Here is a 72,089-nt window from a genome sequence, read left to right as displayed (position 1 = left end):
ATCCATACATCTTGAAATTTGAAGGTACAAGAAGGCAAAATGACATTCCTCAGATGAAAGCCAAGAAATGTAAAAGGAAGGAAATGGCATCCACCTTCTTCATCTACTTACCACCCGCATTGCTCGTGGCCATAAACTTGATTCCAAGTTAGGTGCTCAATTCGTATTGTCCTAGTGGCGAGAAAAATGGTAAAGTTTATTCACGTTGTGACACAACGTTAAATGCGGCGTTTGGTGGGAGGCAACTTATCGTGTTAAATGTTTTTGTCAATTCTAAAATTTTCTTTCTAGAATAGTTTATTATGTTATTTTTGACTATTCTTCAAAGTTTTAGATTTTTGGAGTTTTAAAGAGTTTGAGGTGTTGGAACAAGTCAAAACAATGGCTGCCTAGTTCCGTGTAGCAGGACTCTGGTGCAACCGCACCTGCGTAAAAATTTACGTAGATGCGGCTTAGAAGAAGCACCCAAGACACCGCAAATGCGGTTATATCGTAGAAGTGATTCATACACCGCAAAAGTGTGGTCGCAGAAGAGGTCTAAAATCCGCAGATGTGACTCGTCGAGTAATTTTAAAGAGTCTATTTATGCTTCAGCTGGTAAAATTCAAAACCCTCCTTCCCCAAAAATCTAACTCCTCTCATCTCTCACATTCACCTCCACTACTCATGAATCAGGTAAATATTTATCTCTTCTTCTTCTTCGTTTCACAGTTTCCATATCCTTATACCCTAATTCTCCATTTCCTTTTGATTAATGTTAAGTTAGGTGTGAGGAAATTGGTTGAGTGTAGTCATGTGTGCTGTTATTGTTGAAAAGAAACTGGGGAAATTTGAATTACCCATATTGTTTTAAAGAAACGTCAATACACTCTATGCTTGTCATGTGCTCGACAAATTGTCCAATTTTTGTTTTGTTTCTAAGTACCTTAAAACCATGCTTAATCAAGTCATGCAATCTTGTAGAGCACAAATTTAGAAGTCTTGAGCATATATTTTGTGCTAAAAACGTGATTTAAATCGAAAAGAGTTGGCAATTCTGGGCTTCTGAAATCTCTAAGGAACACCACAGATGCGGCCTCGCACTTGCGATACCTCTTTTGCATGTGCGATTTTTGTTCAACAGTGCATGTTCGCAGAAGCGACACATCTGTCGCAGAAGCGTAGCCGCACCTGTGACGAATTTTCTGTAGGTGCGATGACTGGCAGAATTGTGCAATTCCAGTAGCTTTGCAATTGAAGCTTCCGGAGCCCGTTGGCTCGCTTCTTTGGCCTAGTTCATGTGCTTTTAATTGTTTAATATAACTCGAATGCCCGACTAAATTTGTTTTGTTTTTTAAGATACTTTGAGTTTAAAATGGACCTGAACATAAACGAGCGACGCTTGATCATGTAATTGAAAAAGTGGCTGAGGATTTGAACTATAATACCAGTGGATTCATGTCTTCCAAGTGCCAAAACTAGTATTATGATGATATCCTTATGAAGAAGATCAAACTTGATAAATGAATTGTCGATGACAAAGTAGCTGAGCTCCTTCCGAATTCCATGGCCAGCTAGTTTCAAGCGGCTGGACCTGCTTCATCCCCACTCCATGCAAGGCCAACAAGGAATGAGTGCAGGAATTTTATGCCAACTTAAAGCGTGCACACTTCCAAAACCATGAGCTTACAATAAGGGGCAAGATTGAGAAATTTTGAGTTGAAGAGATAAACGATGTCTATGAGCATCAATATCATCCGCTCGAGCCAATGGGAGAAAGAGAGACATTCGAAAATGGTGATTGGCTAGTATTAAAGCTTTGTCATATAGGTTAAATAGTGACTTGGGATAAAAAGAAAAAAAGCATCAAATGTTGTGATTTCACAGCTGAAGCAAAAATGTGGTTGTATATCATTGCGAGCAGAGTGTCTCCTGTGGGAACATGTCTGATATCCCATATACTAGGGCTCTGATAATTGCTTGCGTCCTTGATGGCATTCCAATGAATGTTGGTCATTACATCGTTCAGGAGCTAAAGGAGTATGTGCTTCAAGGTGGCTCGACATTGATATTTCCATCATTGATTACAAAGTTGTGCCGGCATGCACAAGTTAAGAAATGGGATGGAGATCATTCGATATCGGCGGACAAGCCCTTTCACCCCTTGAGAGTGACAGGAGAAGGGAATGTACTAAAGATCAAGAAGAGGAAAATGGAGTTTGTTGTAGGTGAGGGGTCCTCCTCGCAAGCTATTCAGGCCGAGAGACCATTTGGGATGCTAAATTCCTAGCTTGCCTCCATTTGTGACTTAGTGTCACAGCTTCCTAGTGGGCCCTCACACTCCCAACCTATGCTCGAGTATTTTACCAGGGAAGAAATGAAGACCTACCTGGAGGACCAGAAAAAGTAGGCAAAGTCTTACGAGAAGTTGGCAACTTCTATTGGCAAGCTCGAGGAAGCCTATGGCAATATGGCCAAGGCACAGGTAGATCTTCAGTTAGACTTCCAAAAGGATAAAGTAAGAAATAAGAAGGGAAAGTTCATGATAAAGATGCAGAGAGGCATCACGATCATCTTCAAATGGGGGCAGCCGAATTGGAAGATACCGGTTGAGGACAATGATGATAGTGAAGAGTATTCCTTCTTGTTGAATGTTGCTAATGCTGATACTGATGATACCAATGATGATGAAGCTGAGAGCTCTATACGACAGTGATGAGCCTTTTCCCGCAGTCTGCTAGTCTGATGCAGACCTCAGTGAGACCCTCAAACTACTCTTATTTTATTCTGAAACTATGCAGTAAGGACACTGCAATGTTTTTAGTTGGGGTTGGCTTTATGGGTATACTTTATTTGTACATTGATGCTTAACTTGTGCCCTTGACGGGCTTATGCTTTTGTCTTAATATTATGTGCCCTTGCTAGTCTCATTTTACTATTGTTTATCATGTGCCTTTGCCGGGCTTTGTTTGTGATTCGTGATATATTTGTGGGTTAGTCACTTTTGTTATTCTATTTTATTTTTATTTATTTATTTTCTTTAGTAACTTTTAGTTTATGTTACTTCTATTCCTTTAGTATTAGTTGCTTTTGTTATTTTATTTTCCTTAGTAGTTTTTAGTTATTTTATTTTTATTCCTTTAGATTTTAATTTATTTTCTTTAGTACTTTTTAGTTATTTTATTTTTATCTCTTTAGTAGTAATATATTTTTCAATAAATTTTCATGGGTTTTCTTTATGCAACGGTTCTTTCTCGGGGAATATTTTTGTGTTGAACCGGTGATTTTTCCCTATGATACATGGTGTGATGACTTTCTTAAGGGAATTAGTCTTGTTTTGTTAGGTGGAGATTTTTTTGTTGTTTGGTACCAATAAAATAGTCTCTTGTATGTGAAGTGTGACTTAAGAATACCCTCTGAATTTTGGTTGCAAATAAAAAAAGTAAATTGCATAGGGAAGAATAATTTTGTGAAAAATATTTGGCTCATTTTATGCCTATTTTCCCACTACTTGGTATGATATTGCTCTAATTATTCTTATTAAAAAGTGAAATTGATGCCGGTCGTTTTGAGAGTTGTAGCCCCGTTCCCCCATTTCCTTCTTCTTTTGTGTTCTTCAGCTATATTATGATATATTGAGTTAGTTGGTTTGGGTTCAGAGTGGTTTCGGAGTGTATAGAGACACATATTCTCTTATTTGAAAGCTTAAGTTGAAAAAGTTGACAAGATGTTGACTTATGTGTAAACGACATCGGATTTGAATTTTGATGGTTCTATCTCCCTTAGATGATGTTGGACTTAGGAGCACATTCGGAATGTGATTTGGAGGTACGTAGTAGAATTTGGCTGGAATTGGCAAAAGTTATAATTTTGGCGATTTTGGCCGGCAGTGAAAATTTTGATATCGGGATCAGATTGGATTTCCAAAAATTGGAGTAGGTTCGTGGTGTCATTTCTGATTTGTGTTCAAAATTTGAGGTCATTCGAACGTAGTTTGATAGGGTTCGACATCGTTTGTGGAATTCAGAACTTTAGAAGTTGTTTAGGCTTAAATCCGAGTGTAATTTGGTGTTTTGATGTTGTTTTGAGTGATTCGAAGGCTCGACTACATTTGTATGATGTTATGGGATATGTTGGTATGTTTGGTTGTGGTCCTGAGGGCCTCGAGGTGATTTCGGGTAGTTATCGGATTGTTTTGAGTTGAAGAATTGCAGCTGAAGCTCCTGGTTCTGGTGTTTTCGCACCTGTGGTAGGGAGCCCGCAGGTGCAGCCCCGCAGAAGCGAAGAGGAGGTCATAGATGCTGGCAAGGCTGTGGTAGACTGGAAGTGCAGGTGCGAGGTTAGGAGCACATCTGAGAAACCGCAGATGCGAAAAAGGGCTTGAGACGGGAAGATGGCAGAAGTGGGCAGGGCCCGCAGGTATGAATATTCGACCGCAAATGCGGAACCTGGGAGATTAAGTGGAATGCATACCTGCGATGGAATTCCCGCAGGTGCGGCGTCATAGAAGAAACAAATGGACCGTATGTGCGGTATTGATGGGCAGAAAAGCACCAGCTCGAGGTTTTGTCTTTCATTTTCAATTTCGGACTTGAGGAGATCGGGAGAGAGATACATTTTTGAGGAATTTTAAAAAAACATTGGGGTAGGTAATTTTAACCTGTATTGGTCTAAATTTCGTGAATCCATGGCTTTATTCATCACCTAATTAGGGATTTGAGTTAGAAATTTGAATATTTAGGGCTTGACAATTGGAGAGTGGATTTTGATGAATTTAGTATGGTTAGAATCGCGAGTGAATGGGATTTTGGGTTTTGTGGCTTTTGTCGGATTTCGAGACGTGGGTTCGGGGGCCAGGTTTGAGCCGATTTCAGATTTTGGCTATAATTTGATATTTTTCTTTTGGAATTGATTCCTTTAGCCTATATTGATCGTATTGTATTGCTTGTGGCTAGATTTAGGATGTTTGGAGGCTGATTTGAGAGGCTAAGGCAATGCATAGTAGAATTTTGCTTGGTTTGAGGTAAGTGGCACTTCCAAAATTGGTTCTGAGAGTTCGAAACCCCGAACTATGTGTTATGTGAGTAGTATTGAGGCGACGCACATGCCAAGTGACGGGCGGCAGGGGTGCACCTTGAGAATTGTGACATGGGCGATTCCATGGCACCGTTTAGAGACTCTATCCTGTTGATATCCATGCTTTCATCATGTGATAAAGTAATTGAGCTGGAAATCATGCTAGATATCATGTTTAGTATTGCTGGGACCCTTAATGGTCGTTTCTTGCTGTCATCTCACTATTTTCAATAATATTTTGTACTCATTCATGTTCATACATTTTTATATCATATCTCAGTCTTACATATATTGATTCATCATATCATGGTTCTGGGTTTGTTTTCATGACATGGTGAGCCCATGGGCGAGACTGGAGAGAGATTAATGACTGAGTGAGGCTGAGAACCTGATTATAAGTGACAGTTATGGGATTGGGCTGCATGCCGCAGTGGTTATATTGATGATTATGATAGCGCTTGGGCTGTAGGAGCCCTTACGGAGTCTGTAGCACACCACCAGTGAGTGTGTATGGTATTATTGAGGGATGGATTTCCGTGGACATAGATTTGTCCGAAGTAATTGATACCTTGAGATGGATTTCTCCACGGGGTTGGATTGCCTTTTTTCCTCGGTATTGGGTGACTTACAGTCTGTGTTGTATATGTTCCGAGATGGATTTCCCTGGGCCAAAAGGCCATATACAATAGCGAGTGGTTGAGTACTTGAGAATGGGAGCACATGGTGCATTTCATACAGTCTGTGCATTAGCATGTAGAGATAGCTAAGCTATATACCTTACTTTGTTCAGATCTGTATTTACTTTATTGCCTTAAGCTGTCTATTTAACATGAAACCATGCCTTTGTTTCTGCACATTATTTCTGTTATACCTATTGAGGTTGAGTTCATCACTACCTTTCAGTCCAAAATTTGGACTTGTTACTAACTAAGTTGGTGTAATCACGGTACTCCTGCACCACGTGTGCAGATCCAGGTGACTTTGTTCATGACTGCGGTTGCTGATCGAGGATCCTAGAGTTTGGAGACTATGGAGGTAGCTGCACTGCGTTCACGGGCCTTGACTCTCCTTCTTTATCTTTTGTCGTATTTTTAGTTTATTTCTCTAGACACTGTAGTGGACTGTATTCTGATCTAGATGCTCATGTACTCAGTGACACCCCGGTTTTAGGCTGGATTGTATCGTATATTGGGATTTATTATGTTACAAACAATTTTCTTTAATTATTAAATGCTTCCATTAATGTTTTCATACTTAATTTTGTTGTGTTTGGTTAGAGTTTAGGCTGGCCTAGTTCCACGATAGAAGCCATCACGACAGTTGATTTTGGGTTGTGACAAGTTGGTATCAGAGCCTAGGTTACATAGGTCTCACGAGTCATTAGCAAGTTTAATAGAGTTTTGCGGATCAGTACAGAGACATCTGTATTTATCTTGAAAAGGCTGCAAAACTCTTAGGAAACTTCAAATTTTTAATTCTTATCATGCAAATCTATTGATACTGGTAACTAAACTTCTATTATTCTATTCTCTCATAGATGGTGAGGACACTTGGTACTGGGTAGGATAGACAAACACTAGTGCCACCAGTAAGGGTCGCGAGAGGCCTAGGTCACTGTAGAGGCCGTTGTAGAGGCACATGTGTAACCCGCACAGCAGCTAGGGTAACACCTGCAAATACACTAGTTGCCCCAGTTCGGATCAGGTCCCAATTGTGGATGCACTAGCGGGACCATCTCAGGCACCAGTTGTACCCTTTGTGATCCCATGTCTTCAAGGGACCTTAGCTCAAATTTTGACCATGTGCACCAGTCTTGCTCAAGCGTCTCTATTTCTACTACATCAGCCACTTCCCATGCCGGGGGAGTCACTCAGACTCTCGCCGCCCATACACCATAGCAAGTAGTACAGGGACTCCAAACACCAAGGGCACCACCACCCTAGCCAGTTGTAGCTGCTCAGGAGTTTGTTGTTCCAATCATGCCCGATGATGAGCAGCGTAGATTGGAAAGGCTTGGGAGGCTCCAGCCTCTGAATTTTAGCAGTGCAGAGGGCGAAGATACCTAGGGTTTCTTGGATAAGTGTTAGAGGATTCTCCGTATAGCAAGTATTCTAGAGACTAGTGGGGTCTCGTTCACTACTTTTCAGTTTACTAGAGCTGCCTTCACTTGGCGGGAGGCTTATGAGAGGCGTAGGCCAGTTGGTGCAATGCCACTTACATGTCAACAATTCTCCGTTATCTTTATGGAGAAGTATGTGCCTCAGTCTCGTAGAGAGGAGTTGTGTAGGCAGTTTGAGAGGTTGCATCAGGATGACATGATTGTGATGCAGTAAGATATGCGATTTTCTAAGTTAGCCCATCATGCTGTTTGGTTGGTTCCCACAGACATGGAGAAGATCAGGAGGTTCATTGATGGCCTCACATTTCAGTTGTGGGTGCTTATGACCAGAGAGAGGGTGTTTGGTGCTACCTTTGATGAGGTTGTTGACATTGCCCGAGAGATAGAGTCGGTCCACAGTTAGGAGGGGGTTGAGAGGGAGGCCAAGAGGTCTCGTGGATCAAGTAACTTTAGTGGTCTTCCTTTTGGGGGTCAGTTTTACCATGGCAGAGGTCGTCCTTACAGGCATGCGCAGACGGCACACCCAGTTCACTGTGGTGTAGAATCTGGCCATGGTTCTCACATTTCTTAGCAGGGCCACTCATCTCTTAGTGCCCTTCCAGCTCAATGTTCGTCTCATGCACCATCAGCTTAGGGTTCATCTATGTTGGGGCCTTCTAGCGAGTATGTCGGTGCCTGGGGCTCCCTTCAGTCCCCACCGCTAGTGGCCGGTAGAGGTTTCTTTAAGTGTAGAGATTTGGGTCATATCAAGAGGTACTATCCCCACCTTATGGGAGGTTCATCTTAGTAGAGGAGTCAGCCTTTGACTTCAGCACCAGTTACTTCACCACCCGCCCAACTAGCTCAGGGTGGAGGTCAGTCAGCTAGGGGTCGCCCTAGAGGGGGAGGCTGATCAAGTGGCGGTCAGGCCCATTTCTATGCACTCCCTGCCAGACCAGACACCATTGCTTCAATCACAGTGATCACAGGTATTATATTCATATTTTATCGAGATGCTTCTATATTATTTGACCCCGGTTCCACCTATTCATATGTGCCGTCGTATTTTGCTCATTATCTGGACATGCCCCGTGAGTCTCTAGTTTCATCTATCCATGTATCCACTCTGGTGGGTGATACTATTATTGTGGACCCTATATACCGGTCGTGTGTAGTGACTATTGGGGGATTAGAGACTAGAAAATGATCTGTTGCTGCTTAGTATGGTTGAATTTGATGTGTTATTGGGCATGGATTGGTTGTCTCTGTGTCATGCTATTCTGGACTGTCACACTAAGACGGTGACATTGGCTATCCAGGGTTGCCATGGATTGAGTGGCAAGGTTAATTAGATTACGTTCCCAGTAGGTTGATTTCATTCTTGAAGGCTTAGCGGATGGTTGGGAAGGGTTGTCTTTCTTATTTGGCCTTTGTTAGGGTTGTAAGTGCAGAGACTTCTACTAGTGATTTAGTTCCGGTGGTGTGAGATTTTCCGGATGTGTTTCCTGGATACCTGCCGAGTATGCCGCCAGACAGGGATATTGACTTCAATATTGATTTGGTAATGCGCACTCAGCCCATTTCTATTCCACCTTATCGTATGGAACCGGAGGAGTTAAAGGAATTGAAGGAGCAGCTTCAAGAACTCCTTGATAAGGGGTTTATTCGGCCTAGTGTGTCACTTTGGGGTGCACCAGTTCTATTTGTGAAGAAGAAGGATGGCACTATGAGAATATGCATTGATTATAGGCAGTTGAACAAAGTCACAATCAAGAACAAGTATCCTTTGCCTCGTATTGATGATTTATTTGACCAGCTTCAGGGAGTGAGGGTGTTCTCCAATATTTATTTGAGGCCAGAGTATCACTAGTTGAAGATTAGGGACTCGAACATTCTTAAGAAAGCTTTCAGGACCCGGTATGGTCATTATGAGTTCCTTGTGATGTCTTTTGGGCTGACCAATGCCCCAGTAGCGTTCATGCATTTGATGAACAACGTGTTTCTGCCTTATCTCGAGTCATTTGTTATTGTGTTCATTGATGATATCCTGGTGTAGTCTCGTAGCCAGGAGGAGCACGCCGAGCATTTAAGGGTTGTATTGCAGCGGCTAAGGGAGGAGAAACTTTATGCCAAGTTCTCAAAGTGTGAGTTTTGGATTAGTTCAATAGCGTTCTTGGGACACGTGGTGTCCAGTGAGGGTATTTAGGTTGATCTGAAAAAGATAAGAGGCGGTTTTGAGTTGGCTTAGACAGTCCTCAGCCATAGAGATTCAGAGCTTTCTTGGTTTGGCTGTTTATTATCGTCGATTCGTTCACGGTTTCTCGTCTATTGCATCACCCTTGACCAAATTAACCCAAAAAGGTGCTCCTTTTAGGTGGTCGGATGAGTGTGAGGCGAGCTTTCAGAAGCTCAAGACTACCTTGACCACAGCTTCAGTGTTAGTTCTACCATCAACTTCTAGTTTTTATACCGTATATTGTGATGCTTCTCCGACGACATTGGGTGTGTTTTGATGTAGGAGGGTAGAGTGATTGCTTATGTTTCATGTTAGTTGAAGCCCCACGAGAAGAACTATCCTGTTCAAGACTTGGAGTTAGCGGCCATTGTTCACGTGTTGAAGATTTGGATGCATTATCTCTACGGTGTGTCTTGTGAGATGTTTACTGATTATTATAGCCTCCAGCACTTGTTCGAGTAGAAGGATCTCAATTTGAGGCAGAGAAGATGGTTGAAACTGCTAAAGGACTATGATATTACCATTTTGTACCATCTGGGAAAGGCCAATATAGCGGCCGATGCCTTGAATAGAAAGACAGTGAGTATGGGTAGTCTTACATTCCTTCCTATTAGTGAGGGACCCCTTGTAGTTGATGTTCAGGCCTTGGCCAATCGGTTTGTGAGATTGGATATTTCGGAGCCTAGTCGTGTCCTAGCTTGTGTGGTTTATCAGTCTTCCTTATTCGATCGCATCAGAGTGTGCCAGTATTATGATCCTCATTTGCTTGTCCTTAAGGACAAGGTTCAGTACGGTGATGCCAGAGATGTGACTATTGGTGATGATGGGGCATTGAGGATGCAGGGCCTGATATGTGTGCCCAATGTGGATGGGTTACGGGAGTTGATTCTTGAGGAGGCCTACAGTTTGCGGTATTCCATCCATCTGGGTGCCATGAAGATGTATCAATATTTGAGACAACACTATTGGTGGAGAAGAATGAATCGACTGACCAAGTCCGCGCACTTCATTCGTGTGAGTACTACCTATTTTTCAGAGCGGTTGGCTGAGATTCACATCAGACAGATTGTTCGCCTTCATTGGGTGCCAGTTTACATCATTTCAGACAGAGGCACACAGTTTACATTGCAGTTTTAAAGGGCCATGCAGCAAGAGTTGGGCACTCAGGTTGGGTTGAGCACAACATTTCACCCTCAGACGGACGGACAGTCCGAGTGCACTATTCAGATTTGGAGGACATGCTACACGCTTGTGTCATTTATTTTGGGGGTTCATGGGACCAGTTCCTGCCTCTTGTGGAGTGTGATTACAATAACAGTTATCAGTCGAGTATTTAGATAGCTCCATATGAGGCTTTATATAGGAGGCGGTGTAGATCGTCAGTGGGCTGGTTTAAGCCGGGTGAGGATAGGCTTTTGGGTACAGACTTAGTTCAGGATGTATTGGACAAGGTGAAATTGATTCAGGAGCGGTTTTGCGCAGTGCAGTCGAGATAAAAGATTATGCTGATAGAAAGGTCCGTGATGTGTCTTACATGGTTGGGGAGAAGGTCTTGCTAAAGGTTTCGCTTATGAAGGGTGTTATGAGATTTGGGAAAAAGGGCAAGTTGAGCCCTTATTTTATTGGCCGTTTGAGGTGATTCAGAGGATTTGGGAGGTGTCCTATGAGCTTGCTTTGCCACCTAGCTTATCGAGTGTGCATCCAGTATTTCATGTTTCTATGCTTTGGAAGTATATTGGCGATCCATCTCATGTTGTAGATTTCACAACGGTTCAGTTGGATGGTGATTTGACTTGTGATGTGGAGCCGGTGGCTATATTGGGGCATCGGGTTCGAATGTTGAGGTCAAAGGATATAGCTTCAGTTAAGGTGCAATGGAGAGGTTGGCCCGTAGAGGAGGCTACTTGGGAGACCGAGCGGGAGATACAGAGCAGATACCCATACCTATTTGAGGCTCCAAGTATGTTTCTAGACCCGTTCGAGGATGAACGTTTGTTTAAGAGGGGGAGGATGTAACGACCCGACCGGTCATTTCGAGAGTTATACCCCCGTTCCCCCATTTCCTGCTTTTTTGTGTTCTTCAGCTATATTATGATATACTAGGTTAGTTAGTTCAGGTTCGGAGTGGTTTCAGAGTGTGTAGAGAAACATAGTCTCATATTTGAAAGCTTAAGTTGGAAAAGTTTACCAGATGTTGACTTATGTGTAAACAACCACGGATTTGAATTTTCATGGTTCTGTTAGCTTTGTTAGGTTATATTGGACTTAGAAGCGCATCCGGAATGTGATTTGGACGTCCGTAGAAGAATTAGGCTTGAATTGGCGAAAGTTATAATTTTGGCGATTTTGGCCGGTAGTGGAAATTTTGATATCGGGGTCGAATTGGATTTCTAGAAGTTGGAGTAGGTCCGTGGTGTCATTTCTGGCTTGTGTGCAAAATTTGAGGTTATTCCGGCAACGTTTGTGGAATTCGAAAGTTTAGAAGTTCTTTAGGCTTGAATCCAAGTGTAATTCAGTGTTTTGATGTTGTTTTGAGTGATTCAAAGGCTAGATTAAGCTTCTATGATGTTATGGGACGTGTTGCTATGTTTGGTTGTGGTCCCGAGGTCCTCAAGGTGATTTCGGGTAGTTAAAGGATTGTTTTGAGTTGAAGAAGTGCAGCTGAAGCTACTGGTTCTGGTGTTTTCGTACCTGTAGTGGGGAGCCTGCAGGAGCAGCCCCGCAGAAGCGAAGAGGAGGTCACAGATGCAGACAAGGTTGTGGTGGATTGGAAGCGCAAGTGCGAGATCAGGAGCGTATCTCCAAAATTGCAGATGCAGACGGGGAGCGCAGATGCAAAAAAGGGCCTGAGAAGGGAAGATCGCAGAAGAGGGCAGGGCCTTTAGGCGCGCACCCGTATGTGTGAATATTTGACTATAGATGCGGAACCTAGGAGATTAAGTGGAATCCATACCTGCGATGGAAGTCCCGCAGGTGCGGCCCCGCAGATGCGAAGACGAGGCATTGTAGAGTAGGATTTTGCTTTGTTTGAGGTAATTAACGCTTCCAAACTTGGTTCTGAGAGTTTGAAACCTTGAACTATGTGTTATATTAGTAGTATTGAAGTGACGCACATGCCAAGTGACAGGCGTGCGAGCATGTACCGTGAGAATTGTGACCTAGGTGATTCCATGGAACCTTTTAGTGACTCGATCCTGTTGATATACATGCTTTCATCATGTGATACAGTAATTGAGCTGTAAATAATGCTAGATATCATGTTTAGGCTTTATGCTGGTATTGTTGGGACCCTTAGTGGTCGTTTCTTGCTGTCATCTCACTATTTTCATTAATATTCCGTACTTAGTCATGTTCATAAATTTTTATATCATATCTCAGTCTTATTTATTCATTCATCATATCATGGTTCCGGGTTTGTTTTTATGACATTGTGAGCCTGTGGGTGAGACTGGAGAGATTGATGACTGAGTGAGGCTGAGGGCCTGGTTATAAGTGACAGTTATGGGATCAGGCTGCACGCTGCAACGGTTATATTGATGATTATGATAGAGCTTGGGCTATAGGAGCCTCTCCGGAGATTGTAACACACTCCCAGTGAGCGCGGATGATATTATTGAGGGATGGATTTCCCCGGACATGGATTTGTCTGAAGTACTTGATACCTGGAGATGGATTTCTCCACAGTGTTGGATTGCCCTTTTTCCTTGGTACTGGGTGACTTACAGTCAGTATTGTATATGTTCCGTGATGGATTTCCTGGGCCAGAAGGCCATATACAGTATCGAGTGATTGAGCATTTGAAGTGGGAACACATGGTGCATTTCATACAGCCTATGCATTGGCATGTAGAGATAGCTGAGCTATATACTTTACTTTGTTCAGATTTGTATTTACTTTATTTCCTTGAGCTGTCTATTTAACTTAAAAGCATGCCTACGTTTCTACACATTTATTTCTATTATACCTATTAAGGTTGAGTTCATCACTACCTTTCAGTCCAAAATTTGGACTTGTTACTTACTGAGTTGGTGTACTCACGGTACTCCATGTACCTCGTGTGCAGATCCAGGCGACTCTGTTCACGCCGACAATTGATGATCGAGGATCCTAGAGTTTGGAGACTATCGAGGTAGCTGCATTGCGTTCGCGGGCCTTGACTCTACTTCTTTATCTTTTGTCGTATTTTCAGTTTATTTCTCTATACACTGTAGTGGACTATATTTTGATTTAGACGCTCATGTACTCTGTGACACCCCTGTTTTAGGCTGGATTGTATCGTATATTGGGATTTCTATGTTCCAAACAATTTTCTTTAAATGTTAAATGCTTCCGTTAATATTTTCAAACTTATTGTTGTTGTTTTGGGTTTGTTGAGTTGAGGCTGACCTAGTTCCACGATAGGCACCATCACGACGGTTGATTTTGGGTCATGACATTTCATGTGCCATGTGTGTTAGTTTTTTATTAAAAATAATTTTTGTGTTTACTAATATTATCTAGAACTTTCCTGGTTAGTCTTTCAATGCTAATGTTAATTATGTTTAGGTTGAGGGATGACTTTAGCCATTCTTTGCGATCTTTTAAAAAAAACCTCTTCAGTTTTTGGAGCCTACCATTGCATAAATATTATAACTAGTTAACCTCATTTGAGCTTTTAACCTTTTATTTGGATACTACATTACAAACCTTACCCTTTTGTGAATATAATTTTCTTTTTGAACCCGTCCCTCCTTGAATGTTGAGAATGAGGTTAAAAGTCTAAGTTGGGTATATTGGAATTAATTGAAAAATGGTGAAATTATACATTGTATGTAGAAGCATATACCTCACTGTTTTATTTATATAAAGATGCTCAAGATCCAAAAGAAAAGCAAAAGAAAAATACATATACAAAAAGAAAATGGAGTCTTGAGAAAAGAAAAAATTAGAGAGGTACTTTAAGGTGATTCTATGTTGGTAACTAGAGGTTAATAAGGACTATGTGGTTTAAAAAGAAGCAAAGTGCAAAAAGAAAGACAAATATGAGTAATGCTCAAGGAGGGTGTAGTCACTTGTATCCCAAATGCTTATCCTACCCTTCCATAAGCCTATATTACAAGCTTAAAAAGTCCTTATGGGATCTCCAGCCGAATGTTCTTGAATAGGCGTTGAATTACAGTAAAGGCAAGCTTATGGCATGATATTTTGTAACACTTGAAATTCTTTGTTGAGAGTGAGTGTCTTTACGCATTTGTCCCTTGTTATGTTATTGGAAATATGGTGATTTTGGGACTTTTTTTCTTGTAAGGGCACATGGATTATGATGGATTGGTGACATTGATATATTTTGAATTGAGTAAATTGAGAATATATAGTAGACTATTGCTTTTGAGTCAATTCTTGAGGCTTGGTTAATGTCACTTGATTATTTTGAAACTCTATTTCATTCTTGAGATTGTTTTAAATGACAAAGTTATTTAGTTGAGACACATGCTTGAGCCTAATTATTAGTACCAACCAAAGCCATAAGTGGTATGCTTAATCGAAAAATGTGATTTGGACATGATGGGATGCTAATTGTGCTATAAACGGCAGAGCCTCATTGAATTTTTGGTTTTGATTTGTTTGAGGACAAGCAAAAACTTTAAGTTTGGGGTGTTGATGAGTGGTGATTTTATCACTTATTTTGGTCCCTTTTGCTTTAGTTTTTGTATCCGTTCATTATAATATGAGGTTGTTTATGGTGTGTATTGCTTGATTTCCAGGTAAATGATGTTGTGAAGAGAGTTGAGGTTAAATGAAGCCGATTTGTGCAAAAAGAGTAAAAAAAGTGCAAATATTTCTAGTGGAATCATATCTGCGCATAATTATCTGCATCTGCGATCTCGTATCTGTGAGAAAAGGTGCGCATTTGAGGAAGAAGACCTGCAAGGAAGGAATCACATTTGCGATTGGTGAAATGCATATGCAGTACACTTCTGCACTTTTAGACAGCTTCCAGGGATGCGCTTCTACGTCCTTTTGTCCTCTACTGTTGAAGAACCATTTTCCACCAAAAGTCTCTTCTGCGAGTAGGTATCTGTATCTGCAGAACCGCACTTGCGAGAATAGTTCCGTACGTGCAACCAACGGGCTTCAGTGCTGGGCAACTTAGGCATTTCACATTTTCTACATTCCAAACATACAAATACACGACCTAGCTTATTGTAAACACATCTTTGGTTTATCTGTGGACATCTCTGGACTAGAGAAAACAAGTTTTGGAGTTAAGGTTCTTGCACACACACTTGGGTCTTGACGATTTGAAGCATTTGGTTGAGAATTTCTTACCCATTTATATCTAAGTGTGTCGTATTTTTTCCAACACTTGAATCTTGTTTATGAGAATATTCATATTTAAAGTGTGGATAAAATATCTTGTCGTGCTTATGTATTGAACGATTTTTATTTATATTGAAGTGAGTTATTGTTTATTTAAATATTTATTCTTTAATATTTCCAAAGGGATTAGCTAGCCCTAGTACTCGACCTTTATTGCGAATTAGTTTTGGAAAAGACAATTTGCGGTTGGAAAAGATTAATTAACAAGAACTTGAGGTGTTAGCCCTCACTTTATAGATTCGACCTAGGGATAAGATTGAACTTCTTGTAGCCACATTTGGGTGTGCTTAATCTCTTAATTGTTTTAGGGATAATTTAATTAGGGAGTCGTGTTAGTATTCGGAAGAAACTAATAAAGAATTATTATCCAAGGCTAATTAATATAAACTCGCTCATATTTATAAAAACGTGAAATACATTGGATTGTTACTTGAGTGTAATTTTCCCTGTATACATGCTTGTAGCCATTGATCATTCTACTCGGTTTCTATGTTAGTTTATATTTTCACAATTAGTCATAAATATTTTCTCAAAACCTTTTTAAGTGTTTGGCTTAGCATAACAAGTGATAATTCTCTTATCCGCCTAATCGCCTACATATTGTTCTCTGTGGGATTCGACCCCGACTCATAGTTGGGTATATTATATTGCATGCGATCATGTCCATGTGCTTTTTAATAGAGAATTTGGACGTCATCACAAGACTGTGAAGAAAAATAATATCAACACTGGTGGATGCCACAAGTGTGAAAAGAAAGATCACTTCATCAAAGACTGTTCCTTGTGGGAAATTGAGTGGAAGAAGAACAATTCTAATAAAGAAAAGTAACAGAAGAATGACTAGGTTCCTGGAAGCAGAATGACAAATAAGCAATGAATAAAATTGTAAAAAGAGCTATGGCTGCCATGCAATCATCCTCAACTGATGAATTTGATGATGATGATGATTATGGAAGTGAAAAGGAAGACCATTCATTAATGGCCAATGAGGATAGTGATTCAGAATCATAAGATCTCCTGGCATTGTTGGCAAAATCAAACTCTGATGCTGATAAGGAAGAAGAACCTGAGGTAAGCTTTCAAGACATCAAGGACAAAATCCACACATACTCTAAAAATAAATCGATTTCCTTATCAGGTGTCTTAGTTGATGCATTTCTAAAGATTTCTGATAAAGAGAAACGGTTAATGAATGACTATATATACTTAGATTTGAACATAAGATCTGGAAATAAGTAGAAAAAATCTTAAGGTCTTTGTAGTAGATCTCAAGGACCAGATTCTTGTGTTAGAGGATGAAAAGGCTGCTTTAGAAATTGAGAATAACAAACTGCTCAATGCTCCAAATAAAGGTAAGGACCTAGCGACAGACTTACAACAGAAACTAGGAAGTGAGCTAAAAGAAGCTAATAACAAATATCTAGTTGAATCTTGAAAGGATAGAATACTTCAAGAATACTTAGATAAAGCCAAGTGTGAATAAGAAAGAAACTTAAAATGGACCAGGTCTTCCCAAATAATGTTCAAGATGCATGAAAACCACAGTAATAACAAAAAGGGTCTAGGACATGCTAAGACAAAGACTCCATACAATTTACATAAAAAGTATGTAGACATTCCTGGCAATCCTCTTTGCACTCTCTATGGAAATAATGGACACTTCAAAGAAACATGCTCATCTAGAATCCAAGCAGGCTTAAAAAATATTGCATATATTGTGTAAAGGAAAATAGTTAAACCTGGTTCTTCACTGAAGTATAATAAACTTCCAGGATGGACTAAAAAGAATTTTATTCATCCTTTTACTCAAAGAAAGGGACCCAAGCTTGTCTGGGTTCCTAAAACTGACTCATGAATATTTTTGCAGGCTAAGGTGAGAGTAAGCAAAAATTAGTGGTATGTTGACACTGCTTGCTTCCGCCACATGACCGAAAATAAAGACAAATTTCTCTCACTAAGAGCCTATCAAGGAGGGAGTGTGGGCTTTGGAAATGAAAAGAAGGGAAATATAATTTGCATAGGTAAGGTTGGTAAGTCCCACTCTCATGCTATTGATAATGTCTATTATGTTAATGGATTGAAGCACAGTTTGCTGAGTGTGTCTCAAATGTGTGATAAAGGGAACTAGATTCTCTTTACCTCTAAGAATTGTATGATTACAAATGAAAACTCTGGAAACTTGGTTCTCAAAGAGAAAAGGCATAAAAACATTACAAAGCTGACATCATGTCTTCACCTGAAAATGAACTATCATGTTTTAGTGCACTTGATATTGACTCTTTTATGTGGCACAAAAGACTAGGGCATATTAGTTTTTCTATGCTGAACAAATTAATTTCCAAGGACTTAGTCCTTAGGCTGCCCAAGTCGAAATTCAGGGAAGAAAAAATTGTGATGCTTGTGTTAAAAGAAAGTAGGTCAGATCATCATTCAAATCCAATAAGATGTTAAGTACTTATCGATCTTTGAAACTACTTCACATAGATTTATTTGGACCAATGAGGGTTCAGAGTAGAGGTGAAAAGAGGTATGTGTTCATAATTATTGATGATTAATCTAGATATATATGGACTATGTTTTTGGCAACCAAGGATGAAACATTTGATATATTTATAACTTTTGTGAATAAACTATAAGAAAAAATGAACAATGGCGTAGCTAGTATTAGATATGAGACCATGGACCTAAATTTGAAAATGTTCAACTTCCTTGAATTCTTTGTTGGAAATATTATAAATTATAATTTATTTGCCCCTAGGACACACAACAAAGTGGTATTGTTGAAAGAAAAAAAATGGAATTCTTGAGGACATGGCCAGAACTATGTTAATCAGTAGTGGTCTTCCTAAGACCTTTCGGGCTGAAGCTGGGAACACGACATACTAAATTATAAATAGATGCATGATTAGGCCAAAGGTTGATAAGACCCCTTATGAATTACTTAAGGGAAGAAAACCAAATGTAGCCTACCTAAGTGCCTTTGGAAGCAAGTGTTTTGTACACAATAATGGCAAAGAGGCTCTAGGAAAGTTTGATGTTAAAAGTGATGAGGGTATCTTTCTGGGTAACTCGCCACATAGTAAAGCTTATAAAGTGTACAATAAAATAATCAAATGTGTTGAGGAACATGAGCAAGAACCAGGTCCGCTAGAGACTGTTCAGGATGTATCACAGACAAGGGGAACAGTCCAAGAAAATCAAGAAGAAAGTGCAGCACCCGGTTCCTCTGCTGAGCATGAAGGAAACACTGAGATTCAAGATTCTCATACTAGGGTATGGAAACATCAAAGTTCCTACCTGTGACAAATGTGCTTATACAAGTTGACTCAGAAATGTTGACAAGATCAAAATTTAGAAATATGACTACTTTCTTAGCTTACATATCCATGGTGGAGCCTAATAACATCAAAGAAGATCTTGGAAAAGCATACTGGATAATAGCTATGTAGAAGTGTATGCGGCAAAATCAGGGGGGCCAATTTCTTGCTATTAGTTCATTTCAGAAGAATACCTCGAGGCCTCGAGGACGCGAAGCTGTGACCAAGTTCCCTCCCTAGAAGCTCGTCGAGGCCCGACCTAAGGGTATGCCGATCGGGGTTAGAGTAAAAGTGGGGAATTCCCAAAGAATGCGGCTAAGTCTGACAAAGCGGGCCTACCCAGAGCCTGTATCAAGGTGTCACGTCTAGCCATCCCATATCCATACCTTTATAATTAATGTATTTTATACTATGTTGGATTTCCCCTCCTATACAAAGGGGATCCTTACCACTTTGTAAGAGGCTGCTGTTGCTCCAACTATTCTATACGAAATATACAGGAACTATTTCTTTTCTCCCTAACATATTCTTTTGATATTATTGCTCTTATTTGTTGGCTTCATACTTGTTCTTCATTTACTACTTATAACTGGCCATAAAGAGCCTCCCTTAATGATATCCTATTTGTTAGCCCTTTCCCGATTATCCCCGATAGCTCGAGCCCGAGCCCAAGCATCGACCTCGAGGAGCTTCATCGGTCGGTCCGAGGCCCGAATAGCTAACTCCTCTGTTTGATTATAACTCTATTTTAACACACATTTCATCTTTTATCTTCACACATCTAGCATCAACTGCATTAACAACTACCATAAAAATAGATCACGTATTTTTAGAGTCTCATCAACAAATTTAATTGTTATTACCATTTTCACGGTAAACAGTTGGCGCCCACCGTGGGGCTAAAAATAATAGTGATTATTTTCTTGCTGGTTTTATTACACAACGCAAGTTATCTTTTACACTTTTTCTTGTCCAAGATCTTCGATTTCAGGTCAAAATGTCTGGCTCAGTGAATAGATTTGAGAACAACAACCTTAAAAACCACGGAGAAAATGGTGTGGCTATTCCAATTATTGGTGCGCCACCACAGAACCCCGACAATGCTCCTGGACCGATCAGCGGACGTGGGTTCGCAAGACGCACATCAGGTCGAGAAAACCTCACACACTGACAGGAGCATACAACATGGTGACCAACAGGAAGCCCAAACAACCCCAGCTCGGGAAGAACGGGAAGTTAGCCTTCATGTTATTTTTGAAATATTGCGGGCATAATAGTTGGCTATCGTTCAGCTGCAAAGTCACCCGAAGACTCCCAGCACAGTAGCACCGGAGACTGCTCCCCCAGCCGAACAGATACCTGAGAGATCTAGCAACATCGGATTGATAGCCGACCCCGCCATCGTGAAAACGCTCGAAGACCTCACCAAAAGGATCGAATCGGGCAAGAAAATGATAGAAGTCAATGATAAGAAAGTTGAGACCTACAACTCCAGGGTGGACCAGATCCTGGGCACACCCCCGGTCCTAAAGGGTATGGATTCGAAGAAGTTCATACAAAGGCCGTTCCCCAAAGAAGCGGCCCCGAAACCCATTCCAAAGAAGTTCAAAATGCCGAAACTCCCAAAGTACAACGGGACCTCAGACCTGAATGAACAGTTACTATTTACACTTGCACGGTAAAGGGCAACGATATAAAGAACAGTGAGATCGAGTCCGTATTGCTGAAAAAGTTTGGGGAAACACTCCCGAAAGGGCCATGATGTAGTATCACAACTTGGTTCCAAACTCCATAGATTCATTTGCCATGCTATCAGACTCCTTTGTAAAGGCACATGCCGGTGCCATCAAAGTAGCGACGAGGAAGTTCGACGTTTCCAAAATTAAGCAAAGGGAGAATGAGATATTATAGGAATTCGTGTCTCGCTTTCAAATGGAACGGATGGAGCTACCGCTAGTCTCCAATGACCGGGCAGTGCAGGCTTTCGCTCAAGGTCTGAATGAAGAAGCTCGGTGGGTTCAAAACATTTGAATCAGAATTTGATCAAGTATCCAGCTGTGACTTGGTCGGACGTCCACAACCGGTACCAGTCAAAACTCAGGGCCGAGGATGACCAGTTGGGAGCCCCCTCGGGCTCAGTATACCCAAGCAGGCTCTTGTCAAAGGAACCGAAACCAAACAAAGAAAGATATCAACCATACATCGAAGATAGGAGGAATGCCCCGAGGCGCAACCTGCCTCACAATCCTCGAGGACTCATCAATAGAGCCAGATTCGATAGGAACCCAGGGCTGACGGGTGCTCCTCATTTGTCGGAATACAATTTTAACATCGATGTATCAGACATCGTGTTCGTCATCAGTAAAATCAGAGACACCAAGTGGCCTAGGCCTATACAATCAGATCCCTTACAAAGGAATCACAACTTAGTGTGCGAGTTTTACAACACACACGACCACAAGACCGAGGATTGCCACCGACTCCAAGAAGAGGTAGCCTGACTACTTAGCAAAGGGCATCTCCGGGAATTCCTTAGCGATCGAGCCAAAAATTAGTACCGGGAATGAGAGGCGACCTAGAAGAACGAGGAAAATGAGCCACAACATGTCATCCACATGATCATGGGAGGCGTCGATGCCCCGCAGGAACCCGTAATAAGAAGGACAAAAATATCCATTACCAAAGAAAAGCGGACCTGGGGATGTATTCCCGAGGATGCCCTCACATTCAGCGAAGAGGATACCGAGACCTTGTCTCAACCTCATAATGACGCACTAGTAATCTCTTTCCTCGTAAATTCTTTTCAAATAAAACATGTACTCGTGGATCCAAGTAGCTGGCCAACATTATCAGGTCAAGGGTAAAAGAGCAGCTCGGACTGCTCGACCAAATTGTGCCCGCCACTCGGGTCCACAACAGATTCAACATGGCAAGTAAAACAACGAAAGGAGAAATCATCCTCCCGGTCACCGTGGCCGGCATGACCAAATATGCCAAATTCTATGTCATTAAAGGAGACATGAGGTATAACACCTTATTCGGACGGCCGTGGATACCCTGCATGAGAGCGCTACCGTCCACTCTTCCCCAAATGATGAAGTTTCCAACAAAGGACGAAATTAAAACCGTCTACGGGGAACAACATGCTGCGAGGGAAATGTTTGGGGTGAATGACGTAGCACCGGTGCTCGCACCTCCGCCGCAAAAGAGCCGAAAGGTAATCGAGCCACACCCTCGATCAAGCCCGACTAAATGAAATAAAAGACTGTATCGCGTCCTCATCTCGAGTGATTGGGACATATCGATTCTCAAAACACCGCCGGCGCATCTCATACTAAGGTATGACCATATCCCTTTTCATTTCATATTTCAGACTAACCTTTATGCAGGCGCCCAATCGAAGCGGTCAGAACACTAACCTAGCTCGAAGACCTTAAGGTTTTAAAGCATCCCTTGCACTCTTTTCCTTCGACCGAGTTTTTGTCCCAAAAAAAGGTTTTACCGGCAAGGTTTTTAATGAGGCAGCATCTGCATGCTATCTAAGGGAAACTCAACAAATGTTCGAGGCTTCTTTTGCAATCAACCCCGAACACTGGAGGGCACCTTCTTGAGAGGTCATCCACTCGAAAAAACTAGGGAATGACAAACAAGGTTCCAATAGGAAATGATGTACCGGGCCAAACCGTCAAATGAACCGTGTCCGCATAAGCCGGGCTAACGACAACAAAACAACATGTACTTATGCCAAATGATCAAAGAATATCTTTCGCCAAAGCATCTCGTATTCCAAAGAAAATTTAGCATTTTCACAGCAAGGATCCCTCCACTGAGAACGCCCCAAAATACTCAGAGACTAGCATCCGTAACTCGGCACCCGCATGGCCTCAGGTCGGAACTTCACACTCATAAGCCCTCAACAAGGCAGCATGGAAATAACGAAACATCTCCAAAAGGGAAAAATGTCCCGAACACTCGAAAACTGGCATCGCCAACTCAGAAAGCACATAACCCCAGGGTCAAAAGCTCCAAAATCGTAAGCCCTTAATGAGGCAATTCCGAGCTCACGAGTAACGGCCCCCGAGCCTAAGCAGACTTGATGACTCGGAGACTGTCGCCAATCGCCACTCATTTAAAAACCTGAGGCCATAAGACCCCGAGGGGGCAGACTTGGTCTAGTAAGACCTCAAGCAAGGCATGAATCGTACTTGTACCAAGTATCAAAAAAACTGTAAGACCTCAAGCAAGACATGAATCATACTTGTACCAAGTATCAACAAAACTGTAAGACCTCAAGCAAGGCATGAATCATACTTGCACCAAGTATCAACAAAACTGTAAGACCTTAAGCAAGGCATGAATCATACTTCTATCAAGTATCAACAAAACTGTAAGACCTCAAAAGGCATGAAAATTTTATAAGACCTTACTACAGGCATAAACTCAATCTTGAAGTTTAGGCTATATGTCACATTTGTAAGACTCCTGAAAGGGAATACCCTCGATATAGATTCCTAAACTACTACACTCAGAATCAAAAATGGCTCTGGCTAAACACAAATGACCATGATCATATGGTTGTACCAGCCAAATTAACGCGACTCGGGGACCCCCGACCGTCGCTACAAAATCATAGGCCATTACTTCGAATCTACTTCGAAAAGAACCGGTTAAACAGGCTACCCTCGATGGGCAAAATAGTTTCGACCATGTCAGCTCCAAATTACAAGGCTTCGAGCTACTCAACCTACGAGCTAAACCTTTCGAGGTGCTCGAACATCGCCGCAAATGACTTGAAATTGAGGTTCTTCCCGAACCGACGACGGGTCAGGCAAAAACATTTCAAAAAGTCCTTAACGAGAGGAAAACAAAATCCTACATATGCTTAAGGGCAAAGAATAAGAGCCATTATCGCTAGTCTAACAAGCCTCAGGGCCACACACTAAAAGGTCACAACGACCAAAAGCGTAATAGCCACTGTCGCTAGCTTAAAATTTGAAAGCTTGAGGGAAAAAATGAGCTCGAGTCGTAACCCGATTCGGATACCGGACCCAAAATAGCTAACTATAAATGCCTAAGGGCAAGGTGTAAGAGCCGTCGTTGCCAGTCCACGCAAATACAGAACTTGAGGGTCAACTGCTTGAGTCAAAACCTAACTCGGAGACTGAACCCAAAATAGTTAAAATACAAATGCCCAAGGGAAAGGCGTAAGAGCCATTCTCGCCTGCCCATGCAGACACAAAAGTTTGAGGGTCAAATGAACTCAAGTCGAAGCCCGACTTGGAGACTAAAACCAAAACAATTGAGAAAAAGTGTAAGAGCTCTAACGCCAGCTTACACTAAAGGTCGCATCAACCAAGTGCATAAGAGCCTCCGGGCCTGCTTAATAAGACCCATAGCTATATCACGAATCTAAAAATTCTCACCAACTCTGAAACCAGTCCGTCTAGTCAGAAGCAAAGTAGAAATGGGTATTGAAGAAATAAAACCTCAAGTTTTTCTTTTATTTACAAATATGAAAAAATGCATTCTCCGTATACAAGTGCGCTATAAAGATATCGCATACCAAATGGCATAGTCTATGCCTCGCCCTTGAGGGCTACGGCCTACCAGCCTCATCTTCACTCTCCTCAGCGTCGGACAGGAATGATCGAGCATCATGCTCGTTCGCCCTCGCTCGCGCCAGCTCTTCTAGGAGAACAAAACCTCGGGCACCGATCTCCTCGATAACCCTTCTTCGGGATATGCAACGAGCATATTCTTTGATCATCTCTTCACGATCGAGGATCCTCTTCAACTCAGCTTGGGTATCGGCAACATCCTTCAAATAAATTGCCATCTCCTGATCGACCTTAGTTTGGCTCAGTGTTTCTTCGGTCCGAGCATCAATTATCTCAGCCCTGACCTTTAAAAGTTCGTATTTGAGCTTCGTGATCATATCCGCTTGGACTAAAGCGTTATCACGAGCTAAGTGGAGTTGGACCTTCAAAGCAGGAACTTTAGCCAAGGCACCTTCCTCCTCCAAAGCTTGAGTCTGCGCCTGAGATCTTAGCTCGCCACAGTCGTTCCTGATTCGGTCGGCTTCACCCCTAAGGCGTTCCAGAGCCTCCGTCTTTTTCTACAGCTGGGATAGACTAAGAGTTAACCTGAGAAGTTGAAAAGCGAAATGCATACCCACCCGGTATGGGAAATTACCTGCTCCATCAAATAGCTCTCATAATTCGAGCTCCGATACGCCTCATATCGCCAGTGTGTCAACTCAACTTCCTTCTCCTCGCAAAGGAGCCCAAGGGAAATACCCTCATCCAGAGCTTTCCGGAGTCTAGCCCCATAATGGAGCAGCTCAGACCTAATCCTGTCAAAGGCCTGCAAAAAAAAACTCGATATGGAAGGGAAGACGCGAGATTCGGAAGGCCTGCGCCAAAGCTCACCGCAAAGTGAAGTCGGCGGACTTCCTCGAAGGCCAAGCACACCTCTGTCGATCTAGTCCCTTGGCCCTAGAAGATTCAACCCCGGCCAAAGCACGATAACTCGAAGGAACCACCACTCCAGAACCAGAAACTTCGGGCGCATCAGGCTCGGATGATGTTTTCTCCTCAAAGACTCGACCCTGTTTCGCCCTGCTGTGAGCCCATCGCACTGCAAATGCATATCCCATTTATTATTGTCGTCGTTCAGCTCAGAAGCTGGAAACCCCTCCCCCTCTCCGGAGGAGCACAACCTCGCCCTTGGAGAACCTCCGATACCTACAACGACAAGGTTAATACATGAAAATGGGGAAATGTCCTCCCAAATGTACGAGGGACAAGGAAAAAGTAGTATACACACATACCATGGTATTTTGCCTCCCATCTACCCCGAACCATAGCTAGCCACCTACGCTCGTCATAGGTCGAATGGGTCTCCAACTTCTGGACCCAACCAGGCAGATTGGGAACTTCGCCCGGCACCCATGAAATTGCTGCAAAAAAGAGGAAAACATGATTACTAAACTAGTATCCACCACGAGCAAATCTAAGAAAGAACGAGATGCTCCACTCACACGTATAATTCCATTCCTCGGGGAATAACATAAGTTCTATGGGGGTAACGTCAACTGCCCAGACCCAGACGAACCGACTAATCCACTCTCTATCTCCATCTTACTCGTCATCAATAACAAAGAGCGTGGACGAATGGCACTGCAAGGTTAGCAGACCTCGATGATGAAAGGTCCGGTATAGCCTGACAAGATGACTAAGCGTAAATTCAAGCCCTGCTATCTCCACAAAGTACCTCATCACCAGCACTATTCACTAAAATGACAGATGTATCTGCACCAAAGTAATCCGACACTTTAAACAGAAATCGAGCACGACCCTATTAGGGGGGCCTAGTGTGAAAGGGTACAAGTACACATTCAGGAATAAATCGACAAGGTCCGTGATACCCTCATCCGCAGGAAGCACCTGTAACGCTACCCACTCGCCCCAGCCGCAGTCTCTCCTTACTAGCTCAAGATGCTCCTCTCTTATCGAATACATAGTCTTCAAGGTAAACTCTCATGGATACTGAGCGCTGGGAGTGGAATTCTCCCCTCTCTTCCGGGCAGACCCTGAAGTCGTAATCATAGTTATGGCGAAATTAGCAAACTGAAGCGGGAACCTACACAAACGCTTTGGTGCTAAGGTAATGAAGGACTCGATGCCGAAATAGAAGGATAGCTATCTAAAATAATGGGATCTCCCAAGAAGCGGGAGCAACCCCATATATATGTGGGGAAACAGCAACGGTCCGCCTACCCAAGTTGGGCCCCAGGAGGCCAATGACTTCAATACGAGTTCCGAGGTGGTACTCGACCTCGAGGACCTCCATCGAGAAGAAAAATAAGTGCTTCAACTTTTGTCCATGAAGGCTCGATCCTAATACATCGCCTAGAAATGGGCAACCCCTCATTGGGGACGTATCTGCAACGTCTTAATACACTATCTAACATCAAGTTCAAAGTAAATCTCCAAGTACCCGAAGCTGACCTTCACTTAGAGACCGCACTCAAAATTTTGAGGTTCGATGCTCTATCTTCATGAGACTCGAGGGTCCCGATGACTCGAGTCTATTGGACCGCTTCAGGCTTGGTCCGGGGAATAATAGTGGGCTCGGAAAGGAACCATTCCTATCAGCCAAAGACCAGAAAGAATACTCACACCCGAGTTGGACATTGACGATCGTCAATGGAGGAATACATTCAGAATCCCCATAAGTGCACAAGAATATACACGAATATGGCAAGTATCAAAGGCAGAAGTCAAGAAAATATCTTTATATTCATAAACATTTATTTACAACAGCCCTCGAGGGGTCCTTACATATGATTACAAAAGCTCGCAAGGGGTCCTTACATAAAAACGAAGAAAAAAAGGGGTGCACATACGTAGTAAAAGCCTAGAGCCTAGTCTACTCTCGAAGGTCCACCTCTTGCAACAACGCCTTCAGACATTCTCTCTTCGGGCATGCATCCTCAAAGACAATATCTTCCGAAGTGTTATCTCCTCATAAGCCTTATCCCGGCCTTCCACACTGATATCCCTAAAGGATAAGTCGAGAAGCAGGGAGGGATGAAAAAATGCCATAGCCTACCAAAGGTCGAGGACCATCACTGGCCAAGACAAACTCGAAGAGACAACAGTCCTGGCGAATGTCGGCCTCGCTTGCACGGCTACTTTGAATCCACTTCTTGGGACATTGAGTTGTGCAAACTACCAGCCTAGGGCGAAGCGCCACGTCGAGCCGGGGTATGAAGGTGAGCAGCGGTGTATAATCCGAGCTCCCCTATGAGCAGCGGTGTACAGTCCGAATAATTTTCTAAAATGGGGAAAGTCGATCCCTTGTATAGCATCATCCCGAGCCAATAGCAACAATAGTAGCAGGCGTAATTACAACAATATCGATGACAAGACGACATAATCTCGCTCAACAAAGGGAAGCTCAGGCAAAAGGCCACCACACGACCGATGGGAATGCTTCCAAACAACCTTAAGGCCGTGAACTCCAAACATGGTGATCAACAATAGAGAAAGATGGCGAGAAGAAAGGGATGAATGAATAGAGGAAGGCACTTGGATAGAAAAATAACTCTAGAATACACCCATTTATAGGAGATAATGACACAGTAATCAATGCTTTTGGAAGACTGACCGGCAGGTGCGATTACTTCATTCTTGAAGAACTGAATCGACGGCGGTACTGTCATTTTGAAGAACGGGAATTGATAATGCATTGAATAGAGTTGAAAAGACAAGTCAATGGGATGTCCCGCGTATCGTGAAAATTTACGCCATAGATTGCATCATCGGCATGACGTCGTCACAGGAAGCCCGAGGTGTCGGGCATCAGAATCGTTCACCATCACTTCATTCTAGGAAACACAGAGACTATCTCTATTCGGCAAAATAAGGGGGGACCGATTTCTTGCTATTAGTTCATTTCAGAAGAATACCTCGAGGCCTTGAGGACGCGAAGCTGTGACCGAGTTCCCTCCCTAGAAGCTCGTCGAGGCCTGACCTTAAGGGGATGCCGATCGGGGTTAGAGTAAAAGTGGGGAATTCCCAAAGCATGCGGCTAAGTTTGACAAAGCGGGCCTACCCAGATCCTGTATCAAGGTGTCACGTCTAGCCGTCCCATCTCCATACCTTTACAATTAATGTATTTTGTACTATGTTGGATTTTACCTCATATACAAAGGGGATCCTTACCACTTTGTAAGGGGCTGCTGTTGCTCCAACTATTCTACACGAAATATACATGAACTATTTCTTTTCTCCCTAACATATTCTTTCAATATTATTGCTCTTATTTGTTGGCTTCATACTTGTTCTTCATTTACTGCTTATCATTGGACATAAAGAGACTACCTTAATTATATCCTAACTGTTAGCCCTTTCTCGATTATCCCCGATAGCTCGAGCCCGAGCACAAGCATCGACCTAGAGGCCCTTCATCGGTCGGTCTGAGGCCCGAATAGCTAACTCCTCGGTTTGATTATAACTCCATTTTAGCTCGCATTCATCTTTTATCTTCACACATCTAGCATCAACTGTATTAACAACTAGCATAAAAATAGATCACGTATTTTTAGAGTCCCATCAACAAATTTAATTGTTATTACCATTTTCATGGTAAACAAGGAGGAACTAAATCAGTTTGAAAGAAACAAAGTCTGTCACCTGGTTCCCAGTCCAAAAGATAGAACAATCATTGGAACTTGGTGGGTGTTCAGGAACAAGCTACATGACCAAGAAAATATTACCAGGAATAAGGCAAGAGTAGTTGTACAAGGTTACAATCAAGAAGAAGAGATTGACTATGAGGAAACGTTTACTCATGTGGCAATAATGGAGGCAATATGTATGCTCATTGACTTTCCATCATATAAGGGTTTCAACTTATGTCAAATAGATTTGAAGAGCGCCTTCCTAGATGGCACTTGAAAGAGAAAGTGTTTGTGTGATAGCCTCTAGGTTTTGAAAGCCATGTCTTTCCAGAACACGTGTACAAACTGGACAAGGCATTATACGACGTAAAATAGGCCCCAAGGGCATGGTATGTGTGCACAGTGAAATCTGGAAGACCAATTTCTCCTCGACTGAATACCTTGAAGGGTGATCCCAAAAGAAGGGTGATCCCGAAAGCCCGAGATCTTGAGCCAGTCACTTCCCTCGATATCGGGCGGTACCCCGCGAAGGATAATGCCGACCAAACCCTCAGTAAATGCAGGGATCTCTCGAGGAGTGCACCCGGGGTTGATTAGGACTACTCAAGTGGTTCGGCATCAGCCCATGCACGCATCACGAAGCTAGCAGGTTGTCCCATCCTATTTCTTGTATCACACAACGTATTTTGTATGAAGATTGGACTTCCCCCTTTCTATAAAAGGGGAGTCGCTAACACCTTGTAAGGGCAGAGCTCCAACCATTCTACAAAAGTGCAATAATATCTTATCTCTCTTTCTCCTCTCTAACTTGCTTATCCTTGCTTGTTCAAAGTTGTTTAACTTCGTTGTCTTCTTGTTTGTTCTTTGTTTATCACTCGGTATTGGCCCGAGGCCGCCTTAATATTTATCGCTCTCCTATTTATTCTTCATTATATTGCTCAATATTGGTCGTAAAGAGCCTTGATTAATCGTATCCTTAATTGTTATACCATTCTCGTCTGTCCCCGATAGCTAGAGCTCGACTCGAACCTCAACCCCGAGGTCCTCACCGACCGATTCTGCATCCGGGCAACAGGCTCCTTCGGTTCGATTACTGCCTCGATTTAGCTCCCATTTCATCGTTAAACTTCACGTTCTTAGCCTTATCTTCTCTAACTATTAGCTCGAGAATAGATCACATATTTTTAGAATCCCATATACAAATTTTGTTGTTGTTACCATTTTCACGGTAAACAGTTTGGCAACCACGGTGGGGCTTAAAATGTCTGGCTCGGTAAACGGAATCGAAAACGACAACCTCAAAAATCACGGGGAAAATGGCGTGGTCATCCCAGTCGCCGAAGCACCACTACAAAATCCTGACAACACGCCTGGACCGATTCCAGCGGATGCGGACTCACAGGACGCACATCAAGTCGACAAAACTTCTCACACCAACAGGAGCGTACGACACAATGACCGACAGGAAGCCGAAAGAACACCGGCCCGGGAAGAACAGGAAGTTAGTCTTCATGTTATTTTTGAAATGTTACCGGCACAGTAGCTGGCCATTGCTCAGTTGCAAAGCCATCCGAGAACCCCCAGCACAGCAACACCGGAGATAGCTCCTCCCATCGAGCAAGTACCCGAAAGGTCAAGTAATAAAGGGTCAGTAGCTGACCCCGCCATACCAAAGATGCTCGAGGACCTCACCAAGAGGATCGAGTTAGGTGAGAAGATGATTGCAACTAACGATAAAAAGGTCGAGACCTACAATTCCAGGGTGGATCAAATCCCGGGAGCACCCCCGGTCCTAAAAGGTTTGGATTTGAAGAAGTTCATACAGAGGCCACTCCCAGAGGAAGTAGCCCCAAAGCCCATTCCTAAAAAAATTCAGAATGCCGAAACTCCCTAAGTACAACGGTACCACCGATCCCAACCAACACGTTACTGCTTATACCTGCGTAGTAAAAGGCAACAACGTAAAGAATGACGAGATCGAGTCCATATTGCTGAATAAATTCGGAGAAACGCTTTCAAAGGTGGCCATGATGTGGTATCACAACTTGGCTCCCAACTTCATAGATTCATTCACCATGTTGGCAGACTCCTTCGTAAAGCCACATGCTGTACCCATCAAGGAAGTCTGATGTTTTCAAAATTAAGCAGAGAGAGAACAAGATGTTGCGAGAATTTGTGTCTCGCTTCCAGATGGAACTGTCGCCAGTCTCCAACGACTGGGCGGTACAGGCCTTCACCCAAGGCCTGAACGAACGAAGCTCAGTGGCCTCAAAGCAGCTGAAGTAGAACCTAATCGAATACCCAGCCATGACCTGGTCGGACGTCTACAACGGGTACCAATCGAAGATCAGGGCCGAGGATGACCAACTGGGAGCCTCTTCAGGCTCAGTATACCTAAGCAGACTCTTGGTAAAAGAGTCGAAACTAAACAAAGAAAGGTACCAACCGTACCTCGAGGACAGAAGGAATACCCCGAGGCACAACCTACCTCGCAATGATCAAATTATGGATCGAGGGAAGGACCCTCGAGGGCTCGCCCACAGAACCAGGTTCGATCGAATCATGGCCCCACCGAACGCGCCCCACTTATCGGAATATAACTTCTGCATCGACGTTTTAGCGTGTTCGCTATCAGCAAGATCAGAGACGCCAAGTGGCCCAGACAAATACAGTCAGACCCTTCACAGAGAAATTACAACTTAGTATGCGAGTTCCACAACATGCATGGTCACAGGACCTAGGATTGCCATCAGCTACGGGAGGAAGTGGCTCAACTGCTTAACAAGGGGCACCTTTGGGAATTCCTTAGTGATCGGGCCAAAAATCAGTTCCAAGACAGGGAGGCAACTAAGAAAAACGAGGAAAATGAGTCGCAACACGTTATCTACATGATCATGGGAGGTGCCGATGCCCCACAGAACCCCGTAATGAGAAGGACAGAAATATCCATCACTAGAGAAAAACGGACTCAGGGATACATCCCCGAAGACGCCCTCGCATTCAGTGAAGAAGACACCGAGGCCCTATCCCAACCCCACAACGACGCCCTGGTAATCTCCTTTCTTTTAAATTCTTTTCAGATAAAATGTGTACTCGTGGATCTAGGTAGCTCGACCAATATTATTAGGTCGAGGGTGATAGAACAACTCGGACTACTTGAACGGATCGTGCCCGCCACTTGGGTGCTCAATGGGTTCAACATGGCAACGAAACAACGAAGGGAGAAATCGTCCTTCCGATTACCGTGGCCGGCACAACCCAAGACACCAAATTACATGTCATCGAGGGAGATATGAGGTATAACACCTTGTTTGGGCGGCAGTGGATACACTGCATAAGAGCAGTACCATCCACCTTCTACCAGATGATAAAATTCCTGACAAAAGACGGAATCAAAACCGTCTACAGGGAACAATACGCGGCAAGGGAAATGTTTGCAATAAACAGCGTGGTACCAGCGCTCATACCCTCGCTCCCGATTAAGCTAATAGGCGAATCAAGTCTCGACCCCGGTCGGGTTTGACAAAACAAAGTAGAAATCCACGACGCATATCTGCTCCCGAGAAGTCATAATAAGCCGATCCAAAGGCGCCACTAGCCTATCTCGTTTCAAGGTACAACCATTCTTTTTATTTTATTTCGGATAGGAAATCAACTATCGTGCAGGCACCTGACCGAAGATATCGGAATGCTAACACTATCAGGAGGCCTCAAAACCCCAAAAGCACGCCCGTTGCACTCTTTTCCTTCGATCGAGTTTTTATCCCAAAAAAGGGTTTTTACCGGCAAGGTTTTTAATGAGGCAACGTCTGTGAGCTGCTCAAGGGGGAACTCCACAAATTGCTCGAAGCCACTCTTACGACCAACTTTCAAGCGGCGGGAGGCATTCCCTCAAGAAGCGACATGATTCGAAGGGGTTGCGGAAACACCAATCAAGGTTCTTACAGGGAGACGATGTATCGGGGCAAACGGTCGATGTAGTCAAACCCCCACCAAACGGAAGCAAGTACTATTGTATCGGGCAATCAAAAAACACCTTTTTTATGAAAAGAGAGAAAGACTCTTTCTTAGAGTAAGGCAACATCAAAAATCGTCGAACCATCCAAACCCGACCTGATATAGATCGACTCAACACAACAATACATGTATTGCACCAATGGATCGGAAAATATCTCCCGACATCTCATTCTCCGAAAATGCAAATCACTGTGTACTCTCGACAAGATCCTCTCCACCAAACGCGTCCCGAGATACTCGGATACTTAGCATCAGCAATTCAGCACCCACCCACACGACCCCAGGGTCGGAACTCCGGGCTCATAAAGCCCATACAAGGCAACTATGAGCTCACGAAAAGTGGTCTTCACGCTTAAACAAAATTGATGACTCGGAGACTGTCGTTCCTCGACAATTGCCATACGCTGGAAAACCCGAAACTGTAAGACCCTTAGTGGGCAGCCTCGACATAACTAGATCTATTCTACATTACACAAACTATAAGACCTCAACAGGCATGACAAACTATAAGACCTCAACAGGCATGACAAACTGTAAGACCTCAACAGGCATGACAAACTGTAAGACCTCAACAAGCATGAAAATCCCAAATTTTAGGTTATATGTCGCATTTGTAAGAATCCCTAAAGGGCATACCCTCGGCGCAGACACCTAAACTATTACTCGAGATCAAAAATGGCTACGGCCAAACACATATGACTATGGTCAAAATGGTTGATACAGCTAAAATAACGCGACTCGGGGACGCCCGGCTATCACTAAAATCACAGGCCACTACTCCGAATATACTTAAGAAAGAACTGGTTAAAATAGGCTTCCCTCAATAGGAAAAAACGATCTCCGACCATGTCGGCTCCAAATCGTAAAAGCGTCGATCTACTCGACCTAAGAGCTATGAACCTTTCGAGGTGCTCAAAACATCGCCGACAACGACTTGAAATCGAGGTTCTTCTAGAACCGACGACGGGTCAGGCAAAAATCTTTCAAAAAGACCTTAACGAGCGGAAAACAAAACCTACAAAAAGCCCACGGGCAAAAATAGCGTAAGATCCATTGTCGCCAGTTAAGCAAGCCTACGGGCCACATATTAAAAGGTCTCAATGACCAAGCAGCGTAAGAGCCATTGTCGCTAACAAAAAATTGACAACTTGAGGATCAAAGTGAGCTCGAATCGTAACCCGATTCGGATACCGGATCCAAAATAGTTAACTAAGCAAGCCTACAGGCCACATATTAAAAGGTCTCTACGACCAAACAACGTAAAGGTCATCTCCATCCGCCCATGTAGGCAGAAAAAATGCTTAAGGGTCAATTAAAGCTCGAATTGCAATGCAACTCGGAGACTGGACCCGGAATAGCTGAACTACCAAATGCCTAAGGGCACGGCATAAATGCCACTGTCAACCAGCCAAGTGAGCCTCCGGGCCACACGCTTGTAAGGTCGCTTTGACCCGAAGCACAAAAGGCCATAGCCATCTGTCCTTGAAGGTAGAAAAGAACTTGAGGTCAATTAAAGCTCGAATTGCAACACGATTTAGAGACTAGACCCAAAATGCCTAAATTACAATATGCCTAAGGGCATGGCATAACTGCCACTGTCACCGGCCGAGCAAGCCTCCGGGCCACGCGCCTGTAAGGTCACTTCAACCCGAAGCATAAAAGGCCATCGTCGACCACCCACATAGGTAAGAGAGAACTTAAGGGTCAAACTAAAGATCGAATCGCAATAGGACTCAGAGACTGGACCCGAAATAGTCAAAACAACAAGGAGCCCAAGGACGAGAAATGAAGGCCACCATTGTCCGCCCATGCAGGCAGGAAAGAACTTAAAGTCTAGTTAAAACTTGAATCGCAATGCGACTCAGAGACTAGATCCAAAATAGCTGAAACAGCAAAATACCCAAGGGCAAAAAGTGAAGACAATCACCATCTGCCCGCACGGGCACAAAAGATCGAAGGACAAGAAAGCTCAAATAAAGGAATGATTCAAAGACCGAGCCTAAAATAGCCAGGCAACACATAGAGGCCCCAACACCTGGTCGCATCAAGGATCGCGCTTGAAAGCCCCTCGGCCTGCCTAATCTGCTCCGAATCCGCAAGGATCCTGCCAAAACACGGAAGCCAGCCCACCAAATCGAAGGCGATACGGGAAGAGATACAAAAAAGTAAAAACTTCAAAATTTCTCTCATTTTATATACGCGTGAAGATCGTTTTCCGTCTACAAACATGCTCTACATACAGCAAAATACAAAGTTGTAAAATCTACACTCCACCCCTAAAGGGTTACGGCCTATCGGCCCCAGCCTCGAACTTCGTGGCATTAACAATGAGCAAATCGGGCATCACACCCGACGCCCTTTACTCGAACGAATCCTGCTAAAAAGGCGGAACCCCTGGCATGGGTCTCCTCAAAGTGCCTACCTCGAGGATCTATGGCGAGCACTTCCCTCGAAGGCTTATCCCAACCCGATTCAATCGTCGGTGACAAGTCGCCACTCCTTCATCATCCTCGACCAGCTTAGTACTATACCAATCTGGGCACCGATTGTTCTCAATCTGATTTTTTGGGGAATCAAGCTACAACTTCACAATCATGCGCACTCATATCGAAGCTCGAAGCTTGCATTTGATACTTCAAGTATTCCTAGATCGAACGGCTTCGCTCCTAATATCAAAAAGGCAAAACGCCTACCACAAGAGGACTTATGCCTCACCAAAAGATTTCTGTAATACAGGCTCCGATATTTCACGAACCGCCAGTGCAATGACTCGATCACTCTTTCCCCTCACCAAGAAGCCCAATGGGCCTACCCTCGTCCAGGGCCCTCCAAAGTATAGCCCCTTGACGAATCAGCTCAAAGTATGGGTCTGTTCGGCCTTACAAAGGGAAAACCCTATAAGAAAGAGAAGACCCGAGATACGGGGGAATCATGCTGAAACTTACCACGAGGTGAAGCCGACAAACTTACTCGACGATCAAGAACCTTGCTGATGGCCCAACACTTGATGGCCCAAAGAAACTGCTGCTCCAGAACCAAGGACTCCAGGAATGCTAGGCTCGGATAATGCACCCTCCTCGAGAATGCAGGACCGTCTCGCCCCGATAAAAGCTCCTTCATGATTATGAAGCACATATCTCATCTATCGCCATGCCCGACCTTTGTCGTGCCCCAAATAAGAAGCTGTTAAGGGCATGATCCACCAGCATCACAAAATCAACAAATCCCGAGGATCCTCGAGAAGTGGAAGCAGCCTCACAATTGCATACGAAAAGGGCCGGAATGAGTCAACACCAATCAAAGGCACCGACCATCAGCACCGCCTACGGTCTCGAGGTAATGCTCAACCCCGAAGACCTCTGCCATAGCAAGACAGCGCCCCAGCAGACCAACAATTCCTTCACCAAATTGGCATTCAGCCTCAAGAGGCCTCCGCCAAAGAGGGCAAGTTTACGAAGAAATGGGTGTCCCCAACAAGCGCCCGTGCAAAATAGATTCCGGGCAATGACTAGGACGGCCCGAAACACGGCCAAGCCTTCATTTGGAGATCGCTTCCAGGAAGTCACCGTCGTCCCAAGACTACGAGCCCTTAGGAAATCCTCTTCTCAACGGCCATTATGATGCCCGAAGACGTCATCACATTTTCACGCAGGAAAAGGGTCCCGGCGGACCAAGGTTATTAGCCTAATTCGGGTCCGGTTCGGGGAATCACAAAAGTTCCCACGCAAATCCATTTTATCGATCAAAGGCCGAGGAAAATACTCAAAGCCAATATCACAGGTGGCAAAATAGGATCGTGCACTCAAAGCTGCCAAAAATATAAAAAGATACAACAAGTGTCGAAGGAAGAAATCAAGAAGATGTCTTTGTATTTATACATGTGTTCGTTTATAACGACCCTCGAGGGGTCCTTACATATGGTTACATTATATATGATTACAAAAACCCACAGAGGGCCCTTACAAAAATGTGAAGAAGTGATACGCATACAACAGGAGCCTAAGGATCTAGCCTATTCATGCTGCGTCTCCGTCATCATCCTCTCAAGTATATGACCTCAAAGACAATATCTTCCAAATCCTATCCCCTCGAGGACCACCTCCCAATCCTCCCGGAATGGCATCTTCAAAAGGAAGGTAGGAGAAAAGTGCAAAATGACGAAGGAGAAGCCGGAATAACACGATAAGTGGCTGGGTGAAAATTTGGCTAGTACGAGCTCCGCCTGTACTACCGTTTTGAAGCCACTTCTTGAGACGTTGCCTTGGCCTAGAAGATAACAACCGGAAGAGATCGCCGATACACCTCCCTGAAATCCAAAAGGGGTGCAACACGCCGAGCCGAGGGAGGAGGGTGAGCAGCGGTGTATAATCCGAGCCCCCTCTTGAGCAGCGATGCATAATCCAAAGTACCTCGGGGGCCGGAGGAAATCGATCCCCTACTTCATTACCCTAGGACAATGATAGCAATGACAACAACAACAACAGTAGCAACAACGACAATAATAATAACAACAACAACAACAACAACAACAATAACAACAACAACAACAATAACAACAACAACAACATCACAGCAGTACAACTCCGCCCGATCGAAAGAGGACTGAGGGTTGGGCCACGGCACACATGGTGCAAACCCTTAAGGCCACGGACTCCAAAAATGACAAGATGGCATAAATTCAAGATAGTGGGAAAGGAAGAAAAGATGGATATCAAAGGAAATTTGGATAAAAGTCCAACCACAAAAAGCCCCATTTATAGGGAGAGCAAAGTGACCGACGATGCTATTACCGCCCTCGGAAAATGTAACAACAGGCACAATTAATTCGTTCATAGAAGCTGAACCGATATCAATAGAAGATCAAAGAATCATGACATTTCGGGTAATCCTGGAGAAGCGGGAAGGCAAAACGCCTTGACACCTATAAAACGGAGGAGGTTGTACCGTCAGCACGATATCGTTTTGGGGGATCGAGAAATGGAGTGTCAAAATCATTTCTTATCACTTTCCTCTAAGAAACACGGAGACTATCTGTGCACGGTGAAATCTGAAAGACCGATTTCTCCTTGACTGAATACCTCAAAGGGTGATCCCGGAAGAAGGGTGATCTCGGAAACCCACGATCTCGAGCTAGTCACTTCCCTCGAGATAGGGCAGTACCCCACCAAGGATAATGCCGGCTAAAGCCTTAGCAAATGTAGGGATATCTCGAGGAATGCACCCGGGGTCGATCAGGACTACTCAAGCGGTTCGGCATCAGTCCATGCACGTATCACGAAGCTAGCAAATTGCCCCATCCTATTTCTTGTATCACGCAACGTATTTTGTATGAAGATTGGACTTCCCCCTTTCTATAAAAGGGGAGTCGCTAACACCTTGTAAGGGCAGAGCTCCAACCATTCTACAAAAGTGCAATAATATTTTCTCTCTCTTTCTCCTCTCTAACTTGCTTATCCTCATTGGTTCGAAGTCGTTTAACTTTGTTGTCTTCTTGTTTGTTCTTTGTTTATAACTCGGTATTGGCCCGAGGCTACCTTAATATTTATCGCTCTCCTATTTGTTCTTCATTATATTGCTCAATATTGATCGTAAAGAACTTTGCTTAATCATATCCTCAATTGGTATCCCATTCCCGGTTGTCCTTGATAGCTAGAGCTCAACTCGAACCTCGACCCCGAGGTCCTCACCGACCAATTCTGCATCCGGACGACCGGTCACTTTGGTTTGATTACTGCCTCGATTTAGCTCCCATTTCATTGTTAAACTTCATGTTCTTAGCATTATCTGCTCTAACTACTAGCTCGAGAATATATCACGTATTTTTAGTATCCCATTTACAAATTTTATTGTTGTTACCATTTTCATGGTAAATAGTGTGAAAAACTGTGAAAGTTTCTCCTGGAGAACACGTTCTCACAAGGCAAAAATGATAACACGCTATTTCTATTGAAAAGTGGAAAGAACCCGTTGATAGAGCAAATATATGTGGATGACATCATTTTTTGAGCCATGAAAGAATCTCTATGCAATGCATTTGCCGAACTAATGGGAAGTGAATATGAAATGATCATGATGGGATAGTTAAACTTCTTCTTTGGGCTTCAAGTCAAGTAGACAAAAAAGGAAACCATGATACACCAACAAAAGTACATCAAGGAGCTACCCAAAATTTTTGATATGTACAATGCTAAAACAATTGACACTCCCATTACTACAACAACCAGGTTGGATATGGTATACATGTTGATGAAAAAAAGCACAAGGGTATGATTGGCTCCTTGCTCTAGTTGACTGCAAGTAGACCTCATATTGTATACAGTGTGGGGTTGTGTGCAAGATTCCAGTCCAATCCAAAAGAATCGCACTTGAAGGTCAATAAAAGAATCTTGAGATACCTTAAGGGTACTCAAGACCTGGTTCTTTGATACCCAACTAGAGACTCAATAAAATTGATTGGATATGCAGATGCTGACAATCCTAGGTACTTTTGAGGACATGAAGAGCACATAAGGAATGGCCCACTTTCTTGGGTCATGCTTAAACTTATGGCCATTTAAGAAATAAAATTTTGTGGCCTTATCGACTATTAAAGCTGAGTATGTAGGTGTTGCATCATACTATTCAGCTGCTATGGATCAAGCAACGACTAAAAGACTATGGGGTGATGATTGAAAAGGTCCCCATATTTTGTGACAATACAAGTGCTATGAATATAGCCAATAACCCGGTCCACCATGAGAGAACCAAACATATTGATGTGAGGCACCACTTCTTGAGAGGCAATGTTGAGAAAGGTCACATCTCTATGGAGTTTTGCAAGATAGAAGATCAAATTACTGACATATTTACCAAATCTTTGAGCATGGATCACTTTTAAAGAAACCGCTTGGAGCTTGGTCTAATCAAGATAGATTAGAACATTCTTGATTTCCCTCAATAATTGACTATGTTTTAATAATTTGTTCAGTGAGTAAATATGTTGAATAATGTCTAACTCAGTCTTATATTATAATAGGCATGCACGCATGACATTGAGTCTAGGGCATAGATGAGTAATCTGATGACAAAAGTCTTGACAAGAAAGGTTTCACAACCAAGATTGAGGAAATGAATCAAAGAACCTAGTTGTTTGATACCCATGTATGTACCTCCTCTCTAATTGATTGTTGTACTTAATTATTAAACTACCACATCATTTAAACCAGATTCACACCAATTTTGCTTGTACTCCATGAACCAGTCTCTCTAACCCTGGGAATTAAAGGTGGATCAGGTTCCCAAACCATCAAGTCATAGGAAATCATGATTGACTCCAGTTTGCATGCAAATCAAGACTAATTTCCTAAACTTCCATGCACTCTTTTCCACCTAATTAAATCACCTAACCACCACTTTTCAAATTTTGAAATGTGTTTGTTACCCTTTCTCTCCCATTTAGAGCCGGATTAGGATCAATCAAAAGGAAAAACCAAGGCAAAAAACTGTCAAATCATCTAGTATAAAAACCTCTCTTCTCTTAATTCCCCTTAATACGATCAAAATATGTAGAAGGAATTCCTAATTTGAACAAAATAAAAATCCTAGTTCACTTCTTCTTTCAGATTCACAAAAGACAACTGCAATGATGAACTCACCTAGCAACATTCCCTCCGAATTGCTAAAAGCCCTAATCCTAACTTACTGTACCTGTTACCACAACCACTCAAGTCGAATCTACCCAAGAACCATCCTCTCCATCAAAATCCCTAATGTTCTTCATTGGATTAGTTGACTACTTTGACGAAGAGGAGAGTAAAGGGCCTGAGAGTGAAAATTGAGTTTTGGAGGAGCCAAAAATTGAGGGGGGAGCAAATAATGGTTGCAAACAAGAGGCTGGTACTTTATAGGAAAAAGGAAGTTGCTAGTAAAAAATCAAATGAGGAAGGTGATATTGTGATTCAGGAAGATGTAGTGGTGTCTAGTGAGTTGGTGACAAAAAAAGAGGGCGGTGAAATTGTTGATGACCTGAGTAAGGAGACACCAGAAGAGATAGTAAGAGAACTTGGAAAGAGTATTAGTGTTGGAGTAGAAGCACCAGAAGCCCTTCGAAAGCAACCAGGATCTTCTGCTTCTAGTGAGGAAGAACATGTTGCAATAGGAGATATAGAAGTGGTGGCAAGGCAAGAGGTAAGTCAGGTTCAGGAACCTAGTTCTTTGAACGCTGACCTGGAAAAATCTGAATCATATGATTGGATTGATACTAAGAAAGATAAGGAAATGGTAGGAGAAATAAAAGTTAGGAAAAAGAGTAGTGTTGATAGTGATGATGAGGCCTTTGTAAACTTGATTGCCAGGGTAAAGGAGAAAAAGCAACCTGAGGAGAAAACCATCCCTAAAAGGGTGAAGGCTATTGCAAATAAAAGAAGTATTACCTCCTGGGTCTGTTAATTTGGAAGGAAGAACACTTGTAACAAGAGGCAAAAGTAAGGCACCACTTGAGAAATCCCTGGAGGAGAGCAAGAAAAAGAAGCATGAAAAAGAGGCGTTCAGACTAATTGATGAGTCTGATGTGGATGAAGTAGATTTGGTGAGCAGAGAAGAGGATGAAGAAGAAGAAGAAGAAGAAGAGGAGGAGGAAGTCCCTATTCAAAGAAAAGGGAAGAAGAAGGCCGAATCATCTTCACCCACTCCCAAGGAAAAATATACCAAAAAGAGAAAAGTTTCAATCTTTGAATAGAAGTGAAAATAACTAGTTCCAAACATAGGAAAAAGACTCACAGAAAATTTTCCATTGTTGGCAGAGAGGAGTGGTTTGCTGGGCTAATAATACTGAAGGGTAGAATAGTTGACCCTGATGTGATGACAATATTTGGAATGAAGAAGTTGCTGGAGAAGTTGGAGGTCCAAGGGTGGATGCACTTGTTCCTTTGACCACTCCCAATCATGTATGGTGAAGCAATGCTTTATTTCTATATGAACTTTAAAGTGCTGGAGAATGCACAATTAGTACTGAAGTCAGGGGAGAAAACCTGGTTCTTGATGCTAAGATACTAGGAGAAATTTTGAATGTGTCAATGGAAGGCTTTGACACTTACGTGAAGCATGAGTGGCCTAAATTGGGAAAAAGGAAGATGCCATGTACTTGACCAACAAATACACTCAAAAAAGGGAGAAGGTGACTGCTAGGAAGGTAGTAAAGGGTGAGATAGAATCGGTTCACAAGCTATTATTTGAGTTTTTGAATTAATGTTTGTTGCCTTGTTCTGAAAGAAGGCATGAGGCGACCTACCTGGATTTGACAGTGATGGAGGTCGTTGATCAGAACAAGCCAATCAACCTTCTATCTCTGATGTTGAAACACATTGCAAGGGTTGCTGATCAGGAAATGGTCGTCATGCTCTGCCATATGGATTTCTGTTGACCAGGGTATTTTAACACTTTAAGATTCCCCCAGAGGTCCTAAAAAGAAACAAAGAAGGACATGTTTGATGAGGAGACCCTGAGAGGATGTGACTGTGTTTCTCGACCACTTGGAACCATAAGTAAGAGCATGGTCAATAACGTACTAGATGAATTGGCTGCTGCTAATGAGGAAAAGGAGAAGTTGGAAGAAGGATCAAGAAGCCTCTGCTGCTGCAAGGACTGACATGCTTTTGGAGCTTATCCAAGAAGAACCCTCTTTCAGCAAGAACCTGGTCCTTAATCCTATTAGGTGTCTTAGCTTACCCGTAGCTAGTACCTGGTCCTGCACCCCCTCTATGCCTAGTGTCTAGATTTGTTTTTTTTTGTTTTATAGTTGTTGGTAGTTTGACAAATTTGTTCAATCATCTTTTAGTTTAGGCCTTTTTAGGCTTAATGTGGTACATGGCAGGACAAATTATAAATCAATAAATGTTTTTGACTTTTGGAAAAATTATGCGTATGGGCTAAGTTTTTACTTGATTGCTCGTGTGTACTTCTGATGATATGTCACATGTTAGTGCAGTCCCAGTGGCCATGAGCTTTACATTACTACATTCTCTCATTGACCTTACTAACTTATTATTTTTTTAGATGATGCCAAAAGGGGAAAGTTAGGTATGTGCTTAATCTATAAACTTGGTTCTTCAGGTTCCACAATGAATTGTGCCTAGCCATCTACAGAGTTGCGATGAATGGAAGGAGAATCTCTTACACTTGTGCAAGCATGGACAAACTAAAGAAGAATGATGTGAATGAAACTAATTTTTATGTTGAAGACTGATGAAAGTTGAGTAAGTTGTTGACTGATTTGCACATGAGTTTTTCATCATCAAAAAGGGAAAATTTGTTGAGCTGAGCGTGAATTATATTTTGATAATTAACAAACTTTGTTTGAGAACTAGGTTTCATGTTTCAGTTTTGTGTGCTGCTAGACTGTTGTACATATAAGAAAAATAGAAGTCAAGTGAACCAGGTTTGCTACATACCAGCGAAAAAAATCGAGTTAGATGCCAAAGGCCAGCATTCCCATGCGAGTAGGGATTCCTAGAAGATCCGATTTGTGCCTTGAAAGGAATTCGCATCTGGGAGGACTTTGTGTATTAAAAGGTATATGTATTTATGGGAAATACTCTTGGGAAAAAAGAAGGTTGAAGAGTTGAAGACAATTATGAAAACCAAGTCTAAATAGGAGCGGCTTTCCTTATCCGAAATATTCTAGGTTTTGGAGAATTAATTGAAGAACTTTTTCGGCTAACCGTGCACCTATAAAAGAAGGCCTTTTGCCATACTTCAAGACTACTACTATTGAGTGAAATCATGAGAATACTTCTGAAAATAGAAAGCAAAACAAAAAGGTACTTCTAAAGATTCAACTCAATCAAATAAAGAACTAGTTCTTGAAGATAAAGTTGCTGGAGTTCTTTAGTTGTTAGGTTAAGTCTAAAATTCTGAATTATAACCTATCTGCTTTCATAGAAGTGTAAAAATAGATTATTGGTTAAACATTATTCTTGTATGCTTTTTGGGCTAGAGTTAGTCTAAAAAGGGGTTGCTATAGTTGGGTTGATTGTAGGCGTTAGAGTACGAGAGCTAGTCCCTTTGGTTATAGAGTTGTAACCTAAAATTACTCTTTGACATAAGTGGAGATTTGAGAAAAATCCTACTGGGTAGGTCATGGTTTTTACTCCATTAAGCAAGATGGTTTTTCTCGTAAAAATCTTTGTATTGATTATTTTTTCCCAATTATTTTTGTTTGTGTCTGTTCGAATAGTTCAGAGAGCCTGGTACTTTGAAAAAGTGATAATCAGAGAATACACAATTCAACTCCCCTTCTTATGTCTAAGTGTAGTCTAAAATTATAATTGTGCAGGTGACCAATTTTTAAATAGCAATCTTACAGCTTGTTACAAAAAGGCATGCTACTTATTCAAATTGTACCTTAATGATAGGTTACATGTACTTTTTGGTATAAGTACTTTACTTTATGTTTTGATGATCTAACAAACTTACTACCAGAACCAGATAAGGAACCTGTTACACATTTACAAGACCTCAAGTTCACACAATTCCAGGTTGGGACTCGGTATGGAATATGATTCAAGTCCTCAGAGTGGAAGGAACAGCTGGGGGACCAGGTTCCTACCAATTCTCGAGGAGACTGTACAAAGTCAACTCTGCAACTGGAAAGTTGTTGCCTACACACACTACTTTGCAGAACAATGTTGTAGTCAACTTTCCAGAGAAGACTACTTACCTACCTTGCTTGCATCATTGGAAATGATGTCTCACATGTATATATGAATTCAAGAGAGGTAAAACAAAACACTTGAACACTTAGAGATTTTACACAAGCTCACCAATGTGACCATTCAGCTAGCAAGTTTCAAGTGCCTCAAGAACAAAGAACAAAGTAACTATGGACCAGTTCCCACATCGAGTTATTGAGTATTCTTAGTTGAATTTTAACTTTGTAATAGTTCTTCAAATTGTAATTCCTATCCAGCTTATTTAGAAGCACTCTAAAGTAACATCTTTGTAAACCTTAAACCTGCATGTTTAAGTCTTGGCTTGAGTTAGTCACGTTTTAAAGTATTTGTAATAGAGTTATTGTAGAGTGGCTTGTAATAGGTGTATTAGAAGTTAGTGAGGGATTAAGAGTTTCTGTCCTAGGTTGCATAGGTTGTAATCTGGCAGTTGCTTAGTAGTGAAGTTGAAATCTTACAAGGTAGGTTGTGGTTTTTAATCCTGTTAAGCTAGGAATTTACCACCTAAAATTCCTCTTGTCATTTAACTTATGTTCTCTGTGTGTACTGTCGAACCTGATAGAGAACCTGGTTCTCTATAGAAGTTGGTAGACCCATACATTCTATTGGTTGGTATCACAGTAGGTTCTTTCTATCAGGTTAATACCTAAAAAAGATCCTCGTAGCTGCTCCTCCAAACTTCGAAGAAGGCTAGTCCACGTATAGACCTCCTGGGTTCAATGGTCAATACTATGGATGGTGAAAAACTAGGATGCATGACTTCATCATGGCCAAAGACTCTGAGTTATGGGATGTAATATGTGATGGACCTTTTGTCCCTACAAAGAACCTTGGTGATCCAACTGTACCCATTCCCAAGATGAGGAAAGGATTCTTGTGTGTGGTATTGGCCGTGATCAATATAACAAGATATCAGCTTGGCAATCAGCAAAAGAGATCTGAGAGGCTCTTCAGACAGCTCACGAGGGAACAACTCAGGTGAAGCAATCCAAAATTGATATGCTAACAATAGAATATAAGCTCTTCAGAATGAAAGATGATGAATCCATCCAAGATATTCATACTCAATTCACCTCCATCATAAAGGAGCTTCACTCTCTTGGTGAAAGTATTCAAAGAAACAAGCTTGTCAGAAAAATCCTTAATGTATTGCCCAGTTCTTGGGAAAGCAAAGTTAACACCATTACAGAGGCTAAGGACTTGTAGACACTGACCATGGATGAACTCGTTGGAAACTTGAAAATCTATGAAATGAAGAAGTGGAAGGACAATAAAAGAAGAGAGCCAAAGAGAGAGAAGAACCTGGTCCTCAAGGCGGACAACAATGACTCCAGTGGTGAAGATAGGGACATGGCCTACTTGACAAAAAGGTTCTAGAAGATAGTTCGCAGGAACGGAGGCATTCCAAAAAGAGGTAGCTCTAGTAAGTCCATAAATTATGACCTCTGTCATAAATGTGGTAAGCCATGACACTTCATCAAGCATGGTCCCCTCCTAAAGCAAGATCAGTATAATAACAACTTTGATAAAGCAGCAAAGAGGAAACAGGTTCCTATCAAATGCTTCAAGAGAAAGAATGATTCTGATAACATTGTAAAGCAAGCTCTTGTTGCATGGGGGGACTCCTCCAATGAATCTGAAGAAGAAGACAACCATGGTGTCAGTTCAATGATGGCAGTGAAAAATGAAACAACTGAGTATGACTCAATCTTTGCTCTAATGGCTCAATCTGATGATGATGATGAAGATGATGACAGTGATGGGGTAAACTTTCTAGATGTTCAGAGAAATCTGAAATCTTACTCTCCTAAAAAGCTTATGTCATTAGTAAATGTGCTAATTGATGCTTACCATAGTCTTATCAATGATAAAGATGCTTTAACTATAGAATTAGGGGAAGCTGAACAAACTAGAGATGACTTAGTAGTCGTTGTAGTTGATTTGAAAGAGACAATAGAGAACCTAAAAAGAGAAACGAATGCCTTATAAGAGAAAATTGCTAGTATAGAATATGAATGAGATGATTTAATGGTGATTGTGGTGGACTTAAAAGAAACCATTGAGTGTGCAAGTAAAAAAAAGGAAACCTTGACTGAGAGTTGCTATTATTGAGCAAGAAAGAGATGACCTAGTAGTGGTGGTAGTAGATTTGAAAAAAATAATTGAGGATTTTAAAAATACAAATAGGCCTGGAAACTCTGAAAAGGGAAAGGAAGTTGCAAGTGAAGCACACATTAAGCTTGAAAATGAGTTAAACATAGTAAACACTAGTCTGTGTGATGAACTTGAGAAAAACAAATAGCTTCAAGAAGAACTAAGGAAAGTAAAGAGTGATCTTGAGAAATCTCTTAAGTGGAACTGGTCCTCGGATGCTATCACTACCATGTACACCAACTCTGAAGGAAACGGGCAGGGGATTGGGTTTTAAAGGGAAAAGATTCTCTACAACCCTCATAGCAAGTATGTTACTGTACCCGACAATTGGCTATGTAGACATTGTGGCAACAATGGGCACCTTAAGGAAAATTGCATGGCCAGGGTTCAGTTTCATTAAAGAAATAAAGTCTTTACTGAGAGTGCAACTACTGCAAAAGGACCTGGTCCGTCAAATAGGAATCCATAAAAGAGGAAATGCATTTTGCTTGATTGGACTAAGAGAGCACTCATTCATCCTTTTTCTCTTAACAAGGGACCCAAACTTGTTTAAGTTCCTAAATCTAACCCTTGATTTCCGTTTGCAGAGAGCAGTGAAGGAAAGCAGCCAATAATGACACATGAATAGTGACTGCTCAAAGGATAGGATTGAAAATACAATAAATATTCCTTTACTAAAAAGCCATGCAAGGAGAGAGTGTACCATTTTTAAAAATGGATAAAAAGGGGTTCGCTCTAGGAGTTGGAAAATTTGTGCCAAAGGAGATAAGATGGAATGCTTGTCCAGGATATTCACAATCTCAAATCCTATGAATGGTGGGGTATTGTTGTAGCCAAAATACACAAGAGTACGTATGTTGTTGTGATTGAGATTTTGCAGAGTGGAGACATAAGTTGGTTGGTATATGGTAAAAACAATACCGAATCATGGGTCAAAAGTCTGGATCATGCACGTTGTCTATCTCTAACCAAACTGGATCTGAAGAACCTTCTGATCAAGTTGAGGAACAAGTATCATGAAGTGTGCAATGTCTGTGCAAAAGAAAATCATGTCAGATCTTTATTTAAGCCAAAAAGGGGCAGACAACACTTCAGAACTAAGGATGAGTTCTTTCAAGAAGCTGTTGCTTTTGTCAAGAAGATCCAGGTAGCAATGGAAACAAACGTGGTTTTCATCAAACTAAATCATGGAACACGTTTGGACAATGCCATAAGTGGATGAATGCTATGTTGAAAAAAGAACTACTCAACCACTTAGCTCAATGAACACTACCTCAGATAGAGTTGTTGAAGAGAAGAAAAGGACTTTTGAAAATTTGCGCACGGTCAATATTGATTGATGAAGGGTTAGCAAACATCTTGACCAAAGCTGCTGACTCAAGTGAGGATATCTGGGTATAATTGTCATGTTCTCAACAATGGGAAGGGTCGGCCTTGAAAATTTGATAGTAGAAGAGATGGAGGAATCTCCATGACATACTTGTCTCAAAAGGGAAACAGAAATACTAATCAAGGTAGAGAACATCCATTTATTCCAGCTAGGAACCAGGTCCCACGTCTATAACAACATAAGCTAAAAAATAAGCTGTTGGAAAGAAGGCTTTTGCATAGAGACATCACTGAATCACTCCTGTATCTCACTACAAGTGGACTGGACATCGGGGTCAGAGTTGAGTTCTGTGCAAGGTCTCAGTCAAATCCAAGGTATTCCCATCTGAAGGATGGTGTAAGTATCTTGAGGTATCCTAGTAGAACACAGAACCTAGTTCTCTACTGTCCTCCAGGTAAATGGATAGGAAAAGCCTGCCTGAACTGGGACAGTCTCTGAGTTACTATCTTGTCTCATAAGGCTCAAGGAAGTATAATTCAATGGCACTCTCAATAGCTGAACCAGAATATGTATAATCAACACCCTACTATGGTCAAATACTATGGACCAAGCAACAAAATTCTATGGACCAAGAAACAAATTGGAAGAGCTTGAGTCCAACTCAAGAGAGGAAAATACAGTGATTTCCAAAGTTGCTGAAGATCAAGTTGTAGACATCTTCACCAAAAGCCCAGGGAAGAAAGCAATCTGAGAAATATCGCCTTGCACTGGGGGATGATAAAACACAACTTAGAACCTGATTACTCATTATTAGTTATGAAAGTCATAGTCAGGTAAAATCTAGCTAAAGTATTTTCTAGCTAAGTCTAACTTACCTCTATACCGTTACATGTAGACATGCATGATGACTACAGAAGTAGATGTTGCAGTGCATGATGAATAAAGGGATAAATCTCACTTGCCAGACCTATCAGGGAACCTAGTTCTCTAATGACACGTTAGTGGTTTCTTTGTTCTCTGATACACAATTTAAAATGAACAAAATCAATGTCACATCATCATCAATGTGACAGTCTCTTTAAAGTTATGTCTCTTCATCTAATACGTCATAGCCCAAACGTCACTCATGTCTCTAAATGATACATCTCCCAAGAAAAAGGGTGCCGCCATTTTGAGAACAGGTCCCTCATTATAATTAAATCAACATCACAGTCCTTCCTCTTCCAAACTCAAAAACTCCTTGTTTGTCTTCTCTCTTCTCAAATCCACAGTCCCTCGAGAATAATCTCAACATGTCTGAAAATCAATCAACTATTAGCATTCCAGATAGCACTGTGATCGAGTCCTCACTAGTGAGAAGTTCAGCTGTGAACATCTCTCCAAACCCTAAAGAAGAGTCTTTTCCACACTCCACTCCCTTTCCTACCCTCTCCGAGTCCACCCTTCCTCTAAGCAAGTCTGAAGATGTCTGTCCCCCTCCAGTCTTACCAGTCAACATAGTAAACAAGGGAACCTTGTTCAGAAACCTTCTACCCTATCCATGGTTGAGCACTTGAGTGAAGAACAGGTGAATAGTCATGAAGAGACTAAGATCTCCTGGAAAAGTGATGACTCTGAAGGGATCACTCCTTCGTCTGTTGAAATTGCCATGGAACCACAAGAGAAGGAGAAAATAGAGAATATGTTGTCCATTGCATTAGAAGGTGCATTATAGAGGAAGGTGCAGAAGGGTCTGAGCCATAGGGGGGAGAAATAGAAGCAGAGGGAGCAATTGTGCCTTTTGAACAGCCGGCACAAGATGATGCTATTGGAACCCCAAACAATGAACCTGATCCCTCCATGGAGAATCCAGGTCAGGCGTCATCCTCCTAGGTCAGTGTTGATCCTACTCCCTCTCACCACTTCGATGTTGAACCTTTGAATATGGTGGTGCCTGAGACAAATCCTGACAGTGAAGAAGACATAAATAATTTGGTGTATGCTAGTTTCATCAGGGCTAAGACTAAGCCAGTGGCAACTTTAGAGCCACCTCCTAAGCGACCTACTACTCAGTTGCAGCAAAAGGAGGGTAGGGTCTAGAGTTTGGCCTCAATAAGAGTAAAAGGATTATTAGAAGGAGAAGGTTGGTCAAAGATGGAAAAATTGTACAAGTAGAGGATGTTCCTATAGTGAATATGGATGAGGAAACCAAAGAGGAACCTAGTTCCATGTCTAGCAAGTCTTCAAGGAAGAAGCACTATATCTCTCAGTCTGGAAAGCACGTCTCTAAGGGCGCTGAGAGTTCTTCCAAGAGTGATGTTGCTGGTTCCAGTAAAAAGTTGGCAAAAAGTTCTAGTGACAAAACAGTGAAGAAGCATGGTGACAAGTTTGATGAGGAAGAAGTGGAGAAATCTGGTGAACATAGATAGAGCAAGTCAGTGGAGAAAGAAAAGTTTGTCTGTAAGCCAGTAAAAAGAAAGAGGGATCATGATGTTGATGATAAGGAACCTGGTTCCGTCAAGAAAGGAAAAGTGAGTGAAACTTTGAGGTCTGAGAAAAGGAAGCTGGGGAATCAGAAAGTGTTGTAGGGCCGCATATTTGCCTCTGACATTCTAGAGAGTGCTGGGATGAGACAATTAGTGTCTATGAGTGAGGCTAAATAGTGGACCAATTTGTTAACGAGTGAGGCTCCTATAGTGTATGAGGATGAGGTGCAGACTTTCTACTCCAGTTTCTTCACAGTAGATGGTGATCAAATCTGTGTGTTGGTAAATGGGGTGGACATAGTGATGGATTCTTCCTTATTGGGGCAAATTCTGGGTGTTCCTACCGAAAGAGTATCATCTGTTAAGGGTGCTTGCACACCAAACTTCAGAAATACCATTATTTACACCCCGTAAGTTTAACAACCTTGATGTCGTTAGATACATTTTGATATGGTATTTATATTGAGTGGAATGTTTTTTTTTTAAAAAAAAAAAAGAAAAATATAATTTTATATAGTTATTAATATTACTACTTTCAATTATACACATAATATGAGGAAGTTTATGAGATTTTATTTATTGTGAAGATAGAAATTATTTTCTCACAAGAAAAGAAGTTTATCTTTTACCATTTTAAGAATTTAGCGTACGGAAATTTTTACTCTTTATATGAGATTCGGAAAAATTAGAAGTTGATAAAATATATATATATATTTACATGGATATTTTAATAAAATAATAATATATATATTTATTTTGTATGGTATCATATGACCATGATAGTAAGTTATATAAAGTATATTAAAAGTGAATAGTATTTTAATTAAGTTGAAATAATTCTTAATTATGTAAATTATTTTTATATATATTAAGTACTAAAATATGGGGATAAGTATGTGTTAGATGTAACTTGTACTAGTCAGCACTATTTGTCACAATTATAAGACTTCCACCGCCAATACATGGCTAGGTGGAAGCCAAATATTAAATGGCCATTTACTTTCATTTTGACAAAAAGACTGCCTATGCTTCATTGAATTGATTGTCCAAAAAAGACGAAACTAGCAAAGAACTGCTTGAATGGGGTTCAAGGTTCTCAGCAGCTAGTAGTCGTTTACCAAACCCACAGTAAAATCTCTAGTTGTTCCAAATATGTATTTACTTAGTTTGCTGCAAAAAGGTCTTGCAACTTGGAAGTTGCCACCAATGTTGCCGGTGTTTTATTTCTGAGTTCCTAGTTTCCCTAGGGGGTATTCTACTATGTATTGCCTGTTATGGTACATTTGTGATTTTGTCCTTTTCTTTCGTTAGCTTGTTTATCTAATGGCTTTTCCTTTGGAACTCTTTTGACTTAGTTTTTTGGTAGTGATGGATAACAAAAACTTATTTTTGATAATTGAGAAATCTATAAAGGCTATTGGGTACAAAACTCAGTAAATAAGCGTTCTCTTATTATTGACCAAAAAAAAAAGAAGAAACAAAAAAGAGAAATTAGCATTTGCCGGTGGTTGTTTCCACCAGTCAAGGAAAATATGTTGCTTTTTTCAATTCAATCACGTGGAGTGGTGGAAATCACTCTCAGCTGGCCAATTTCACATGGATGATAAACTGTAATGATTTTGTATTTGGTACCGTAATTCTCGGATCCATCATGATACTTGTGAATGAATTCTCGAATTTCGGTCAATTTGACACGAATTTTTTCCTACTCCATGTATGTTAAAGTTATCCCTTCTTTCTTTTGGCATAATTTATACGACATAAACGAAACGAGTAAATGTACAATTTCCATGAATGACTCTATTCATAGAAACATTAGAGATATTTATGTTCTTGATTCTCCATGTGTCATATTATTCTATCATTTGTTCATGGGTCTCAATAAAAATACGTAAGTTGATAAAGTTTATTCAAAAGGCATATTGATTTTATGGCATTCTGAGAAAATTTTATTAACGTATTTCATATACATTCCATGCATTTATACATGCACATCGACCCATGACCAGATCACGTTATATACGCACCACCACCTAATCAGCTGGCATACATTGATGATTTGCCCACAGTGGCCGAGATGATATGATGGGATGCCCTCAGAGGCGTGATGATGTTATATATATATATACATATATGTACATATATGGGATATGGGTAAGGTTATGACATTATATACGCACCGCCACCTGATCAGCTGGTATACGATGATAATTTTGCCCACAATGGCTGAGATGATACGATGCGATGTCCTTAGAGGCTTGATGATGATGTTATGAACACATGTATCTATGCACGACATGGCATTCATACACATATGCATGATACTATAAGTATTTCATAATTTACAGAGTTATCCAGACTTACAGGTTGAGTCCTTTACTTCATGTTTCTACCATGCTCTTTATATATTTATTTACATGCCTTACATACTCAGTACATTATTCGTACTGACGTCCTTTTGTTGGGGACGTTGCATTCATGCCTGCAAGTGTAGACAATCATTTTGACTAGCCCGCATAGTATACGAGGTTAGCATGTGGCGAAGAATCGGTAGGACTCCACCTCATTCGGAGTGCAACTGAGTCTATAAATCATCGTATCAGAGTTTTCTACATACTTATGGGTAGGTCGGTACCCTATCCCATTTTATGTCAAATAATTTTAGAGGCTTCGTAGATACATGTTTATTATGTACAATATGTCAATGTCAGAGGCCTTGACGGCCCATATGTATTCATGTTTTGTGAACAATGGTTCATTGATTCCCACTTAAAAGTTGTCCATTATGAGTTGATGCCCTGTGGGCCCATGATAATTACGAAAGAAATGAGTTCAACTAACTCGACCTATGTATTTTCTAGTTTTGGTAAAATGACAATGAGTTATAGAATGGTTCGCTCGGGCCAGTGCGGCACCGAGTGCCAGCCACGCCTCCCTAGGTTTGGGGCGTGACATCAAGTACAAGGCAGTACAACATGGGGAACAGGTGCATAAGAAGACACTCCTTTCAATTTATCAGTTGCTCTTTGAGATGGTTAACAAAGTTTTGCTTCCTCTCGCTGAAAGAAGATCTGTTGCATCCAAACCTGACCTATTCCATATGGAGACTTTGGAAAAGTTCTCCTCCATCAATTTGCCAACCATAATGATTAAGCATATGCAGAAGGTAGAGAACCTCAAAGACGGGAATCCTGGACTGCCTTACGGGTTCCTTCTCACAAAAGTCTTTGAGTTTTTCAAAGTACCTATGGGTCAGGCCACAGTGGGCACCAAAAAGCAATCTTTTGAGTGTATTGACAAAGTTGGAGATCCGGAGGTTGAAGGTTAGGAACGCAATTCTTGAGAATCAGCTCAGTCAATTACAAGAGGTACATGTTTCTTGGTTCTCATAGCGCAGAGGTTGCACGCCTATCAAATGAGAATGTTGAACTAAGGAAACAAGTGGAGGGCCTGAAAGAAAGACTGCTCAATGAGCAACTGTCCACGAATACTCGCCTGGATCTTGTCCTCCAAACTCTTGCTTCCTCTTCCAAGCCCCCTTCCTCCAGTGTCCCTTAAAGAATGTCCCTTCAGTGTCCAGTTTCCAGTGTCTATTTTTTTTAAGTTGTTGTTGGTGATGGGTTGTTATTTCTGGTATTTGTTTTCGTATGTTCTAAACCGTAGATGAAAAACAATGACTCTGTTCCCGCCTGTAATAATCCAAAATCTGGTTAATGAAAGTGGTTTCCTTTTTGCTATCTATGCTGCCGCTTTTTTACTTCTGTCTTTTATCATGTTGTAAGCACATAAGTGGCGTGAATTAACCATCCTAGATTGCTTTATATTGCTCACCTGTTCTGTCATTTTTATGACGCCAAAAGGGAGAAATGGTTTTAATTAAATAATCAAATAGATGGGGATGGGGGGAACCTCATTCAGGGGGAACTCACAAAAGTTCGGGTACTGACAAAGGGGGAATGCATAGCTTCAGGAGGAACTTAAGGTCCTTCTGGTTACTTTGTGGCTCCTTCTAGGATTTTCAATTATAAGTTTATCATCATCAAAAGGAGAAAATTGATAGGTTACATGTACTTTTGTGTATAAGTACTTTATTTTATATTTTGATGATCTAACAAACTTACTATCCAGGACCAGATAAGGAACATGTTATACATTTACAAGACCTCAAGTTCACAAGATTCCAGGTTGGGACTCAGCGTGGAATATGATTCAACTCCTCAGAGTGGAAGGAAAAGCTGAGGGACCAGGTTCCTACCAGTTCCCGAGGAGACTGTACAAAGTCAACTCTGCAGTTGGAAAGTTGCTGCTTGCACACGTTACTGTGCATAACAGCGCTGCGGTCAACTTTCCAGAGAAGACTACTTACTATGATGACCCGGCCATTCGTCTCATGAGTTACCACTCCGTTTTTCCCATTTCTGCTTCTTTATGCTTTGTTTATCCGTGTTATGTGATATCGGGTTGGTCGGATCGAATCCAAAAGGAATTTGGTAAGGTTTGAGACACTTAGTCTTTTTTAAGAAAGTTTAAGTTGGAAAAGTCAACCGGATGTTGACTTCTGTGTTAGAGGGCTCAGATGTGAGTTTTGATGGTTCGGTTAATTTCGGGAGGTGATATGGGATTTAGGAATGTCATCGGAATGAGTTTTGGAGATTCGAAGTAGATTGAGGCTTGAATTGGCGAAGTTGATATTTTGGCGATTTCCGATTGGTAGGTGAGATTTTGATATAGGGGTTGGAATGGAATTCTGAGAGTTACAGTAGCTCTGTTGTGTCATTTGCGATGTGTATGCAAGATTTCAGGTCATTCAGACGTGATTTGATTGGGTTTTTGATCAAAAGCGGAATTTGGAAGATTTTAGAAAGTCTGGCTTGAATCCGATGTGTTTTGGGTGATTTGATGTTATTTGAGGTGTTTTGATGATTGGAACAAGTTTGAATAAGGTATTAGGATGCGTTCGTGCCTTTGGTTGAGGTCCTGGGGGCTTCGGGTGAGTTTCAAGGGGCTGAACGGATCATTTTGGAGTTAAAACAAATTGCAGAAGTTGCATGTTCAACTGTTGCAGGTTTTTACTCTTCGCATTCGCGAGTGGACCCTCGCGTTTGCGAAGAGTCAGAGGAAGTTAGTGGAATTTTGGCCTTCGCATTCGCGAGAAGGGTCTCGCATTCGCGGAGGGCTGGAAAGTGATGCATCACGCGTGAAGGGCTTCACATTCGCGTAGAGGAATTAGGTCAGCTAGATTTAAAGGTCAATTTGTTCATCGCGTTCGCAAGAAGGGGAGCGCGTTCGCGAAGGTTCGTCTAGGTAAAGCATCGCGTTCGCGAGGGCTTGGTCGCGATCGCGTAGGAGAAAAATTGGTCAAAGTAAATCTGTGCTTCGCGAACGCGAGGGTTTGACCGCGTTCGCGAACAAGGAATAAATGCCTGGGCATAAGGTTTTTAAACTCGTATTGTCCGCGATTTTGGGGCTTATTTCCTTTATAGTCGGTCATTTTTGGAGATTTTTAAAGGAGATTGAAGAGGGATTCAAGGGGGAATGTGAGCACTTGATTTTTACCCTATATGAATTACTCCCATAAATTCAAGAAAACAAATTTCTTTTCATTATTTGCAATTTTATGAATTTTTATGGCATTTTCTGTTAATGGTTTGTATTTGTCTGTGCATTTTTATTTAATTAATGAAAAATACAAAAATACTTTGAATTTGCATTTAGGATTTAATTTTACATTTTTAGATTAATCAACAAGTTAGTTGTTTTATAAAAAAAAAAGTCACAAAAATAGTTATTTTGCACCTTTTAATTGTAATTTTAATTTTAATTTTTGAATAGTTTTTCTTTAATTTGTTAATTGTGGTAATTATTTAGGCTAATTTGGTTTTATAACTTAATTTAGTATTTTAGTTTTAATTTTTTAAAAAGAAAAATAAGAAAAGAAAAAGAATTAATTTTGAACATAAAAAAAGAAGAAAAGGAATTAATTTGAAAAGAAAGAAGAGGGAATTGAAGAAATGGATTTTTGGGCGAAGTCTTTAGAGTTTGCCCAGGCCCAAACATTCACCCCCTGAAACCCGTTTAGCATGGCCCCAAACCCGCACCATTACCCGGTCCCCACCCCTCACCTCCCAAACGACGCTGTTTAGTGCAAGTGTGATCCCAACCATCTAGGTTTGCCTAATCTAACGGCTCAGAAGTGAGGGACACTTAATATATAAGTGTCTGAATCGTCTCCCCCCCTCTCAATCGTCTCTCTTACAACACCCCACCTCAGAGACCCCTCCAAAACCTACCCGCCGCCCCTCTTCTCCATCATCATAAACCTGGCGGCGCCACTGTCACGCCCCAAAAACCGAGGGGTGCGACCGACGCTCGACCGGGTAGCCCCCAGCCAAGCGGACCTGGGTGCCCTTCCTATTCCACGTGATACCCTGCGTTTCCATTACCCCTTTAACCAAGTGAAATAGCCATTTATAAATTTAAACACATTCTTATGAGATTTACATAACATACATAGTTACTTAGCATGGTCTACAAGTTATACTGCCCAAAATACATAAGTATATAACCCGCATTTCCTGTCTACGGAGCCTCTAGAGATACAAAAGAGTGTTACAATACTTGCCGGTAACAAGGCTCCGGCTATACCTTACGCAAATACCAAAATAAAATTTTTGGGAGGTTAAGCGGCATAAGCCATGCAGGGCCCCGAGAGGAAAGGGGCTCACCAATTCAGCTGACGGGAGGTGAAGGAGTGCTACTGTCAGTGGGCTGGAGTACCTGTTATGGAACAACCTACAATCATAACACGAATGTAGCACCCCCGACAAAAGGGACGTCAGTACATTTGAATTGTACTGGTATATATGAACAAACTTTACCCCAAGTAAAATCAAGAAATATACAGATAACAAACAGTAATAGAATCAACAATCAAATGCACATGAAAGGAACAACCAAAACCAAACAAACTCCACAATCTCTCCTTTTCCCCTTTCAACATTATTTCATCACATCAATGATTTCACAACTTTCACATATTTTTTATTTCAATAGTGATTTTGATCACTTTTCCACCCTTATTACCTCGGCCACCCTTATTACCTCGGCCACCCTTATCACAACAACCCACACCTTATTACTTCGTGTTGCGGCACACAACCCGATCCCACCGGACAATCATATTTCACACAACAACAACAACAATTCACAAAGAGTGTTCATAAGCATCAATACCAATTCCAACATATACAATAACCCGTACACAATTCAAGTCACAACGATAATTGCCCATAACAAGTCACGTATGATATTGCCACTGTTGTTTCAATTACGATTTCTTTCCATCGTTTGTCACACAGCTCTTACCACGTAACACATTCATACCTACACGCACTTGTGTTATTGCCATTTTACTCACACCACTATAACGGAAAACTTAACCAACAACGTTCAAGGCATATTAGTCACAAGAATTTCACAAATAGTCCACATAAGTAACACATACCAATTACTCATACACCAACAAGGTGACTTTACAAAGGTTAAAGTTAGCCTTACATACCTGGAGTCGAATTCCCTTTTTAACTTCTACTTTCAATACACCAACAGCCTAGTACCATCAATCTAGTTCACAAGTTAACACATATAACTTAGAATTGAAGTTCACAAACTCAACCCGAACTTACTTAGGTTATCAACCCCTCTTTTGCAAATCTTTACTTCTACCCAATTGCTCTTACTAGATACTAGATTTTAAAGGACATGCATGTGTATTTCAACTTCCATTTTCAAGAATCAACGCATGAGAATCCCCCTTTTTATTTAAATCTGAAAACAAATGAAGAAGGGTTGGGGATTTTACCTGCAAGAACGGAGATGAAGATAATTACTTGAAATTTCCCGGCCTGGATGACTTTGAAAAATCAAATTGATGGAGATGAGACTTTCTCTCTCAAGAATTCTCTCTTCCCTCTCTCTAGTTTTGTTCAGAAAATAGGTTAAAATGAGGGGTTGGGGTGTTTTATTAAAGAAGGGGTCGGGTTTAAAATTTAGAAAAATAGGAGCCCGAGTTAGGTATGCGATCGCACTTTGCGATCGCAGAGTGGAAATGCGGTCCGCAGAATGGACCGCAAAAGTGCTCCCAAAATCTGAACACACTACCTGGGTATGCGGCAGAAATGCGGTCTGCATACTCGTTCTGCGGTCGCATAATACACCGCAGAACTGCCCCTCTCAAAAATCCAAAGGGAAATATGTGACGACTATGTGGTCCGCATATCGGTTATGCGGTTGCATATCGGACCGCATATTTAACCTCAAATTCGACCAACACACTGACTCATTTTGCAGCGATTATGCGGTCCGCATACCTGATATGCGACCGCATTCTCGACCGCAGAATCACATTTTTGGAAAACAGTATTTCTTGACTTTTTATAGCATAAATCAGTACAAAAGATCCGAACTGCAGCGAGCAAGCTCGCCGCGAAGAATTTTACACATTCCTAACAAATATTCGGGACTTGTCACCACGAGCTACCGGGTTTTGAGTACTAGTTTTCATGAGGCCTTACATCCTCCCCCACTTAAAATCATTCGTCCTCCAATGAGGATTTTGGAAATCGGTTGGTTTTGAAAACATGATATGCAAACTCCCAATTTTTTTTTGAAATATTTTGCCAGAGTTTCCTTTGTAATTAGACTTATCTACATGTCAGAGAGCCCCCGAAACATTATTTCCAAGCACCATTACGCTATTCCTATTATCCCTACAACTGGTATACAAATCATTACCTCAACACCTGCACATAATTTGGTCACTTCAATGAGTCCCATACAGTTCAACCACTTCAATACACTATACGCATTTCAATTAATCATTACCAATCTACACTACCTTTAATCATTCACTTATCACATTAGTTCTTACAAAACTTTCATTTACCAAAAAGGGGCTTGCGCATGACTCAATTAATCACAACACATACAATTCTTGCACAACTTGAGGAGTTACAATAGTAAAGCATTTAGGGAAAAATATGGGTTGTCTTCGCACCAGATTGAACACGACATCAGTTTACTTAGAGACAAGAGTTCGCACGATCACTACTAGACTTGTTCAAACAGATGGGGATATTTTTCTTTCATTTCACTTTCCGCTCCCCACGTGGCTTCCTCGACTTGTTGACTTTTCCATAGCACTTTAACTGAAGCAACTTCCTTGTTTCTCAATTTGCGGACTTGCCTATCAAGAATAGCGACCGAAATTTCTTCATATGATAACTCTTCATTGACCTCGATTGGAACGATGGTGGATGGGTCTCCAACCACTTTCTTTAACATAGACACATGGAACACCGGGTGCACTAATGACATTTCAGGGGGCAATTCCAGTCTATAGGACACCTGTCCTATCCTTTGAGTGACCCTATACGGCCCGACATATCTAGGACTCAACTTCCCTTTCTTTCCAAATCGCATACTCCCTTCATAGGAGATACCCTCAATAACACCCAATCATCTACTTGGAATTCCAATTTTCTTCGACGAATGTCCGCATAAGATTTCTGGTGACTCTGAGCAGCTTTTAGCCTTTCCTGAATGATTTTAACTTTTTCCATAGCCTGGTGCACGAGATCTGGCCCTAACAATTCTACTTCACCCACTTCAAACCATCCAATCGGAGACCTACATCTCCTCCCGTACAATGCCTCAAATGGGCCCATCTGAATGCTAATATGAAAGCTGTTATTGTAAGAAAATTCTATAAGTGACAAGTAATCATCCCAATTACCTTTGAAATCCAAGACACAAGCCCGTAACATATCTTCAAGTGTCTGAATAGTCCGCTCCGCTTAACCATCAGTCTGCGGATGGAAAGCCGTGCTGAGATTCACCTGAGTACCCAAACCTTGCTGAAATTTCTTCCAAAAATTAACTGTGAACTGGGCCCCTCGATCTGAGATAATATAGAGTGGAGTTCCATGAAGCCTTACTATTTCCTTGATATACAATTGAGCATATTGTTCCGCAGTATCCGTGGACTTGACTGGCAAGAAGTGAGCTGATTTGGTGAGTCGATCCACTATTACCCAAATTGAGTCAAACTTGTGCTGAGTGCGAGGTAACCCTACCACGGAATCCATGTTGATCATCTCCCATTTCCACATTGGTATTTCCATAAGCTGAGTTAACCTACCGGGCCGCTGGTGCTCAGCTTTTACTTGTTGACAATTCAAACATTTAGACACAAAGTCCGCCACACCCCTCTTTATACCGTTCCACTAATAAAATTTCTTGAGATCACGGTACATTTTCGTAGAACCTGGGTGCACAGAATATCTGGAATTATGAGCCTCCGCCATTACCCTCCCCCAAAGATTATCCACATCTGGAACACATAGCCTACCTTGACATTGTAATACACCATCCTCACCGCCGAGTGAAAATGTCAAAGTCTTGTTATTCAAAAGTGCCTCCTTCACATGTGTTAATGCTGGATCAACGAGCTGTTTTTCATTGACTTCTGCTACCAGTGATGATTCTGCTCCATTACGCACCATAACCTTCCCCTCGTCTGAGGTCGAAATACGAACCCCCAAATTGGCCAATTGATAAACCTCCCGAACCAAAGGCCTCTGATCTGCTCCCAAATGAGCCAAACTACCCATGGACTTCCGACTGAGAGCGTCGGCCACCACCCCCTGGATGGTATAAAATATCCATATCATAATCATTGATCAATTCTAACCACCGCCGCTGCCTTAAATTCAACTCCTTCTGCTTGAACAAATATTGGAGACTCTTGTGGTCCAAGGACACATCCACATGAACCCCATAAAGATAATGCCGCCATATTTTCAAGGAAAATACAACTGCCGCAAGCTCCAAATCATGCGTCGGATAATTCTTCTCGTGATTCTTGAGTTGCCTTGAAGTATACGCTATAACCTTCCCATGTCGCATCAACACACACCCCAAACCGACCCTGGAGGCATCACAATAAACCACAAATCCTTTCGTGCCTTCCGGCAAGGTCAATATCGGCGCCGAGGTCAATCTCGACTTCAATTCCTGAAAACTTTTCTCACAAGTGTCGGACCATTGGAACTTAACTGCTTTCTACATCAACTTAGTCAAAGGGGAGGCGAGGGTAGAGAATCCCTCCACAAACCTCCAATAATACCCCGCTAAACCCAAGAAGCTACGGATCTCCGTCGGGGTCGTGGGTCTAGGCCAATCTTTTACTACTGCAATCTTCTGGGGATCCACCTGAATCCCTTCACTAGAAACAACATGGCCCAGAAAGGTAACGGACTCCAACCAAAATTCACATTTTGAAAATTTAGCATACAACCGGTGCTGATAAAGGGTCTGCAGAACTGCCCCAAGGTGATCGGCATGATCCTCCCGGCTCCACGAATAAACAAGGATGTCATCAATGAAAACAAACATAAAGGAGTCTAGAAATGGCTTGAAGACCCGATTCATAAGATCCATGAAAGCTGCCGGGGCGTTGGTTTGCCCAAAAGACATGACCAAGAATTCAAAGTGACCATAGCGAGTTCTGAAAGCGGTCTTAGGAATATCCTGTTCTCTGATCTTCAATTGGTGATACCCGGACCGTAGATCAATTTTGGAAAAGAACCTCGCACCTTGCAATAGGTCGAACAAATCATCTATCCGAGACAAAGGATATTTATTCTTGGTGGTGACCTTGTTAAGCTGCCGATAATCGATACACATCCGGAGCGACCCATCCTTCTTTCTGACAAAAAGAACCGGGGCACCTCACGGTGACACACTTGGCCGTATGAACCCCTTTTCTAATAAATCCTTCAGTTGTTCCTTTAACTCCCTTAACTCCGCTGGCGCCATTCTGTATGGTGGAATAGATATAGGCCGCGTATCTAGCAATACATCAATCCCGAAATCAATCTCCCTATCTGGCGGGATCCCTGGAAGCTCTTCCGGGAACACTTCAAGAAACTCATTCACGACTGGCACGGACTCGGGGACAGACACTTCTGAAGTGGTGTCCGCCACCCGGACCAAATGGTAGATACACCCCTTCCTAATCATCTTCGAAGCCTTAAGGTAGGAAATAAACCTACCTTTCGGCACCACACCATTTCCCTTCCACTCAATAACCGACTCATTAGGGAAATCAAGCCTCATGACTCTCGTTTGGCGGTCAAGTTTAGCAAAGCACGAATAAAGCCAGTCTATTCCCATAATTACATCAAAATCCACCATTTCAAGCTCAATAAGATCGGCCGTGGTAGCACGACCACATACCATGACAACACAATTCCTATAAACTTGCGTGGCTGTAATAGAATCACAACCCGAAGTCGATACAAAAAACGGCTCATGAAGTTGTTCGGGTTCTACCCCAAAACTTGAAGCAATGAATGGGGTGACATAAGACAAAGAGGACACCAGATCAATAAGAGCATAACAATAAATGGCCTAAACAGATAAGATACCTGTAGCAACATCTGGGGAGGCCTCTACACTCTGGCGACCACTCAAGGCGTAAAACCGGCTGGGTACACCTCTACCACGAGCTCCACCCCTAACTATACCGCGCCCTGCTGGGGCTGGAGGACGCACGGATGATGTGGCAGCTGAAGAATCGGATGACTAAGCAAATCCCCTACCCATGCCCTGACTGGGCGTACGACAGTCCCACTGGATATGACCTTTCACCCCGCATCTATAACACACCGGAATATCTAAATAACAAGTCTCGATACCTCCCACACTTGGGGCATGAAGCCCTCTCCTGCTGCTATGATCTCCCTCTTGGGCGACCAGAATGATGGGGTCTCCTACTGTCTAAACCTGATCTCAAGTGACTGCTCTGCTGATAACTGTGCATAGATGGCAGTGCGCTTGCTGAGGACTGGGCATATGACTGGGATGGCCCTGATGGCCCTCTCCCCGGAACTGGTCTCCCTGAGTGACCCGTTGATCGGGCCCTGCTGCTACTCTCCCTTTTTGCCCGTATTTTCAACTTCCTAGCCTCTGTGGCCTGAGTGAACCCCACAATCTTCCCATAATTCATATCTGAGTGTAAGGCCATTATAGTAGCCTCATTCACCACCAAAGGACTAAGACCCTGAACGAATCGCCGAACTCGAGCATCCATGGTCGACACTAACTGAGGAGCATACTAGGACAACCTCACAAACTCCATGTGGCACTCCCAAACACTCATACTGCCCTACTTGAGGACCTCAAACTCTGTGGCATGGGCCGCCATTGTCTCGGCAGGCAAGAAGTGGTCCATGAATGCATCTACAAACTCATCCCATCTAGCCGTAGGTCTTCCCTCCTCACGGGAATCCTCCCACATCTCGAACCATGAATACGCTACTCCCCTCAACCTGTATGAAGCCAACTCAACCCCTTCCGTTTCTGTAGCCTTCATCACTCGAAGGGTCTTATACATCTCATCAAGGAAATCTTGCGGATCGGCCTCTAGGTCTGTGCTCGTGAACTCTGGAGGGGCCAACCGCAGAAACTAGTTGACTTTGGAGCTGGCAGAATCTCCTTGTCCTTTAGGGGGCGCAGGGGCATCATGAGATCTCTGGGCCTGGGCGGCCACTAACTGGGTCAACATATGGATGGCTCCTCTAAGGTCCCTATCAGAAACCCCAGGACCAGAAGCTGGAATTGCATCAAGATCAGGAATATCAGCGGGAGGGATGGTAGCACCCTCTGCCGCAGATGGAACAGGAATACTTGGATCTGGAATAGATGGGCTAGGCGGATTCAAGACCGGGGAGTCACCCTCACCCATGGCATCAGGTACATAATTCACATCCACACTTGGGGTGGCATTGGCCCCGAGGCCGAGTCTAGCTCTCTTCTTAGGTGCCATTACTGAAAATTTGGAACAAAGCACGAGTTAGATGTAAATACTTCCACTTTTCACTTCACCGCACGATATAGAGTAACAAAGAAGAAGGTAATTTCCTAAATTCCCATGTAGCCTCCAACTTATAGATGTGATCGACAACACACCGATAAGGAGGACTCTACTAGATACGGCTCCGAGACATCCTAGGACACTTTAAAACCTTAGGCTCTGATACCAAGTTTGTCACGCCCCAAAAATCGAGGGGCGCGACCGGCGCTCGACCGGGTAGCCCCCAGCCAAGCGAACCTGGGTGCCTTTCCTATTCCACGTGATACCCTGCGTTTCCATTACCCCTTTAACCAAGTGAAATAGCCATTTATAAATTTAAACACATTCTTATGAGATTTACATAACATACATAGTTACTTAGCATGGTCTACAAGTTATACTGCCCAAAATACATAAGTACATAACCCGCATTTCCTGTATACGGAGCCTCTAGAGATACAAAAGAGTGTTACAATACTTGTCGGTAACAAGGCTTCGGCTATACCTTACGCAAATACCAAAATAAAATTTTTGGGAGGTTAAGCGGCATAAGCCATGTAGGGCCCCGAGAGGAAAGGGGCTCACCAATTCAGCTGACGGGAGGTGAAGGAGTGCTACTGTCGGTGGGCTGGAGTACCTGTTATGGAACCACCTACAATCATAACACGAATGTAGCACCCCCGGCAAAAGGGACATCAGTACATTTGAATTGTACTGGTATGTATGAAAAAACTTTAGCCCAAGTAAAATCAAGAAATACACAGATAACAAACAGTAATAGAATCAACAATCAAATGAACATGAAAGGAACAACCAAAGCGAAACAAACTCCACAATCTCTCCTTTTCCTCTTTCAACATTATTTCATCACATCAATGATTTCACAACTTTCACACATTTTTTATTTCAATAGTGATTTCGATCACTTTTCCACCCTTATTACCTCGGCCACCCTTATTACCTCGGCCACCCTTATCACCACAACCCACACCTTATTACTTCATGTTGCGGCGCGCAACTCGATCCCACCGGACAATCATATTTTACACAACAACAACAACAATTCACAAAGAGTGTTCATAAACATCAATACCAATTCCAACATATATAATAACTCGTACACAATTCAAGTCACAACGATAATTGCCCATAACAAGTCACGTATGATATTGCCACTGTTGTTTCAATTGTATCAATTACGATTTCTTTCCATCGTTTGTCACACAGCTCTTACCACGTAACACATTCATACTTACATGCACTTGTGTTATTGCCATTTTACTCACACCACTATAACGGAAAACTTAACCAACAACGTTCAAGGCATATTAATTACAAGAATTTCACAAATAGTCCACATAAGTAACACATATCAATTACTCGTACACCAACAAGGTGACTTTACAAAGGTTAAAGTTAGCCTTACATACCTGGAGTCGAATTCCCTTTTTAACTTCTACTTTCAATTCACCAACAGCCTAGTACCGTCAATCTAGTTCACAAGTTAACACATATAACTTAGAATTAAAGTTCACAAACTCAACCCGAACTTACTTAGGTTATCAACCCCTCTTTTGCAAATCTTTACTTCTACCCAATTCCTCTTACTAGATTCTAGGTTTTAAAGGACATGCATGTGTATTTCAACTTCCATTTTCAAGAATCAACTCATGAGAATCCCCCCTTTTATTTAATTCTGAAAACAAATGAAGAAGGGTTGGGGATTTTACCTACAAGAATGGAGATGAAGACAATTACTTGAAATTTTCCGGCCTGGATGACTTTAAAAAATCAAATTGATGGAGATGAGACTTTCTCTCTCAAGAATTCTCTCTTCCCTCTCTCTAGTTTTGTTCAGAAAATAGGTTAAAATGAGGGGTTGGGGTGTTTTATTAAAGAATGGGTCGGGTTTAAAATTTAGAAAAATAGGAGCCAGAGTTAGGTATACAATCGCAAAGTGGAAATGCGGTCCGCAGAATGGACCGCAAAAGTGCTCCCAAAATCTGAACACACTGCCTGGGTATGCGGCAGAAATGCGGTCCGCATACCCGTTCTGCGGTTGCATAATGCACCGTGGCACTGCCCCTCTCAAAAATCCCAAGGGAAATATGCGACGACTATGCAGTCCGTATATCAGTTATGTGGTCGCATATCGGACATCATGTTTAACCTCAAATTCGACCAACACACTGACTCACTTTGCGGCGATTATGCGGTCCGCATACCTGATATGCGACCGCATTCTCGACTGCAGAATCACATTTTTGGAAAATAGTATTTCTTGCTTTTTTATAGCATAGATCAGTACAAAAGATCCGAACTGCAGCGAGCAAGCTCGCTGTGAAAATGTTTACACATTCCTAACACATATTCAGGACTTGGCACCACGAGCTACTAGGTTTTGAGTACTAGTTTTCATGGGGCCTTACAGCCACCACCAAACAGCCCCAAACTAACACCCTAAAGCCCCCATGATCTCCTTTTTCCAAATCCCTAAACTATACCCCTCGAATCAATATTGAACTCGTCGAATCTTAAATCCGAGTTCAACCCCATAAGTTCAAAATCATCTTCCGTTGAGCCTGGTAGCATGCAGTGCTATTCCTTCAAATCTTGAGGTCCGAACTCGGTAAAACTAATGTCGATTCGTTTGTTCTTGACAAAGAACAAAGGATCGATATAAGTTTGGTTAAGTCCCTGTGTCTCCGTCTGGTTTCAAGGTTCAATCTATTAAGGCCCTTTCTCCTTTTGGTTTTCTTTCTACCATCATCTTACTATCCTCCTTCTCCCTTTTTCTATACCTTAGTTTCATAATAATCTGGTGGAATTCAATTTGTCTTTGGAGTTCAGGCCGTTCCTCCATTCAGTATTTTTTTCTCCTTTCTTCCCTTTCTTTGAGAACTCTATTTTAGTTTGTTAAGCATGATGAATTTTTGGTTCGTTAAAATCACTTAGTTAATTAGGTCTTAGTTTAGTCAATTTCTTCTTTGTTATTGTTTGAGTTTTAAAAGAATGGGGTCTCGGGTTTCTCTTAAGGAATGTTGGGTCAGCCTTTCAAATTGGGAATCATGGATTGTTGATAATGGGACTCTGAAAATCAGAGGCCCAGCAAAGGGACTTGACCCAATCTAACTAGACCAGCTTTAGAATGTGAACTTTGGGTCAAACTTTGACCCGCCTGGTGTCCTATAGTAAATAACACTAGGTAAAAGGGCAATTTAGGGTAATGAGATAGAGAATTTTTTGTTAACTGAATGGGAAGCTTCCAAGAGAAATCTGATAATTGGTTAGGGATTCCTAATCTAAAATGAGAATTAGAGAGGGACTAGAGTGCAAAAACTAATTCCTAGTTGTTGCCCTATTCCCTTGCCTATAAAGGCATATTTTCTTGTCATTCAAGGCAGGTCTTAAGAGATCAAATTTAGAAAAATCACAAACGGTTGGGTTTTACTGTTTCATTGAGCTTCTTCAGTAATTTCTAATTTTTTCAACTTTTGAAAACAAAGGTTTCTTATTCTGAGATTTCAAATAGATTGATATTGGGTTTTTGAAAAGTTTTCTGGTTCAAGCTTGTTAAGGGTCATTGTTCCATTGAATTGTCGTGCTGTTTTTAGTGTCTTAATTGCTGAATCTGGTTGATTTCTGCTGCTAACTTCTTGCTGATGCTCTACTGATTTCTTCCTTTTTTCTTTGCTCTTTCAAATCTCCAGGTATCTATTTCGAGCCTCAATGTTGTGAAATGAACTTGAAGAGTGAAACGAAAAGCTAAATTTGAAGCATGGAATTATTCTACTTTTAATAGCATTGCTTTGATTTTCATTTGAAATTTGTTTGTTGTCTCGATTGATTGAATTCTGGTTCAAGTAAATGAGTGCTATCAGTGTATTTGGCATAGGGCTACTATGAAACTTGGGTAGCACTTTATCCTTTTGAATTAGTAGTTAGACTTTGGTATTGTATAACTGAACTTCAGCATGATTCTGAACTATTATGAAAGCTTGATTAACATTAGGTCTAGTCAAGTAATGGATATATTTTATATTCTCTTTATTCTGAATTTTAATTGAAGCTTCTGTCTGCACTCAATTTTAGTTATCAAATCATCTTTGCTCTGAAATGTTATTGAAGTTGTTGTCAGCTTGTTTCAAATGCTGAAGTTGAACTTTGTTTGAGTATAAAGGGCTATAGGGTAAGTTAGAATATATGACAATTAAGAGATCTGATTGTTATTTACATGTCATTTCCTTTTTTGATTCTAGTACTCATATTCTTAAAGAGTGGGTTTAGGTTGGTTTTTAATCCAATAATCAGCATGTTGTCTTTTGTGGATTGAATGGTGTTAGTGTTGAAAGGTTTTGGTTTGAGTTTCCATGAGGAATGTGCAAGTCTAGATGTATTCGAATCAAAACATAGACATTACAAGTGGCCAGTGTTGGGCTTTTGGGCTTGTCCTTCGAGCCCAGTGACTCACTCTTGACCACTTGTTCGTTTCAGTAGCCAAATCAGTCCAAATATGTGTATAATTTTGAAAGCATGAATGTTTGATGATTAATCGGTGTTGACGTTTAAAATTAGAGTTTCAATTTACTAAATCGATCTCATTTCTTGGTATCATCAGTAAGTGACATTATTTGGGTGATCTGAATATTTGGGACATGAAAAACTGGGCCTCACGCAAGCCCAACTGCAAGGTATGTTGGATACGGACCTTTGGGTGCATTTCTTATCAAAAAATTGGGCTTGGTTTAAGCCCAAAACCTGAAGACGCTTTTAATTTGAAATAATTTCCTTTTGGGCTTTTAACTTTCTAATGCAATGCGTTTTAGTAATCCAGTAATGTAGAATCCATAGCTTAAACAAGTAGAAGCTCCGCAAATTTCCCTTAGTTGATTAATTGGGTTCTTTTAAAAGTAGATTGGAAGTGTGCCATATTAGGAAACTCAAATAGTTCATGGCCCTTCAAAGTTTAGTGTGAATTCCCTTTTAAAGATAATTGAGGTGTTCCATGCCAAATAAAATCTCAAAGGCGTGGCCCTCATTTAATTATTTCTTTTAAATCCTTAGAACTCGAGGCGTGCCATTTAGCAAATTCTCCATGGCCCTCGCAAAGTTAAAAACGCGTAGTTGTTTTAGGCGCGTTATTTTAATAATATTACCTTTCTAAACTTGGGTGTGCATTTCATGTGACCCAAATCCAAATCTCAACAACGTTGAATAAAATGTGTTTCGGATTGTTGGTGCATTTCATGTGGTGCAATCCAAAGACATGTTTTAGATGACGTTAAATCTTCGTAAAATGAATAAAAGCGGTTTTAAGGTTAAAATGCACATAGGTTAAAAAGTGTTTTAAAATCAAATAATAGGCCAATTGTAACAGTTGAGCGACCGTTCTAGAACCACGGAACTCGAAAATGCCTAACACCTTCTCCCGGGTTAACAAAATTCCTTATCCAGATTTTTGTGTTCGCGGACTGTAATACAGAGTTAATCTTTCCTCGATACGGGATTTAAACCCGGTGACTTGGGACACCATAAATTATCCCAAGTGGCGACTCTGAATTTTTAATAAAATAATCCCGTTCGATTGTCACATTAAGTTGGAAAAAACTCCCTTATATACCCCTTTACGGAGATGTAGATAATAAAGGATGTGTTACAGCTCTGGCGACTCTGCTAGGGATCGAACCTAGAATCTCTGTTTCAGGGTTCAGAATTCGAGCTTAGAGGAATTGTTATATTTGTCTTTATTTATTATCTGGTTTTATTCACATGTTTGGGCCTAATGTGCTAAATGCCGCTTTTACCGCTTTGATATTCTGTGAACTATATATAAACTGCTATGGAACCCTTCTTCTCTCTGAGTCTTCTAAATCATTTGGGGAGTGTGCACTTCGTGTGACTTCTCTTCTGTTAGAGTCATATCCCAAAATTTAGAACGATGTTCGGACAAGTTGCAAAGCCGGTGAAGCTTCTATATTCCCGGTACGCTGCCCCCCCCGGCTCGAGCTGTCCGCTCGGGTAAGCCAGGTCTAGAACAATAAATCCAGGTTTTAAACCTAGTATAACAAGGCCTCATGCCGGATCCCTAGTAGGAACGTTTGCTTGCATCACTTGCATTTGACTTTGGAGACTCAACACAGGGGTTGGGTCTGTCTAGGACAGGTGTACCAAAAATAAAAAGACCATCCTGATGCATCCTACTTGCTACTTGTGCATTTCTTTGCTTCGGATTGCATGCTGACCGGCTTATGAATAATGGGAGAAAGTTGGAAAAAGCGAATAGCAATGTGAGGGTTAAGTGATTTAATCACCTGCTTTGAAAAAACCAATGTCCAAATGGTACTGAAACTCTGTCGATTTTTTGAGAAAAATGAAATGAAAAAAAAGAGAGTCTTGTTTTCAAAAAATAGACGGTTTTCTTTTATCTACCCGAACTACGCCAGTTTGATTCTCACAGGGTGTGAGATATGTAGGCAACCCCCATCGGGTCCAACTTTCTTTTTGCAAAAATAGCCCAAAAAGAACAAAATTTTTAATTTTATTTCAAATAAGTAAGGTGATGCCATTATTGTCTAAAATAGTCGAATGTCCCCAAAAGGGCACCAGGAGGCTGTTTTTGCAAGAATATCCCCCTTTAGTCATTTTTCAAGGTTTTGGCTGGTTAGCCGACACAGCCTTAAAATCTTCGTTGTCGAATTGCTGAAAGGCCGTATTGGCAAAGCCGGATATTTTTGGGAAAATTTTGAAAAATGGTCATTTTTCTTGTGTCAAAATGAGTCATAATTTTCTTTTAAAATCACCTTAATAAATGTGCAGGATGAGCACAATTCAAAATGAACCTTTTTTAGTCCGTGAAGAGATCCTGTTGGAGCTACATATGTGGTGGCATGATTTGGGGGACGATAGCAGAAAAATCGTGACAAAAGCGTTGGGCGGGCTTATCGGGCTCTTGAAAGTTAAGCCGAGAAAGGACATAATTGAGGCCTTGATACTATTTTGGGACCCAACACATAAAGTATTCCACTTTGCTGATTTCGAGCTAACTCCTACACTGGAAGAGATAGCAGGCTACGCTGGTTTCGAGGAGAACCTTAGAAATCAATACCCGGTGGCACCTAGAACAGTAACCCCTCACAAATTTTTGGACTTGTTAAGCATCAGTCGGGGCATCCGAGACGGAAATTTGGCCAAAGGATTTTGTACCTTCTACTTTCTGTACCGACATTATGGGAATCCCCGTGGCTTCGAGAT

At 41.8% G+C, this 72,089-nt stretch overlaps 2 protein-coding genes across 2 annotated transcripts; both read left to right on the top strand.

Annotated features, from left to right (window-relative positions):
• The first annotated feature begins 41,123 nt into the window (after nt 1-41,123).
• LOC138887376 (uncharacterized) lies at nt 41,124-41,985 on the top strand. The gene is made up of 2 exons (XM_070169118.1): nt 41,124-41,673; nt 41,705-41,985. Exons 1-2 carry the CDS (start codon nt 41,124-41,126, stop codon nt 41,983-41,985), a joined length of 831 nt encoding a protein of 276 aa, XP_070025219.1.
• Nucleotides 41,986-45,740: 3,755 nt separating this feature from the next.
• On the top strand, nt 45,741-46,180 carry LOC138887375 (uncharacterized). Its single transcript, XM_070169117.1, has 2 exons — nt 45,741-45,952; nt 46,003-46,180. Exons 1-2 carry the CDS (start codon nt 45,741-45,743, stop codon nt 46,178-46,180), a joined length of 390 nt encoding a protein of 129 aa, XP_070025218.1.
• Nucleotides 46,181-72,089: the final 25,909 nt, after the last annotated feature.

This window comes from Nicotiana sylvestris, chromosome 3 (genome assembly GCF_000393655.2).
Source record: "Nicotiana sylvestris chromosome 3, ASM39365v2, whole genome shotgun sequence".
In the NCBI taxonomy this organism is placed as follows: Eukaryota; Viridiplantae; Streptophyta; class Magnoliopsida; order Solanales; family Solanaceae; genus Nicotiana; species Nicotiana sylvestris.
This window is presented reverse-complemented; position numbering and strand designations above follow the sequence as displayed.

Bases quoted from the DNA above. Each gene is read 5' to 3' on its own strand.
- LOC138887376 (XM_070169118.1), top strand. From the start codon at position 41,124: ATGGTTGCAAACAAGAGGCTGGTACTTTATAGGAAAAAGGAAGTTGCT. The intron at 41,674-41,704 runs GTATTACCTCCT...TTAATTTGGAAG, and splicing joins GGCTATTGCAAATAAAAGAA to GAAGAACACTTGTAACAAGA.
- LOC138887375 (XM_070169117.1), top strand. From the start codon at position 45,741: ATGGCCAAAGACTCTGAGTTATGGGATGTAATATGTGATGGACCTTTT. The intron at 45,953-46,002 runs GTGAAGCAATCC...TAAGCTCTTCAG, and splicing joins CTCACGAGGGAACAACTCAG to AATGAAAGATGATGAATCCA.